This window comes from Parasteatoda tepidariorum, chromosome 11, assembly GCF_982258835.1.
Source record: "Parasteatoda tepidariorum strain Cologne lab strain chromosome 11, Ptep-v5.0, whole genome shotgun sequence".
Lineage (NCBI taxonomy): Eukaryota > Metazoa > Arthropoda > Arachnida > Araneae > Theridiidae > Parasteatoda > Parasteatoda tepidariorum.
The window spans coordinates 94,300,194-94,372,282 of NC_141765.1; the positions used below are offsets into that span (position 1 = coordinate 94,300,194).

Sequence of the window (72,089 nt, forward strand, 5' to 3'; positions counted from 1 at the left end):
CCACCGGGTCAACAAACTTCTCTACCGGCGACGCTAACAACTACGCCATGGCTCACACGTTGCTTCCACGAATATATAGTTTAAAGAACTTCCTTCCGGTTAATTAACAAAATCTATTTTGGCCCATTATGTGCCCCCTAATTAATGTATAAAAATATCCTTTGGTACTATTGTTTGGTATATAAAACTCTAATTTCTGGCAGAGTTTGAAAATTATAAGTTAATATTAAAGGGAGTTACGGAGTGAGTCGTACGCGTAGCTCCGGAGTCGAAATTTATCCGTTTTGAAGCTAATATTCCCTCTTTCCCAAAAAGAACAGTTATTTTTATATATAGAACACTTTATTCATGCTAAAATGTTGAAAACAAGGTTTCAAAAAAATAAGTAAAATAAGTAGAAAAAAAATAAAAGTTAATCCTTGACCAGCTACGAACCCCTGACCACCGGGTCAACAAACTTCTCTACCGGCGACGCTAACAACTACGCCATGGCTCACACGTTGCCTCCACGAATATATAGTTTAAAGAACTTTCTTCCGGTTAATTAACAAAATCTATTTTGGCCCATTATGTGCCCCCTAATTAATGTATAAAAATATCCTTTGGTACGATTGTTTGGTATATGAAACTCTAATTTCTGGCAGAGTTTGAAATTTATTAGTTAATATTTAAAGGAGTTACGGAGTGAGTCGTGTGCGTAGCTCCGGAGTCGAAATTTATCCGTTTTTCAGCTAACATTCCCTCTTTCCCAAAGAAAAATAATTATTTTTATATATAGAATACTTTATTCATGCTGAAATGTCGAAAAATAAGTTTCAAAAAAATAAAATAAAGAAATAGAAAAAAATAATTAAAAAATAACCCGAGACCAGGACCGAACACTTGACCACCGGGTCAACAAACTTCTTCTCCGGCGACGCTAACAACTACGCCACGGCTCACGCGTTGCTTCCACGAATATATAGCTTAAAGAACTTCCTTCCTGTTAATTAATAAAATCTATTTTGGCCCATTATGTGCCCCCTAATTAATGTATAAAAATATCCTTTGGTACGATTGTTTGGTATGTAAAACTCTAATTTCTGGCAGAGTTTGAAACTTATAAGTTAATATTAAAGGGATTTACGGAGTGGGTCGTGTGCATAGCTCAGGAGTCGAAATTTATCCGTTTTGAAGCTAATATTCCCTCTTTCCCAAAAAGAATAGTTATTTTTATATATAGAACTCTTTATTCATGCTAAAATGTCGAAAAAAGGTTTAAAAAAAAATAAAATAAAATAAATAAATAAAAAAAAGAAAATTAACCCGTGACCAGAACCGAACCCCTGACCATCGGGTCAACAAACTTCTCTACCGGCGACGCTAACAACTACGCCATGGCTCACACGTTGCCTCCACGAATATATAGTTTAAAGAACTTTCTTCCGGTTAATTAACAATATCTATTTTGGCCCATTATGTGCCCCCTAATTAATGTATAAAAATATCCTTTGGTACGATTGTTTGGTATATGAAACTCTAATTTCTGGCAGAGTTTGAAAATTATAAGTTAATATTAAAAGGAGTTACGGAGTGAGTTGTGTGCGTAGCTCCGGAGTCGAAATTTATCCGTTTTTCAGCTAACATTCCCTCTTTCCCAAAGAAAAATAATTATTTTTATATATAGAATACTTTATTCATGCTAAAATGTTGAAAACAAGGTTTCAAAAAAATAAATAAAATAAGTAGAAAAAAAAATAAAAGTTAATCCTTGACCAGCTACGAACCCCTGACCACCGGGTCAACAAACTTCTCTACCGGCGACGCTAACAACTACGCCATGGCTCACGCGTTGCTTCCACGAATATATAGTTTAAAGAACTTCCTTCCGGTTAATTAACAAAATCTATTTTGGCCCATTATGTGCCCCTTAATTAATGTATAAAAATATCCTTTGGTACGATTGTTTGGTATATAAAACTCTAATTTCTGGCAGAGTTTGAAAATTATAAGTTAATATTAAAGGGAGTTACGGAGTGGGTCGTGTGCATAGCTCAGGAGTCGAAATTTATCCGTTTTGAAGCTAATATTCCCTCTTTCCCAAAAAGAATAGTTATTTTTATATATAGAACACTTTATTCATGCTAAAATGTCGAAAAAAGGTTTCAAAAAAAATAAAATAAAATAAATAAATTTAAAAAAAAATTAACCCGTGACCAGCACCGAACCCCTGCCCATCGGGTCAACAAACTTCTCTACCGGTGACGCTAACAACTACGCCACGGCTCACACGTTGCTTCCACGAATATATAGTTTAAAGAACTTCCTTCCGGTTAATTAACAAAATCTATTTTGGCCCATTATGTGCCCCCTAATTAATGTATAAAAATATCCTTTGGTACGATTGTTTGGTATGTAAAACTCTAATTTCTGGCAGAGTTTGAAACTTATAAGTTAATATTAAAGGGAGTTACGGAGTGGGTCGTGTGCACAGCTCAGGAGTCGAAATTTATCCGTTTTGAAGCTAATATTCTCTCTTTCCCAAAAAGAATAGTTATTTTTATATATAGAACTCTTTATTCATGCTAAAATGTCGAAAAAAGGTTTAAAAAAAAAATAAAATAAAATAAATAAATAAAAAAAAGAAAATTAACCCGTGACCAGAACCGAACCCCTGACCATCGGGTCAACAAACTTCTCTACCGGCGACGCTAACAACTACGCCATGGCTCACACGTTGCCTCCACGAATATATAGTTTAAAGAACTTTCTTCCGGTTAATTAACAATATCTATTTTGGCCCATTATGTGCCCCCTAATTAATGTATAAAAATATCCTTTGGTACGATTGTTTGGTATATGATACTCTAATTTCTGGCAGAGTTTGAAAATTATAAGTTAATATTAAAAGGAGTTACGGAGTGAGTCGTGTGCGTAGCTCCGGAGTCGAAATTTATCCGTTTTTCAGCTAACATTCCCTCTTTCCCAAAGAAAAGTAATTATTTTTATATATAGAATACTTTATTCATGCTGAAATGTCGAAAAATAAGTTTCAAAAAAATAAAATAAAGAAATAGAAAAAAATAATTAAAAAATAACCCGAGACCAGGACCGAACCCTTGACCACCGGGTCAACAAACTTCTTCTCCGGCGACGCTAACAACTACGCCACAGCTCACGCGTTGCTTCCACGAATATATAGCTTAAAGAACTTCCTTCCTGTTAATTAATAAAATCTATTTTGGCCCATTATGTGCCCCCTAATTAATGTATAAAAATATCCTTTGGTACGATTGTTTGGTATATAAAGCTCTAATTTCTGGCAGAGTTTGAAACTTATAACTTAATATTAAAGGGAGTTACGGAGTGGGTCGTGTGCATAGCTCAGGAGTCGAAATTTATCCGTTTTGAAGCTAATATTCCCTCTTTCCCAAAAAGAATAGTTATTTTTATATATAGAACACTTTATTCATGCTGAAATGTCGAAAAATAAGTTTCAAAAAAATAAAAAAATATAAATAGAAAAAAAATTTAAAATTAACCCGTGACCAGCAACAAACCCCTGAGCTAACAACCACACCACGACTCACACGTTGCTACCCCGAATATATAGTTTAAAAAGTGCTTATTGTTCGCTGAAAAATCTGGCTACGCGCCCGGACTCTTGTGAATAAAAATAAAAGTTTACCAGGCGTATTTCCATGTTAGTAATACAAAAAATAGTGGATTTAGTTCCAAATAAAATTATGGATACGCGTTTGCGAATTCCAGAGTCATTTAATCTTGCGGATCCTAATTTCAATATCCCAGGAACAGTCGACATTATTCTTTTCATCAGAGTATTTTAATGACGTGATAATACCAGCGAAAATAAAAGCTGAAAGTGAAAAAAAAAACTATTATAAACTCAGTGTTAGTTTACATATAGTGTATCCAGATTCTATTAACTTAATTCTAGTTATAGCGCTCTAATATGAGGGTCTGATGAATTAAATTCGAATTTGAAAAAATTTTGGAGGATCGATGAGATGGGAAATGAATTTGCTAAATGTAAGGAAAATTCTACATGCGAAGAACATTACGTGTTAACGCGTAAGAGAGATAAGACGAAAAAATATATAGCTTCCATACCATTTCGGAAGCATTGGTCAGTTTTTGTGAGATTCGAGGTACATAGCTCTTAAGAGACTTGAATCGCTGTGGATTCGTTTGTCTCGTGACCACAAAACTACCTAAAATTGTATTTAGACTTTTTGAATGAATATGAAGAATGAGGACATATGACTGAAGTATGCCAGAGTATTGAACCCAAAGCTTCGTATTATATGCCCCATTATGACATTTATAAGGCTCAAAAGAGCACAACAAAACTACGAATGGTATATAATGCATCGACCTTAACTACCTGATCGAAATTCTCTTAGCTCCATTCGATACATTAGTGGAGTTATTCAGGATGAGATCTTTTTTCGTCGCCAGTGAGATTTAGAAAGCACAGATGTGCGTTCACGGCAGACATTCGTCGTATGCACCGCCTTAATGACATTGAAGAGAATCACAGAAAATAAAAAAGAAATTTGTGGGAAGAGGAGATTGACAAACCCATTAAGGTGTAGCAGCTAAACACAGTCTCATACGGAACTGTTAGTGCCCCATATTTAGCAATGAGAAGTCTTAAACGAATTTCCATCCACGAGGGTAAAAATCTTGCATTGGCCGCATAAGTTTTGTGTAATGACCCATACATGGATGACATATTGACTGGAGCTCCAACATTCGAGACTTAGCAACACCAACTAATAGAGATTCTTAAGACTGCTCAGATGTATTGCACAAGTGGTGTCTGACCACGGTTTGCCTGACAGCAAGAGAGCTCAAACCTATGATACGTCTACCACTAAGGATATTTTACATCAGCATTGTGGTCGTTGCGAACCGGGTGCGGTATTCGTATCCACCAGCCATGTCTGGGATTCGCACCCAGTTCACCCTCATTGGAAGGCGAATACTCTATCCCTTGAGCCCCCAAAGCTCATTGCAGGTTATTTTATACTTTATAGCCGACGTTGAACAGCAGACCCAAATTTGATTTTACGGCTACCAATGTTCAACTCCTTAACCTTGTAATTTAGAACTCAATCCAGAAGACAAGAAAACTCCTGAATACAGTAATGGGAGAAATTTGCTTTCGTGGAGAACTTTTTGATGGAACTACCCCGCATCATGCGTTAGATGGGGAGGAAAACCACGAAAACGTCCCATAGTTAGCCTGACTCCAACCCATGATCCATCTACCACTGAGGATAAATTACGTAACATTACCGGTTATTAGGGAGAACACAATTACCATATTAAAATCGGAAGGAGAAAAAACTACATAACTATAAAGAACCTTACTATATGCATATTTTCATAGTAGTTTATTGACGTCACGCTTTAGATGAAATAAGCTTTCGAAAAGATTAAACGTGGTTTGATTTACAGATAAATTCATGAAATTTAAAAAATTAACTCAATGTTTAACTTATGCATGTTTCTAATGTAGCGTACTTTTTTTGTTTATTGCATTTCAAAGTTTTTTTTATATATATATTTGGCAAAATGATTTTAATAGAAAATCAGCATTCTTTTTTTTTCACCCGTCAGTATTTTGACAGTTAAATTAAAATGACAAAATAATTTCAGTTTTTTCTCCCTTATGCAACACCTGGCAGATTGCCAAACTATGTTTGGTTCATCCTTTGATTCTTCTCCTTAGTTTAACCTTCAGTTTAAAATTTAGTGATATTGAGTGAAATTTAAAACTGAGTTAAAATTGATATATTTTTAAAATTGCCACATTATAAATTTAATCTTTTGAGTGTATTTTGTAATTCTAAGCTCATAAATTTTAAATAGCAGGTGTTGGAATTTTAAATCGGTCAATGAGTTTAACAAAATAGCGACTTTGTAAAGAGGAGTTTTTCAAATATATTTATAATTTCAAGATATAACTGTAACAAAATATGAATAATTCTGTTTTTTTCTTTTTAAAAACGCTGCCCATAAGAATTTCAAATACGCTTAACAAGTTAAGAAAGCTGCCATTTAAAAATCGTGGTTTTCTGTTCTGAATAACCTTCAATATTTGAAAATTTTAATTTGTGAATTAAAAGCTACAAAGTTTAAATAATTTCATTCTTAGATGATGTTTTAGACTTTGTTAATGCAGTAAATAAATTAGATAGTGTGGGGAAAAAATGGCCTTTTCAATGAATTTTTTTCTTCCTATAATCCTAGAATAATCCTTTCCTATAACTAAATTTTTTTTCCTCTATAATTCTAAAATGTGTGCTCAATTTTAGAATTTTTGTTAAATATGATGTAAAAAAATATGCAACTTGTGGGCCATAAATTAATATTTAGGTTAGAAGATCATTCATAAATGATGTCTCACACATTTTTTCCCAAGTATTTTTCATCCACCCTTTTATCACAAAATGTCACACTCACCCCTACCTCCTCTTGTCACTTACTACATAAAAATATATTTGTATCTCTCAAAATATAAAGCATTATTTTATAGATTGTGTTTCCTATTTTATTTTTAAACAACTATGTGTAACAATAACGTTTCAACACAATCAACATAAAGAAAATATGATGAACATATGCAGGTGATTAACATTTTGAAAATCTTTATTAACATATTTTAACACAAATACACACATATTTTCAAAGTCGTCTTCTATATACACATTATTTTTATAATTTGTGTTTCCACCATTTTCTTCATTTCTCTGAATGACGAATGACAAAATCTAAAGAAATGCAAATTAAATAATAAAAGAAATATAAAATAACTTTTCATAAAACTAAGTATAGGTGAACATAGAGCAAGAAATTATATGGAATTGAACTTAACCGGCAATTTACCATACATTACAGTTCTAAGTTTGATATTAAAAATCTTAGCTTGGTAATGCTTACAAAAACTACTTTAAGTATAATTTTAACCTTTTTTTCAAAGAACTTTTTACATAAAAAAACCACGTTACAAAATGCGAAAACACGAATGGCTCATTTTAAAAAACAAACAATTCATTTTTCTGACACCACTTTTGAAAATTTCTGAATCTTAAAATGATTTTTTTTTTTGAATATTCAATACAAAATACATTTTTTTTATTTCAGTTGTTTAAAAAAATTATGTGGCAAATATAAAGTAAGATAAAAAAAAATTAGACATACAAATATCTTACATTTCAAAATAAATGTTCAATTTTAAAAACGATCTGAAAACAATAGGAAAGTCCTTAACCTTCATCTTTGAAGAGTAGCACATGTTTTACAAAAGCCAGAACTCCATTATCTTCTAAATAACCAGGTTCACAAAAGGCCTTTTTGAGCTTCTTCTTAACAGTAGAGAGATTATCCAATAAGTCTATTCCTGAATCTTCTAAAGAGGAACTCATTTTACCACCAGTAAGTCCAGGCACTAATATTAAAACAATGTAATACATTTATAAGAGAGCAAATCTACAATTAAATGAATTTCGCAAAAATAAAGCATACTTGAAACAACTTATTTATTCATGGAAAGAAGGTTAAAGGATAGCAGAAATATTTTAAGAAAAATTCGTTAAATAAACTTCTGTTAAGATAACCAAAAAAATTTGCATATGAACAAAACTTAATTGCATAAATTTCAATCTTAAAATATTTTTTAATCATTTCTCTCATTTTACTTTATTGATTTTGATTTATTAAAATTAATTTTGATTTATTCTTAGATGAGAATCATGAAAAATTTACATTCTTTATATGGGTAATGAATGCATACATTTTAAATTTTTTTCATTCCAAAATGGAAAACAGTGCAATATTGATGCCCCCTGAACAAACAATATTGACAAAATAAAACAAGTATACTCATTTAGGGCCCCCAACATTTCTAAGACAAAGAATTTAGTTATTTCTAGTTTAAAGGGAACTTTGGATGACCATTTATAATTAAAAAATTTCAAATATCACAATATTTTTTATATAAACATAAAAAAAATTAGATAAACAAAATTCATTTCAATACAGGATCCAAATAACAAGATGGAAATTTAACAGTAAGTTTTTATTAATTTAGTAACTGCTCTCTTGGTTGGCATCTTGAGTTTTATAAGACTTGAAGCCTAACTGAGGTAAGATTAAATGAATCTGATACTTGTGTAAGAATGGTCGACGTCCGTACCACCAGAGTTTTCAATGCCAGGCCAGTTGACACACGAAAAAAAAGCAGGCCGAATTTGAGATGGATAGATAGCCTAGGGAAAGATCTTTTGGCCCTAAAAACAAAAAATTGCAAAGCACTAGCAAAAAAAAGGTTAGCCTGGAAAAAAAACTTCTTGAGAAGGCCAAGGCCCACCCTGGGCTGTCGAGCTATTGATGATGATGACTTGTGTAAATTCTTCAAACATGTTTAAAATTTTACATATTTAATACTTGCTACAGATATTATGTTATTATTAAAAAAAGGAGGGGGAAAAAACTGTTATGAGAGAAATTTTTGAATTTTTTTTAAAGAGAATCCACAATTTTACATTTACAATTCCCATCTAATCCAAATTCAAAAGGTTCACTTTGCAGACTTCATCACATCTGTATAATTTTTGCCTCTAACACATACCCAATATTGAGTTTCCTTCAGTCTCTTTTTCATTAGATTAAACTATTGCCTGATCTGAATTCATAAATATGCGTTGTGAACTAAACAGACATTAAACACCTAATTAAAATCATATTACTTTTATAAATTAGTGAATGGCATTAATAAACTTTCATAAATTATCAATTGGATTCCATCATAATAATCATAAAGATAAAATATGCAAAAATTACCGTTTATTTTTAAATATTTTTATTATGAGTAGTCAAATAGTTGGTAGATAAAATCATTTAAGATATGTAAAGAAAAAGAAGTTATTTTAAAAAGAGAAGATATGTAAGTAAAAGAGATGAAAAGAAACTATTAATTTAACCATGATATTACTGCAAGCATTTCATTAAAATAAAGTATAACATGCATTTCAAAAATTATTCATACCCATTGGATTCAGCATAACCCAATTGAGGTAAATACTGAAACATATCATAAAAATACTTAAAAATATTACAATTAAAAAATGAAATTAATGCAAAAAATGAAAATTTAAGTATATTTTATATGAAACAGTTCATAAAAACAAACCATTTCAGCGAAAGTGAAAATCTTTCTTTGGTCAACGCCACCAAACTGAGCATCTACTTTAAGGTATTCTTCATCTAAGGCCTGTTGAAAAATGAAACTATTGCATTCAGATTATTGCATTTATAGTTTTATAGCTAAATAGTTCATTACAAATAATTTTTTGATTATTTTCTAATGTAGTATACTTTTAAGTAAAAAAATACATCAAAAAGTAATACAAAAATTTAATAGAATAAAAATTATCATTATTAAAAAAAAAATCTTATAATTTTATTCCCATAAGCTGTAAGCTATAATTTTTACAGCTTATATTAACTGTTATTTATTACCATGCCATATTCATGACAGGGTAATAAATAACAGCTCATGAAATTAGAAGATTTTACAAATGAGAACAGAATAAAATGCCTTGCTAAAAGCTTTTTACAACCAAAGAAAAAAAAGTAAAATAACAATGAGTAAGAAAGAAAAAAAGAAAAAGAATTGAGGAACTAATTTTATGTCCAACAAATTTAATACTTTTTAATAATGAATAACATAATTAATCTTATATTTTTATCTTTTAAAATTCTTAACAGAAAAATGAAATTATATCAAGTAGCTCAGTTGGTCAGAAAATATAGGAATTGAAAAACATTCAAGTTATATGGAATGATAAAATTCTGGTTAAATAAATAACATTATATTACATTAAAATAAAACTATTAGTATAAATATGAAAGATCTAGGAAGAAAAATTGGCCATACAAAAATCAATTTAATTGTCAAAACTTATAACTTCACAAAAATTAAAAATTTATTATTAACTGTTTTCCTAATATGCTGCAAGGAAAATTCCAAATTGCCAGTACCTAACCTCAAACACTATCAGTCCATAGATTTAAAATTTTATTAGATTAGTTTTTAATACTTGTGGAAAAATGGTTAGTTAAAAAATTTTCAAAACTGAGAATAAAAAAAAAATTATAAAATAAATTAAATATCATAGATTTGAGTAAATATCTTGCCATTATAGATTGGAATTATGCTAAAAGGAATAAACCAAAAAACTAATTATAATCCTAAAAACTTTAAGGAATGCACGATTTTCAGAAAACATATGTAATTTGATTTAGAGGACAAATGATATGATTAACAGATCATTAATGTAGCAATAAAAAAACAAAATTGTTATATTACTACTTTCTTAAATAAATTGTGCAGTCAATTTACAGCCTGATTAATGGATTTACTGATAGAAAAAACCTTTATCACTTAAATAAGCTTTTTAATTTAAATTTAAAAATTTTCCTTTTGAGCTTTTAATGAAACTTAAGTACGTTCACTTATTAAAACCGTATAATGTCAATCGAGTTTTACAAATTACCCTGAAACACAATTAGATACACATTATAACAGTGAACCTTATAATCAACACACTTTTTAAACATAAATATGACATAAGTTTTGTATCAATAATATGCTATATCAGAATTGCGTATACTAACTTGCATTCCTGGATACGTTAAACTGATTAGGAAAGGATGATCTACTTGCTTAATAACTTCAGCTTTTTTTGCATCATGCTCCGTCACTAAAGATTATAATCTGCACACATCTAAAGTATATTCTCTAAAAATATAAACTTTGCTTAGTTAAAATAAGACAGCTTATAGCATACAGAGACATTATTATATAAAGAGAAATCTGATTGGTTTTATAAACAAGCTTTTGTAATGGTGAAAATAAAAGACATAAAAATTAGACTAACAAGGGAAGTACACATCTCAAAAATTCCTATCAAAACAAAATTAGACACTTAATTTGCCCCATTAAAATTTCAGTTCATTTATTTTTAAACTAACGAAGTTTCCAGACTTATCTCAATGGTGGTATAGTGATTAGGCTCTATGCCTTTTACCAGAGAGGTCTTGAGTTGGGGGTCCTGATCTCAGTTGGCACGATTGAATTTTATTTCCAATTTTCTATTCTAAAGAAGATTGATAACTATCTAATATGCTTTATTCAATTTATAAATTATTATTTTTTAGTTTAAATTTATTTTTTAAAAAATTAAATTTTTAAAAACAAAAAAAATTAAAATATATTTATTTTTTAATTAAAATGTATGGATTACTTAAAAAAGAAATATACAATTTTAATTTAAATTTTGAACTGCAAATTTTTTAAATAATCCATACATTTTAAATAAAAAATAAAATTTTTATTAGATTGTAATTTTAAAAAGATACAAAATGTTATTTTAAATTTTAAAATTTTTTTCTCAATGACCTAGATATTTTAATCAAAAAAAAATATTTTAAATTTCTATTAATTTAGATGTTCTTAAAAATTTAAGTTCTAAATAAATAAAAAATTTATTAAGTGAATAAAATATTAAATAGTTATGAATCTTTTTTAGAAAAGGAAATTAGAGATATAGTTCAACCTTTCCAGCTGGGATTTAATCTCAGGACATCATTTCTATTAGTTTAAAAATAAATGAACAGAAACTTTAATGGAGCATATTTTACCCTAGTTAGACAGCTAATATAAACCCTATCCAAGGTTTATAAAAATGCTCTTAAATTTAGGTTTAACTTTGCTTATATAGGAATTTTTAAACTATCCACTTCCCTTGTAAGCAGGATTGTTCTGATTTTACCCAACCTGAGAAAAACCACTTGAAAAAAACTCACGTTTTTTCATAATTGCATTTTATTATTAACAAATCAGCTCAAGATATTAAGTTTATAATAGAACAAAATATAAACTACATACATTGAAATATTTATATTTCCATTACTTCTATATTCTGTTCATTAAATTTTAATTAAATATGTATTATTAGAAAGTGGAAATAATGTACTAAGGTATTCTCACAAAAATTTGAGATACTAATTCACAAGATAATTAAAACCAGTTATAACAAGATACAATATAAAATATGATTAGAATCATTATTCAATGAAATAGGAAAATATTTTTTTAAAAAGTGTATTTTAAATACTATTTTCCTAAACAGTGAGTCTAATTACATAGTTTAAAATGATACTTTTAAAAAATAGCCCCTTTTAACTGGTAAAATACTTGTACAAAATTCCTGTTCTGATGTAATCCTTGTTGTTGAAATAGTAGAGCTTATTCTAGAAGCCCGCTTTGACTATACATAAAAAAGGACACAACACTGTTAGAAAAGTAATGTAATGCACAATTGCATAAATACATTCCCCACGTTAAGAATTTACTTTGAAAATTGACTTTCAATTGAATTAAAGTAAATAACTTATTTCTTCACTTAAACATTTAGTAGTTTTTTTAAATCTATCCTAAAACAGAATATGTAAATCCTACAAAAGGTAATTGAACCCTATAACTCTTATTAAAAATTATTGCTAATTTATCAATGTAAATGATATTAATAATAAAATGTATTAATATCTATTTTAATATTAATAAAATTAATGGTGTTCATTCATGCAGCAACACTTACTCTAAGACTTTAATGAATAAAAGAGATGATGAAAAAATCCAATTTAACCCTGACAAAATAATTTTTTTTCCAATCCTGCTTGTAAGTGCAATAGGACATATATTGTATCATTACTAGTAATCGTTAATCCTTTAAGGGATTACACATCAGGCAAAATTGTACTGAAATTGCCCTCCTACACACTACTTTTTCATAGAACAACACGAAGAAAACTTTTCACTTGTTAAAATCAAAATGATCAACAATAATAAATAAATTAAAAAAAACCGACAAGCTCACCAAAGTTGGTATTTTGACACTGAAATTAATGAAAAATACTTAGATCCTGTTCATATTAATGATAAACATGTAAATTATTTTTCAATTTTAAATTACTTTACATTTGGTTTAAAGAACACAAATAAACTATTTTACGATCCATAACAATAAATAATCATTTCCTCTTATTATTCCAATTAATAAATTTAATTTTTATATCACTGCAAAAAATTTTCGGCAAAAATATTAATTATTTCTCAGAGTTGCTACTCAAATCTAGGAAAAAAAATCCCCTGTGTTTTCCCTGTTCATATTATATACAATATATTAAGAGGAAACAACAATTACTGTGCTTTTGTGTGGACTATATTGGACTAACTATATTTATTAGTTTCAATTGCTGGAAAAAAATATACTTATTTCTGACGGAGCGAAAGATCGAACTGATGGGTCATCCGCCGTACAGCCCTGATTTGGCAACCAATGACTTCTTCTTATTCCCACACATCAAAAATAAATTACGTGGACAACGATTTTCGTCCCCCGAAGAAGCGGTTGATGCATTCAAAACGCATGTTTTGGAGTTACCTCAATCGGACTGGAAAAAGTGCTTTGAAAATTGGTTCAAACGCATGCAAAAGTGTATTGATCATCATGGAGAATATTTTGAAAAACAATAAAACCAATTTCGATCCTACATATTTGTTTTTTCATTATTAGGCCAGAAATATAAATAGCAACCCTCGTATTAGAATTATGAGTTAGCGAAAATTAAAAGAAATATAACCGCAAATTTACTAATATTTACTATTCACTTATGTCATACATAACTTAAAGGCATTTCGTAAATAAATAACAAGTAAATTTGGTTTAAAGTTACAACAAGTGGAGATTCCCTGATGTCCAGATCAGGCCCTGATAACACAATCATCAGTCATTAATTTTAAGTCGCACTTTGATAAACATTCAATACCTGTAAAATAGTGAGTGAAACAATGAATGTACAATATATAAAATAACCTGAAAAATAATCATTGCAGTATGAAATAAATGCTTAGAAATATTAATACACAATATTTGGGAATCTATGTTAAATATATCTGATACTATAAATGCCTCTGAGAATATTAGCAAATTTTGCTATGAAATGTTGGAGAAATTTTCATATAGTGCTTAAAACTAGGTTTACTTATAAGTAATTACAGAGTACTCAGTCTTTTAAGAAATCAGCTTACGTAACAATTTGACAGATACAAATAATTTATGTACAAAAAACTGATTTATAAATAAATAAATATCAAATAGAATGAACAATAAATCTAATTTAGTTTTTCGAATTGTTAACGATTTGCATAGTTAGGATTGAATAAGTTTAAAAAAACTGATAAAAGTATTTATAAAATATTATTACCACAGTTGTAAGTATTTAAAGAAGAATCATTTATCGGATTCAAAATTTATTCCATATGGAATCCACAAAAATAATAACAAAAAAACTACTAAAATTTTATTAAATACCAGATTTTAAGAGCTTTTTTTACTTGGCTTTATAGTAGAAAATTTGCTTTTGTTTTTAGTAAATAAGGTGTAGTCATGACACTGTATAAAATTGCCTTTTTATATTTTAAATTACAATATTACTACTGGAGAATTAGAAAATTGAAATCAACCCTGAATGGTGATTTAAGAAAGACATAATGAAAATGAATAACAATGAATGATTTCAAGGTTTAAAAAAAAAGAAATCTGTCAGTTTAATGAATGAAGATTATCACCTCAAATACTCAAATATAAATATCTATTAAAAGTAATATTTTTAATGAATGTAATCTTTTATGACATAAATACATACAAGTATGAACATTAAAATGTATTTTTTCGTACTTTAGCAGACGCAGATAGTCAATTGTTTAACTGATAGAAATTATTACTTAAAAACTCTCTTGTGTCTTTGTAGATCTTAAATAGGTTTTCGTAGCTTTTACTTTGCTAAAAGAACGGTGCAAAACATGTAATGGGGTTGTTAACAAAATACTTAAATTATCCACAAGTTTGGCAAAATATCTTTTAACTTGTTGCAATCGAGCACTCTACAGTAGAACAGTTCAACGAGGACCGATGCCGCACACCCTCGGTCCCTCCACGGGCTGTTTACCCTCTCACTAACCTCTGCCAGGAATGCAAGACTTCGGTGATCTACTGGATGCTGGATATTGGGGTTATCTCGGCGTTTGGCACCACTAACCGATTCATCGATTCTGTTTTGTCGTATTCTAGGATGTCCTAAATATCTTTGAAGTTGTAGTATGTTGTAACGACAAATCAAGTCCTTAATGAAGTAAATCTTTAGTTTTGAAGTGAAAATCATCTTTGGAATGGGGAGATCCCCTTGAGTAGAGTTGTATGATAAAGTGAATAGTATTTTGATAGTATGCAGTCTGAGCATAAAAAGGCGGTAATTGGGCTGAAATTCGAATTATCACGGATTATATCAATATCGAACAACTTATTGAAATCTGATGTGGTGCAAGTTTTTGCGTCGCTATAAAATTTTGTGGTCAATTTGGCTATAAAGCAATTGATATCATCAATGTTTAAGTCTTTTCTGAGTAATCTATTGCTAATCGCCCTTGGGGCGCCAGTCATTGTGCGTAAAAATTTACCTTCAGTTGTAGATAGCTTCTTTCTTAGGTTGTTGCTTATAGTAGTGAGGGTCGTAAGAATTGGTCGAATCGCTTGTATATAGATAGTTCTTTTATTTGCTAGATCAAGCTTTGAATTCTTATGCAGGAGGACTTTGAGCGCAAAAAACGCTCCTCTGGCTCTTTTAATTATGTCGTTTAACTGAGTACTCCAGCTCAAATTATATGAGATCGTGAAGCCGAGGTATTTAACGTGTTTCACTGGTTTGATCTCAGTATTAAAGAGATAAATGTGGGGAGTATTTTGTTGTTTTTTCTTACTATTTATGATTAAGACTTCGGTGATTTACTGGAAACCGTGTCTTACAAGCATTACCACTATAAGACAAATAAAACATGCAGAGATAGACTCAGAACATATCCCGGTGTGTCCAGTTAACTTGCGACCTCATGTAACATTAGTTTCTTTTGAGGAAACAGTATATTAAATTTTTTGTAATTCATTTGCGTCGCACTGGAGCTGCACAATGGGCTATTGGCGACTGTATGGAAAACCATTTTGATCATCTGCAGAGGGGATCGCACCTCCGCTTCGGTATCCCGACGACCTGCACGCGAAGTCGAGAACTTTACAATAGAACAGTTCAACGAGGACCCATACCGCACACCCTTTGTCCCTAGGCAGACTGATCCATGTGGTCACCCACCCGCAAACTGACTGCAGCCAGTGATGCTTGACTGCGGTGATCTACTGGGAGCCGTGTCTCACAGATCAGTCCACTGCGGGGCAATTTTTTTTGTCTTCGTTTCCTGAAAAATATATATATACAAATGAATAAATTGCAATAAGGCGATAAAAAAAATTAAATTTTAAGTATTTTAAATGCTTTGAAAAAAATTACAATCTAACATTTAAAAATTTTTGGTGTTTTAAAATTTCATGTTTCCAATTTTTTTTATTTCTATGTATTTTTATTTCTTTATATGCATCACACGGCACCCTGTTGGAGTTGTGTTCACCGACCTTCAGAGGGTGTGCCACTTCCTCCGTTGTACCGATAAAAGATAGTGGATACAAGTAATGATCAAATCATAGCAGAAACCAGTATTGAACCAATGATAGCGAGTTCGAGAACTGGTAAAAATCAGTGGATTCTAGTACCGATAAAAAAAAATGAGTTCGAATACTGATTAATTAATAGAGGGTTCAAGTACCGATAAAAAAGATTGCGGGTTGGAGAATTGTTCAAAAGGGAGTGGGCCTGAAAGCTCTTCAAATGATATCCGATTCGAGTACTGATAAAAAAGGGAGTGGGTTCGAATATTGAAAACAAAAGGAAGTTGGTTGGAAAAATATTCGATAGATCGATAGAAAATATTCGATAGATAGAATAATGTTCAAACAGTCGAATTGTGGTAGAATATTTTAAGAAAACCTTAGTTTTAAATTTTAATTTTTCAAAAAATATATTCGAATATTTAAATTTTAATTTTTCAAAAAATATATTCGAATATTTAAATTTTAATTTGTCAAAAAATATTGTTTGAAATTTCGCGTTTTGACATCTAAAATTACTTAATTCAAAATTTTATAAAATTTTTTATATTGTATAGTGATGCATCAATTTTGAATGGATCACTGTATTAATACTGTTGTTGTTCATTTACGAATAGTACGAATAGTACACATTAGGACATTGCAGAGACACCAGGTTTACGGTGAGACTTGAACCCGCTATCTCTACGTAACAGATCCCCCTCTGTCACGGAGTTCAGTTGGTGAAGAGGATCTATATGGTTCTCAATTTTATCCTCTGAATCTTGAGAGAGATGAGTTTAAATTATAGATACATAGCGAAAGTAGCAGAACAGAGAAAAATTCAGTGATAAAGGCTAAAAAAAAGTGATTTAATGCCTGGTTTTCAATGGCCAAATATGGTGTACCAGTACCAACACCTTTGGAGAGCATCAAACATTCTAAGGTACTCATTAGATAAAAATACCTTTAGAGATAAGTAAGTAAGTAGGTCACCGGTGGCTGGGTGTTAGGGCTTCGCGCTCTCGTGGCACAGGTCCTGCGTTCGAGGTGAGGTTGACTCAGCCTTTCATCCCTTCAGTGGGTCGATAAATGAGTACCAAGCATGTTTAGGAGCTAAACACTGGAGGTTCCGCGTTTAACTGAGCACCTAAACAGAACATCTACTCCTGTACCCCAAAGCCCAAGGTCAAGAAAACTGAGATGTGCACAGTAGGCCTTGGCCCTCTATGGGCTGTCGGGCGACTGAGTTTAGTTTAGTAGGTATTTATTTTCGTCGCACTAGAGCTGGCCAATGGCTATAGGCGGGGGTCTGAGTAGCATCCCTGAGGATGATCCGAAGACATGCCATCACAATTTTTCTTAAGGCAGACATAGATTTGAAGAGGACGGACATTTCTCCAAATCCCTGTACCCACGGTACTGCTCGGTGACCCACCACAGGATTTTAGATTCCACAGATTTTACAAGTAAGTATAACGCATTTATTCGATGGGTCTTAGCGGCATCCAGGATCGAACACCGGCCCTTCCGGACCAGAGTCCGATTCTCTAAACACTGAGCTACCACGGTCCCTATCAGAGATAGTTGTAGTTCTAGTTCATTTACGTTGCACTGGAGCTGCACAATGGGCTATTAGCAACGGTCTGGGAAACATCCCTGAGCATGATCCGAAGACATGCTATCACTATTTTGATCTTCTGCAGCAGGGATGGCGACTCCGCTTCGGTAGCTTGGCAGCCTACGTGTGGAGTTGAGCCCGCTACGGCAGAGCATACTAATGAGGACCCATACCACACGCCCTCGGAACTTGCGCAGACTGATCGAAGTATTCACCCATCCACACACAGCCAGTGATGCTTGAATTCGGTGATATTCTGGGACACTGTGAGAAGCCACCAGTGATCAATCCTTTCCTGTCAAGCAAGCAGCTGAAGAGAAAAATGGTTTTTGTGACAAAAATGAACAGTCGGATGCGATCCCAAGCATTCACCCTTTCATATAAAGAGAGCAACACTCGCTCGTTCTTTACTCACGTATCTGTGGTTCGTGCAAAGTTGAAATTGTGGGATATACCGTCTGTTGTTGCTTCAATATTCACAGGTAAGTTTACTTTAATTTTGGTATAACCAGCAATATTTTTTGTATGAAATTATTTTAAGATAAAAAAAGTTCATATTCATATCAACTTTATAGTCGTTGAAAAAGTCTTAGTAACTCTAAAATAAATAATTTAATTTCAAATGAAACAAGCTTCACTAAATTTTTAATTCTCGGAAAATAAGATTTTGATGAACTAGGATTTTTAAATAGCGTTTAGATGCTTAAAGCATCTACGCACGCTATATAAAAAATTTACGTAATATTCGATTGGTTAACCTTTTCCTGTGTAGTTGTTGAATTCGTACAAATTCTTGTTACTAGATACAACTCTGAATTTTTATTCCAGAGTTTTTACAGAGAACTAAAATCAATTGTTCTTATTATTGAAAATCTTACTTATTGAAAACTCGTATAATTTATTTTTTATGCAGTTTTTTTTGTTGCAGAGTTTCGAATCCTTATTTTACATTCAAACATTATTACAAACTTCTCTGGCGATATATTGAGTACTTCTAATTAAAGTGGATAATACAAAGTAGACCTTTTGACCACTTTTTAATTAGTTTCTATTAACTTTCATATTTGGAATCTTAAAATTGAAACTCCAACAGTTTCAGACCCGTTTGTGAGTTTATTCGATAAATTCCTGGTTATAAGGATCTCCGATATAATGCCTAAACGATAGTCTGTTGTAAATTCCGGCCGCTTTCAGATTGACATTCAAATTTTTAATCGCAGCTCTGCTGTGCTTTCTGGCTATCATCGTTTCATGTTTTTCTTAATAATATAAGCAAAATACATAGCAATTATATAACCCCAAAAAATGTATCTTGTTGGACACTTTCAAACTTGCTAGGGTACTCAAATAATAAATACACCTTTGACTTGGACAAAGTTTCCTAACCATTATCATGGTTGGCCAGACAGCCCAATGAGGGCCAATGCCTTCATCTGAAGATTTCTCCATAATGACTTCCGATTTATCTCCTATTCTTTTCATAAATTGCAAGAAAGTCTGACTCCACAGAGTCAGCCCGTCTTAACAGCGGCCTTCCCCGCTTTCTCGTTCCAATGGGTTTAAAAAGCAGCATATTTTTTATTGTATTTTCATCACTCATTCGAATCACGTGGGCCATCCAATTCATTCTATTTATTTTTATATTTTTAATAATATCGGGTTGTTTATAAATCTTGTTCCAGTGGGTTAACAAGGCAGTATCTTTTTTAGATTCCTGACCACTATGAATAAAATTTGTTGCCCAAAAGATACAGATCCCTATTAAATTTGCAATCTACTTAAATTTCTCGTAAACTTTATGCAAAGTTCATATGCATTTCTCCATTACGATTATCCAATATATTTTATAATCAATGTATATTATATATTTGACTAGTTTCTTTTAAAAGTAACGTTACTCTTTGTTGCTTCATTCAGGATTTCTGACTGGATTTATCTAATTACGAATGGAGTTTCTTTTTCCTGATTATAAAACTACCAATGCTTGTGGAATCTCTATGAAAATAAAAGTGAGCATTTTTATTTTCTTGTGTTTCTATTAATGAAGATTTGATTTAATCTTTAAATATTTCTTTACTCTTTGAGACTAAGCATTTGTAAACGTTAAACTTTAAGAAGAATTTCCTCTCAAAAACACAATTTGTTTTGGTTGGGAACACAAAGAAATAAAAGAAATCAGCGTACAGTGTAAAAACTGCACTATTTTTCTAAATTAAATGTTAAAAACATAAACAATCTTATAAAGAAACTTTTTCACAATAATACCGAATCTAGCTTTCAGGAATTTATAGGCTCTAATAATATAAATGTTTATAAATCTGAAATTTTTATAATGGTAGAAGCTTACACTAGTCTCTCGCTCATTCACACCATACATTAAATACTCTTTCCTTTTTCTTTTTTTTTTCGAACGTCGATACACTTTGGGTGAAATCTATAGATTGCATGTTGGTTGTCTTCAACACTGCTATGAATTTAGATAGAAACTAATATTCGCCGCTAAAAAGTATTTTTAGTTGTAAATTCAGGATTTGTTTTTTCGTTTTGAGACTTAAGAACTTTCAAATTTTGTTTCTGGTCTGAATTTTCTTTTCATGCATCGGGAGATCCATTCAAAAACGGTGACTCACTCATTGATGAAGCTTATTTAACCGAAGATAATTCCCAGCAAATTTTTTATTTTGTAGTCTAAAATTTCGAATTGTAAGACAAAGTAACATCCAAAACTGATAAAATTTAAGCAACAGCAATCAAATAGTTAGTCAGAAGTGAAAAATTAAACTTTTTCATAAATTTTATTATTCAAACCGATTCTGTCATTGAAAATCGCATGTTTTAAAGAGTCAAAATTATTCTGTATATTATGTTCGTCCAACAAACTCCTATCCGTATTGTCATACTCTTGGTTCAGTAAAATTATTCACAAATGATTCTATCGGAGAAACAACCGAGCGGTCTTGGTCTAAACTAACAGAATTAAAACTGAGATTTAGTGTAATTTGGAGTAAGAAAGGACAGTTAAATAGCAATTTATTAAACTGAATATTTTTAAGTACATCAAAAACAAATTAATAATTCTTCGACAAAAGTTACATTTTTCTAGTTTTCGATTTTTGCGAGTGTCTTAAGTTTCATTCTTGTTTTAGACAGACTCGCTTAATTTTAAGTTACTTCCAAATTCATTATTTTCTAGTTTGCAGTCTAGGATTTTAAGTTAGAAACGATGTGTTTAATGTTTCCACCTTTTGTTTTATGATAGTAATTTTCTGCAAACTATATTCTCACCAGTATTTCATTGAAATTCAAAAGTAATGGTAAAGGGTTTCTATTATTTGGTAGATTTTTAACTTTAAATTTCCACTGGATTCTTTTAACCACGCTGAAAACTGGTGTACTAACTCTCCGAACTTGATGTTGAAAAACTAAAAATAGTGCGAAGAACACCAAACTGAGCCTTAACCAAATCGAGCCTTCAGACAAAATTTAAACGGTGTTAATCGAAAAAGGGGAAAACTTTAGTTTTCGGCTCTGTTAAACTTATTTTGAAATAATCTTAATATTCTCTTTACACAACGCCTTTGTATGGTTTTTCAAACAAATGTTATTTAAAGAGTCACTATTTATATGGAATCTAAATTGAATGTTTTTCACTTTAATCAGATTGTCTCTTAAAGTAACTTTATTGAATCCTGTGTGTACTTATTTTACTGTAAATATAAATGTTTGCTCTACCGAGTACCAAAAGTGGTGGCAGATACTTTACACAAAGTAATTCATTAAAAACTTGTTGTTTCACAATGTTCTGGAACTGTTCTTTGTTCTACAACACTTTTTATTAAGCGGTTGTCGCCATTTTTTGGATTACGCGCAAACTTTTTGTCGTGCCATTAAATGAGGAATTCAATTTTACAAATCTCCCACAGGAAGTCTATTTGAAGCAATGAATTTTGTAAAATAAGTCAGGGTAAATGGTCCCGTAAATTTTATAAAAACAAACTATAAAATTTTTAATAAATTAAATTCTATTTCAGCAAAGGTTATTAATAGAAACTAGTAAAATTGTCAAATAAAATTCATAAGATACAATACGATAGTAATTAGTAGGGGTGTTACTGGCCGTGCTAATTATGTGCTTTATTTCTCCGCTAATCAACGCTTCAAGTCTTCAATGTCTCTGCTTTCGTATGTAGTTGGTTTCGGGTCGTGACTTTTATTGCACCCATCAATCCTCAGTACTTAGCAGTTCTATCTACTATAAATGAAATTTCGATAGAAATACAAAGTTCTGATGATTTAAAAGCAATTTTTTATTTTACACGAGAATACTACGATTCGAATGTAAAAAGAGTATCTTTTGTAGATTTCGAGAAAATTGCCTTGACAACTATTTTCTATTACAGAACCCTAAAATAGAATTTGAAAAACTGGTAAAACTAAATTTAATTTCTAAATTTGATTTTCATTTGCAGGCTTCGCCTCCCAAACACCCGTTATTAACAAGAGAATTTCAATTTATAAAAATTAAAAGATCAAAGGTTTTTAATGTATCCACTAATTTAGTTCCTGATTCTGTTTGGGATATCAGTCTTTTAGCTCAACATGCAAGACTTTTTAAATTTCTATTAAATTTTCGGGTAGATTATTTGGTACTTAGTAGTGCTACTAGTCAAAAATGTCTCACTTTTGTCATTATTTTAACAGCATGTTTTGAAAGTTTTAAATAACTTACCAAAAATGTAAATATCGTAATCGACTATTTAAAAATCGTAAAGCTGATATTTATAAATATTTTTATGAAATGTTTAGTATGCTAATATAAAATTACTTAATAAAGGATCATAACTTTAACGAAGTGTTTAAGCACAGAGCATTTCAAAACACTATTAAGTAAAGATTATACATAGATTGAAACAGAATAACAAGTAATTTACAGATAATTTTTATTTAATTATGCTCTTGCTAACTAAAGAAATCTTGAGATAAAATACAGTGATTTTTCTGGCTAATAAGAATAAGCAGACAATGCGAAGTTTTTAGAACATTGTGTAATAAAGAGCAACTTATGGGATCAAAAAATGAGTTGGGTTTCGTGAATTTTATGATCTGATTAATTCTTTGCTTAAAATTTATATCATTTGAAAAGCTTCTGTGAATTGAGATTTTCTGCAGTGTTTAAGGAAAGCTTTATTAACTTGTTAAATGGCAAAATTTGTAAAATTCCTCTCCAATGATAAGTAATGGATCAGCCACCTGGTTGCTAAACTGAATTGTCAAACAAAAATTCCCTTTAACTGTGTCGTTTTTTTATCGTGTAATATTAAATGAATCTGAAGTTTAAAAACAATTTGATTGAAAAATATTTTTTAAGCAGCTTCATTTTTTCTTCCAATCAAAATGGTTTAATTTAGTGCGTTGGCTGTAAAAAATCTGTACACTTTTTTACCGTAACATTTTGAACTGAAATTTTTTTTAAAAATCACTTTGAAAGTATTCATTTACTAATGTAAGTGGTTTACGGTCCAGTAATTAGTTAATATTTAATTGCAGCCTGACTATTGCTCACCGGATGCCTGAATTTCACAGTATGAGATGAATTTGCAGCCTGACTATTGCTCACCGGATGCCTGAATTTCACAGTAAGAGATGAATTTGCAGCCTGACTATTGCTCACCGGATGCCTGAATTTCACAACATGGAAAGAACTAGCAACATTTTCTTGATTAACAGAAGTAACCAGAAATGAATTCTGGCTTTAAGGACATCGAAACAAGGTGTGTATGTAAGCTGTAGTAAGCTGTGCAATTTGAGATTCTCAAAAATTGCTTGCATGAGTCTTAAAAAATTAAATAAAGCTTGCCATAAAATTTATCTTAAAAAAACTTTTACTAGAAATTTTTGCGTATTCTAAAATATATATTTTAAACTATGTAATAAAACTACGTAGTTTTTGAATTTATTAAATTTAAGACACTAATCTATATTTGAAAGTGGAAGTCAGTTTTTTTCTTTGCTATTTACGGAAATCAGACTTTTAAGATTGTTTTAATGAAAGTTAAACAAAATCTGGCTAAAGACAAGTTTTTACAACTGTTTTGTGCACGCAAAACCTTTTTGCTTTACCTTTTACTCTACCATCGTGTATATGAAACCACGATAGCCCAGATACAAATTCTTATTCTGTTCAAATTTTGTTTGACTATGTCTTCGGAATTTCGAGTTTCTGTTAGTAATTTTTTTAAAGTATTATAATATATAATACAATATTTTAAATCTAGTTACGTCTCAAACTTTAACTGTTAAACTTGTGTTAAATTTAAATATTTGTTTTTTCTAAGCACTATATCTTAGTTTCAAATGAATATTAGTTATTGAACTTGAATTTCATGTCAGTTGAAAAAATTTTCTCACTAAAACATAAATTTAAATCTATTTACATTGACGGGTTAATTCCAGAGCCATTTCAGTTTCAGTTTAAAATTTCATTTTTAAGATTAGTTTGCAACGGAAGTTTTAAACTGCTACCACTCCAGTAATTTTTGAAAGAAATTTGTCAAAGTATTTACACTCATTTTATCTCTAATTATGAAAGTGATGATTTGTTTTTGTTTTTTCAGAATTATTACCGTCCTCACTTCTATTGGAATGAACACTCATAGTTCACTGCATGAAGATGAACGTCGAATGCAACAAATTGAAATAGAACTCTATACAGGTCAAGAACTCTTTTTATATTATGTGGAATGTTCCTAATTTGTACACTTACCGCATTAATTGCCTACACATGTTAATCTTGACTCATGCAGATATATTAGATCGTTGATATTAGTTTCAATCTTACTTTTCTAATAAATAGCCTTAAGAATTCTTTTTAAGCAAGATATAATTAAAAACATTTCAATTAAATTGTGACTACAATATTCCTAAACTCTATAGAAAGTCAAGGAGCAAACAGATGCTCGTAAATTTTAACTTTTTATTTTTAAACATTTTCTTTAATGTGTCAAATTACAAGATTCCAATAAATATTGGTAAAAGCAAATACTTTTAGATGCAAAAATATCATTTTATAATAAAAATATAGGGCATATAGAGAACATCTCTAAGTACGCTAATTCCCTCACCGAATTTTAAAATTTATGAAAAACTTCTTTCCTTACCCGAAATTTGAGATTCTGATTTAAGATAATATGGGACGTTTTATGAAGTCATCGAGAAGAATGTAAGATTTTTACTCTGCTCAGGTATTTTGTCCTTCAAGTTATCCTTTGCGCTATTATAATTTAAAACATCGGACGATCACTCAGTCTTCGGAATTGCTTAATTAAGTGTTAATTTCGCCAAATTTATCCAAATTTAGATTGTTGACACAAAAATTAGAAGCAACTAGCATTCTTATTGTGAAAGTAATAAAATTGAGTGCTTTCAAATAAAAACATTCATTGTAATTCTTTTAGCGTTTTTTTTCTTGACTCAACTTAAAGTTAATTGTTTTCAGAATCACACCCTTTTTAATTCAATTAATAATTAAATTTAAAATGTCAAGCAATTCTCAAAGTTTTTGCTGGAAATTTTGGTATTTTTATAGATGCACAAAACAGACTAAAAATGCTTTTAAAGTTATATTTAATAATTCAGAAGTATCTGATTTTGAATATCAGAAACTGAACTTATATTTACGTCGTTCGGTACCAAGTTTATAGAACGAATTTTTAATTGAACAGTTTTAGGGCATTTATAAAACATAAAATTTTTCTGCTTTCACAGTAAACCTGCTTTTCAGTTAGGAAAAAAAATGGACTTATGACTCTTTATTTTACTAAATTCTAAAAACCCTATGGCGGAAGTGAGGGGGGGGGACTATATGAATGTTACTTTTAAGCTTAATTATATAATTAAAAGTTTTTAATAGTCTACGTGCTCTAATTAAAATGAGTTGAGAAAACAAATTCAAAAATAAGTACTTCTAAAGAATTGTTCTTGCGTGATTCAGCTTAAATCTAAAGATTTTTATAATATTGGTGTAATTGCAGTTGGAAAATTTAATAAGTTTTTTTTTCCATAAAAATGCTTACTTGTCTCAATTTTCAACGTAGTTGATAACTAATATCAAAATTTTATTCTAGCAAGTAGCTAATATTGTAAAAGTAACACTCTATTTAGTCCAGTCAAATTACTAATAGTAAATAGATAAATTACATTTAAAGTATCACAAATTTGTGAGTTTTAATGATTCTTATTTGCTGCTGGAGTAGCCAGATAATGACTAACTGTTCAATAATCACGTAACATACCTTAACATTAACCATAACACTAATTCGCTGCTTCAGTAGTAGAATAAGAATAGAATACAAGACTAAACATCTTTTTCAATAAAAGTAAAATTATAATTGGGATTGGACTGAATAGAAACTGAGCTGAAAAATTCATAACTTAACCGGAAATTTTATTTTTTAATAAAAATCAAATTTTTGAATTACTAAATTTTTAAAGAATTTTTGTTTCAAAGATCACGGCAAGTTCTTTAAGGTAAAAACTAACTTTCAAACACTATAAAAAGGTCCTTTTAATGGCAATTATTATAAATTTACAGCTTACGAATTGCGCTTATTACATTTGAGAGAACTTTATAACTATAGCTTCATTCAAACCTTCAAGTCCATTTTACCTAGAAAACCAGGTTTCCATTTAGTTCTAGCCAGACTTAATTTTCTACTAGTTTTGTTTTTGACATGAATATTTTATAGAATCTGAATGTAAAAGAAACTCTTTCGAAAAAATTACTTTAAATAGAAAGTAAATATGAAGAGATTTGCTTTCAATGACAGCCCCAGATTTGTCTAAAATTACATAAACTTTAAGACAAAAGTCATGTAAAAAGTTGCTCAATTAACATATAGTTTTGCGTCTGCAGCCCCTCAAATCTCATAATACGAGCTTTCGTGCCAATACAAAACTATTTGTAACGAAATCAAAGCTCCAGTCAATATGCACAATACTTTTAAACCAAAAGTTTAAATAGAATTCAATTATTAACTAAACCCTTTTTAATTTTTCCAGTTTAAGAAATTTTAACTTGAGTAGACGGAGCTTTTTATAAAACCGAAGTGTTTAAACTAAAAAAACTTCAAATATAAAAATTTTCAGAAATTATTTGTTCGTAAACATATTAAAACAACTCTAGAGGGGAAATCTGGATGCTTGAAGTGTTTTATAGTTATAAGAGGGCAAATGTGTGTTGCGATTTTTAATAAAGGTAAGACTCCAAAGTTTATAATAAAACTACTGATAATTTGATTTAGAGTTGAAGTAACATTGAAGGAAAAATAAGGATTTAATCTTTTACTTTAATATTACTATTAAACGTGAACTTTGACAGAGACTCCTAGGAACTCTAGCACTTACAGCCGAACAACATAGAAACTTTTAAACTAGGTCATGAATAAAATTTTAAAGGGTTTGGTGGAGTACAGTAAGGTCCTGGACTGCAATTTTAGTTTCGCAGGTTCGTGCCCTGAAAAATCCCCCAGCGCTTTAAAAGTGTTTATTAGAACTAGACAACTCATTGAGATAAAGACAGTAATATAATCTCTTAAAAATATTTTCAAAAAAAAAAGGGATCTAAGCGTTATGTGGATGAGGGCTGCCTTTGATGGAAGATCTTAAAATAAACGTTAAACTTTGTATCGTTCTGAATTTAAAACTTAGAATTGTTAGATCTTAGATTTGCGATCGATGTAAAGATAAATTTTTATACCAAAATTTAAAATGCAGCTCTAACTTTCCAAGTCTTAAAATATATAAACTACAGAAGCGAACATTTATAGTTGCCATTTTCAGCATTTATTTCGATGCAGATAAGTTTCGACTTTGACTTTTATTAATCTTTAAGTGCTAATAATCGATAAACAAATTTCTGGAGTGTCTTAGGGCAAAACTTTTCTAAATTTGGAGTAATTTAACAGTATTTGCATTTAATAGTTTTCCAAATTTTCAATTCTACGTAAGTCTTTCAAATAAATAAAAGGTTTAAGTGTAATAAGCAAATTTTATACGAATTTTTTATGAGCCAAAATTTAATTGAAATGTTAAACGCTAAATTTACCCTTTTCCATGTATTAAAAGTACAATTTACCAATAATTTTAATTTCTTATTCGCTTTAAACTTGTGTTAAAAGTAACGAAATTTGAATTGAAATTTTGTTTTGAAATCTTAATTCTTGTTACCCTAAAACTAAATGTTTTTCTTAAATATCTTGTATCGGTTAGATTACATGACTCAATCTGTATTCTTAAATGAGTTTATTTTAAAACAATGTGTATTTAATAACAAATGTATCGTATTACAATAGTATGAAATTCAATTTATATTTAATGTTGATGTCAACGATATTATTGTGTATATATATAAGTATTTGGTGAGTAATGTGTCTTGAATATTAGTTTTAAAGCACTCTTTTTGCACACATTTCGCCACTAAAAATGCTCCTAGTATAAATTTATTTTAAAAGATGAATACTGGCTTATCCTGTAGTTTGTTTCATATTAAACCTAAGGTCGCTGAACAAGTTTATAATCTTTTTAGAATTTTCAAAGATACTAAATTTTAAACCAGTTATCAAAATATTATAAACATAATTTTCTAAATTAATCATTTTGTTGTCTGGATTACTAAATTTTCCGATATCTTAATTATGAATTTAAAATTGTGTATGACAATGCAGTTTTATTTGTTCTGTAACTTTCTACATTTGAAAACTAGACCTTTTTTTTAATAGTAATAGTAAAAAGCTCTTAAAAATTATACTCACTACGTTAATTTATATTTTTCTTAAATTTATTTCAGTTTAAAATTCTAAATTTTATTGTAGCTTAAGCCTAAGATTGAATCTGTCATTTTGTAAAAGGGTCTTCAATTTGGATCCATTGAAGAAACCCCTTTTTCAAAATGATTCCTTCAATTTTGGCTTTAATTAAATGAGATTAGATAAAAATTCAAAACTGCGAAACAAAATTTAAACTTTTAGCTAAACTTAACTGAACAGAATTTTAAAAGTGAACTTTCATAAATTTTTTAAGTTTCGTTATTTAAAAATGTTGCAATCACATGTTCAAAAATTTTATTAGAATAGTTTCAGATAACGTTATTGTTTATTTAACTATTTTAACTTATATAATTAGCCATTTATAAATCTCCAGCTGTGTAGAAACAAAATAGTAAATGTAATATTGGTTTAAATTTTTTTATTAAATAGATTTAGTGGCGAATGTTTTCAGTATTTTGTATTGAATTATTGCTTTGATACTTTAAAATGCTAAATTTGTAAAAGTTTGTAATTTGTCTTGGACAGAAATAAAATTTACCTTTAGTTTACTTTTAGTCTTTTATTAAATAAGAACATTTTTGTTGGGTTACGTAGTAGGATCGCTATAACCGATGTTCTTTTATACATACTTTAGCACGAACTCTTATTAATTAATTTTTAGAAAAATTTAGAAAAATTACAAAAATTTACTTAAAATCCACTCAAAACCAGTTTACTCGGCATGGTAGAGAACAAAAGTTTTATGGCACTTAAAATGATCTGGTTTACTAATGCAAAATGTTCTTTATATTGAAAAGCAAAGTATATCAGCATACGTTAATTCCAATTATATTGTAAAAAAACTAATCACTTTTTAAATATACTAAGTGTCTTTTACATTGCATTATTAATTCAAATGTAAAGATTTAGAAATTTAATTATTTTAGCAGCAAAACCTAATTGTTTTATAAAAATATTAAACGTTATAAATGCAAACAGAGGTTAGAAATTTTTCTTTCGTGAAAAATGCTATTACACTTTGTATTTAGGATTTTGAAAAAATTTCTCTCATTTTTGAAAATTCGATGCTTTAACACAAAAAATCATTTTTGAATTTTTACGAATCTGAATTTAAATTTCTGGGTCATAGTTCCAAAGGCCATTTTTAAAAATACCACGTGTTTTTTTGAAGTATATTTAACTATTCCTTAGTGCTAAAAATCGTGTTAAATTATGCTAAATTAAATGAAGCAGTCTTAACTGCAATTTCGTAGACTTTGTGTGAAACAAAGCTTTTAATAATTTATACTCTTTTTAGTATTGTTCTAACGCTAAATCTTTAACTTCTTCGAGAATAGTTTATGTTTTTAAAGAATACTAAAATAGTGTTTAAAAACCATTAAATTGAAATGATTTCGTGCTATTTCACTTTATAGAATCTAGTTTCTTTTAACTTATAAAAATATTGGCTTTTTAAATTTTTCCCGTAGATTTTACTATTTTAGTTTGAATATTATTTGGAAGAATTAAGGATTTTACATAACGTTTTGCAAATAAGTTTTATATGCAAATAACTTTTTGGATGACTTTTGTCGAATACATAATATTCGATAGGTACTAAGAGAATGTAGTTTGCTTTATTATACGCTCGAATAACCCTAGTGTTTTAAGAACGGGCTTTTCACGTTAAAATCATTGGAATCTTCAGCTCTCCTTCATTTTTATTAGTTTTTAAAATAAAAATCTTTATAATTGAGCACATTTTTTTTCTAAAACCTTTCTGGAAAATAAAACTTCCCAAGATTTTGCAACATATTCCGATTTAAAAAAATTAGGAAATAAGTTTTCACAACTTCATATTATTTAGTAAAATGAGGACACTTGGGCAGTTCTAAAATGGTTCAAAGCTTCCATAATTATACTTAACTGTGCTGTGGTTTAATAAAATATAATTTATTCTTTTCATAGCTATATACCTTTGTAAAGAGAATTTAATGGGTATTTTCTATCAGTTTTAATATTTTTAACACTTCGAAACTTTATGAAACTGAGATACAATAGTGAATGAATCCATTATTTATAACACTACAATTATAGAATATCGTGCCATTCTTATTAAAAATGTATAAATTATTAAAAGCTCCTTTAACTTAATTATTAAAGCTCCTTTATAAAACATTGCACAAGGACTCCTTCTTTTAGAAATAACGAACGATTGAATATATTTATGGATTCTTCTTAGATTCAGGTACAGTCCGCAAAAAAAAAACGAATCACCCTGAATAGCTTTCGTTCTAATGATCGGATTTTCACGAACTAAGTGTCAATCTTAATGGTTTCTGGGGGTGACCTCAAATATGCTAATTAATTAGTGCTAACTATTAATTAATATATGAAATCAGACACAAAAAGGTACTTTCTCTGAATAAACATGTAATTTTTTTTACATATTTGGAATCTAGACACTTAAATTAGGGGGGGGGGTTGACAGAATTTAAAAAAAATTGGATCGTAAATTGGGTCACAATAAAGGTTTATATATTTGGCGATAGTCCAGAAAATCGCCAAAAAAAGTCGCCTGCGCAAATGAATATTTTAAGATTACCCATTGACTAATTCAAAAGAGGAATGCTTAATTTTACTAGGTTGCTAGGCAACCATGCCATAACTGTAAAAAAATTGAAATAATTTTTTGTGATTGCTCAGAAAGGTTTAATTCATTGCAAATAGAAAATATCTCGAAGTTTCTAGGCAATAGATAATTTTTAAGCTGATTTCAGTCTAAAAAGCAAAAAAATTATTTTAATGTCCTTTGAAAAGAAAATTTGAATCGATTTATAAATTATTTATGATTTTCTAAGTTTTTAGAATTTAAATATACATTAACTTTTTATCTGATATTGTTTAGATTATGCTGTTTTCGCTAAATTTATTCGAGGATTTCATACTAAAATCAAATTAACATAACTTATTACAGCTATATACAATATTTTAGGAATGATCATTTTTACAGCTTTCACCCCTTGGGGACGGGTGATTCACGAAAGCATTCGTACAAAATCAGAATCAGGATGTAAATGAATAAAAAACGATAGCTTAAATGCTAATTTCACAGATTTACTTTGCCTTGAACTTAATAATTGTTAGTTTAATCATATATATAATCAATGTTGGTTCAAAGTATAACTAAACAATTTTATTTTGAACTAAGTAATGGTGAATTAAATAAATCGAACAATTATAACCCAGCCCACAAATAAACTGCTAAAGAATTACTTTGATTACCAGTTTTATCTTTTCACCCTGGTTGATACTGTTTTATGCTGTCACGTATTTGTGACAGTCGGCACGAAAGGGTTAATCGAGTCTTATAGGCAAGAAAGTTTGAGGGGAAAAAAAGTGCTTAAAAAATAAAATGTATTGTATAGTAATTCTAATGCACAAGGTTTTCTGTAATTTACGATATTTCTTTTTTCTATAACTCAAGGAATTGCCGAATGTTTAGTGGCATTTTAAAGACATTGAAATATGTTGTGTTTAAGAATATGATATTGAAATAATATGTTGAATATTGTATGATTCGTTGTTGATAAAATCGCTTCATTCTGCTAGATATTTAGGTTACATGGTTTTCTTTGGATAAAGATGATTAGCAAATAGCATCCTCATGTTTCAATGCATTCTGAAACTTACGTTCGCAATTTCACCATACAATGTCGCACAGCATATTCTTCAATTACGATAAGCTACATTTACCACCAAATACTGCTATTATGATTATTTATGTTTTTTTATATATATCTAATACTCTCCTTTTAAACAGAGCTAGTAAGATCCTTAAGATATTGAAATGGGGCCCAAAAACTTAAAAGATAAAATATTTAATTTCATTAACTCAAAATATCCGGTCTCAAAATTATAATTTTTAAGTTAAATATAGCTTTTACAATATTGATGCTCTTACGTTTTAAAAGACCACATGAATCCTGTTAAAATATTAAAATGCATATGCTTACTTTAACGAGTGTAAAATCCTTATCAAAATAATGATCAAATCCCAAATGTAAAACAGTATAATTGACGATAAAAACTCAACTGGCTTCAAAACATATGAAGAGGGAAGTAAAAGTCGACATGCTTCGAGCGTTCAAATATAATCGCCCATTTTCAAGACTTGTCAGGCTTGAATAACTTGTGACTTTCATTATTGGACGCTCAAGACATGTCTACTTTTATTATCATCTATTTTTTTTTTAAATCAATGAAGCTTTTATATTTTTGATTCAGTTTCTTGGGATTATCCATTTAGTTACACAACATATTAAATTATTTCACTCGATATTAAAACAAGTTTTGAAAAGGTATTTTTTATGTATCGATGCCAAAGTTTATTCTACACATATTTTAGGGTATGCTTTCGGAGTATTTTGATCGAGTTTATTTTTACACCCATATTTGCTTAAAATTATTAAATAATTTGCTTAAAATAAATTATTCAAGCTACAAGAAACGAATGAAATAAAAATAAAAATATGATAACCGAAGCCGACGTCTTCAGGGGGTACCGGCCTCGGTAGCCATTAAAAGCAAAACCATTTCTATTTGAGGGAGAAGCAAATGCTTAAAAAATCTCCCTCAGTACCCCGATGGTTTTGTATAGAGGTCCAGGAAAAACAAGATACATTCAAAATAATTAACAAATTAAGAAAAGAAAATCATTGATTTTGAATGATTTGAATGAACAGTATGTGTGAATGAACAGTGTGTGAAATATGATTTTACATAGATAATTAGTAGTTCTGCGATACAGAGGACACCTAAAATTCAGTTAAATGTTGTATAAATAGTTCCTATAACAATTTCATTTCAAAATGCAAATTTAATTGCTAAATTTATTTACAGAATTATAAAAATAATTTATTAATTATTTATCGTTATAAATGTAGTGATTAGTTATTACATCATACCTTAGACACCTTAATAAGCTATGTTTACTGAATAAATATAATAATAAAAGCTTGAATCGAAAATTTCTTCGCAGGCCTTTGTGCTAATAATTAGCTAAGTTATTATCTTATTGCGATCTTTAACGTCCAGACGGGAACTGGTAGTAAAAATCCATTTAAAAACAATCATCCAGGTGAAAAATGGGTGAAGTTTTTTTTAAGGCGACATCCACCGATAATTCAGTGCAATGCGAAGATAATTTCAAAAGGCAAAACTTCCCTTAGAGAATAATATTCGAAATACAAGTTTGAAGAACTTTTGATGAATCTTTAGGGGGGAAGTAGCTCTGGTATCCTTTTAGAAAGTGATAAATAAACATTCAAGCATAGATAAACATTCATAATTTAGAACGGACTATTAAACTGTGAGAAAAAAAAATGAAAAACATTTATTTTTTTTGAATTATGTATTCAAATGTATTTTACTTTCCATTCCCTGACTGAAAAAAAAGTAACATTTTCCACGTTAACTGTGATTATAAGTTGTATTTCCAAAAAAAATCTTGTTTTTACACATTTGTGTGGCCTATGGATTCCTAACGAGCATTAAACATTCTCTAAATTAAGTGTTCATTCTCTGGAAAATTTAGTGTTTATTCACTGGTAAGAACTGTTCCTTCACTTGGTTATCTTACTACTTATTATTTAAACCACCAAAAGCTTAAAACAATATTATGTAAGTTATCTAAATTTTTTTTACATAATTTGTATTTAATAACAAATATGTCGCCACCATCATTTAGTTAAAATTACAAATTTTGAAATTTTTATGACTTTCTCTTAAAGGCAAGCTAAGCTTAAGTGTTCCTTCATTCGTTAATTTACCTTATAAGATGTTGAGAAATTTGCGATGTTGTAAGAGATGCTTAAAAATGTTGACTACGTATTTCTATTAATATTTATAAAATATATATTCAAGAAATTGATAAATATATTATTCCAAATCTATGCATACGTATGTATATTATTGAAATTGTATCAGTTATTGAAAAACAAAATCAAAAAATAAAAAATAATCACATTAAATAAGCACAATCTGGTGTATAATCATATTATATCAGAAGATCATATCATATCCTATTTTATAAAACTAGACATTCCTTGAATAAAGCGTTTTTTATTCAAAATGTTTTATTCAAATGTCTTTACTAAATTGCAAATAAATTATTAAGCGACTAAAAAGGAAGCATTGTATTTTATAGTTAGAAGGAAATAAAAATGAAAAGATTGGCAAACGATTATTAGCGAAAAAAATATGAATGAAATTTTACACTACGCGCGCGAAGTCAAGTTCCTCGCAAGTTTATCACATTTTAATATTAATCGCCCCATTTAATCATTTCTTTATTGTCGCCAAATTATTTTTTTAAAAATAATTAATTTTAATTTTTTTCAGCTTCTAATAAATAAAAACAGTTGAAACTTTAGATTTGTCAATTGAAAAATATGTAGATTAATATAGTATAAAAAAATTCATAGCTTATAATTCAAAATGTTTTCATCCTCAATTTAATTAAATAATAAAAAATAATTAACAATTATTAAAAATTATTTTTTTCATGAAATTATCTTTGGGTAAATGAGTTTAATGAGCGGGTGCAATTTTCTTTAAATTGCTTTATTAGTTTTGAAAATATGACTAAAAACGTAAAAAGTGAAATGAACATTAAGGGGTACGAACTTTGGATCGCTCTCCTGACCAAACTATGGGGACCATATTTCCTAGATTGCTGCTACCCCCTATATTTTAAAGGTTAAAAATCCAAATATGTAAAAAAAATGTATGTTTATTCAGAGAAAGTATGTTTTTATGTCCGATTTCGTAACTTAATTACTAGTTAGCACTAATTAATTAGCATATTTGAGGTCACCCCCAGGAACCATTAAGATTGACGCTTAGTTCGTGAAAATCCGATCATTAGAACGAAAGTTATTCAGGGTGATTCGTTTTTTTTGCGGACTGTACATATAAAAATTAACAACAGATATTAAAATTCAAAAAAAAAATCGCAAGGTGCGATCAGACGATTATTGGCAAACCTTTTTTTATTTTAAGCTAAAAAATCTTCTTTCATTGTGTCTTAAAATAAATAATTAGATTGATAACAATAAAAAACTCTTTACTTATATCAAGAACTGAATAGTTGTAATATAGCAACTAATATTGATCTTAAAATATTAATGGTACCATATTTTTAGCAAAATAAACTAATAGTTTCAATTTTTTTTTAATATACTTTTATTGATGTTATAAAATATAAATCATCAATATAGTAATAAATAAAATATTGTGCTTCATTTAACTTTGAATAAAATGTCCCCAATGACAAAAAAGCTTTTTGACAGTTATTGAGTCCGGGTTTTCGACAGATTTTGTCAAATTTCGAAAGTTAATGACAGGTTTTTGATATGCTATTTCAAAAACAAACTTTTGACGTCAAAAGCCCTGACCTTAATGGTACCCATAAAGACTAAATTCACATTAATAAACATATTTCCCCAGTATAAAGGTCAAAGAAGTTAGCACTTATGATGTTTTATATTCAAAATATGGAAGTTAAAATAATAATAAATAATTTACAAAAGAAAATAATAATTAAATGAAGTAAAAATAATCACAGGTTACCCATGGACAAAATGGTAGTTGTCAAATTTTTTTTTTCAGGTTGAACTGTAGATAAGAATTTATGATTCCTAATTTAAACAAAAATATCTCTCAAATGATTAAATTCTCTTTTATTCACAACTCAAGAAATATTTATGGGATCTCTCTGGTCCCATATCTTAAAAATAAACTTACCACCTTAATGCATAACAAAATTAAAAGTGAAAAAAAAAGAATTAATCGTTATGTCAACGCATGCAACGACGACACATGCGAACTGTTTACTATTACTCTTGAACACAGTTGAAAAGCGTGATGACGTCCAAATAAGGGACTCACATCATCAAACCCAGAACAACACTCATTTTGCCAATGGGTAAAAAAATTCTTATTGTATTTCAGACAATAGAGTACGAATTTTAAAACTGAAGAAGTCACCTAAAAATTCTCCCATTACAACGTCGTAATTATATATTTATGTATAAACTAAGTAAAAGATTGGATGTGAATATTAAAGTATGATGAAGAAGAGTGTTTAGTTTAGAATAATAAATTAGGAAAAAGATTTAGATAAGGGAATAACATAAAAAGATTATATATATATATATATATATATATATATATATATATATATATATATATATATATATATATATATATATATATATATATATATATATATATATATATATATATATATATATATATATATATATATATATATATATATATATATATATATATATATATATATTGTTGTTGCTAATTTACGTCGCACTAGAGCTGCACAATGGGCTATTGGCGACGGTCTGGGAAACATCCCGGAGGATGATCCGAAGACATGCCATCACAATTTTGATCCTCTGCGGAAGGGATGGCATCCCCGCTTCGGTAGCCCGACGACCTACGTGCGAAGTCGAGCACTTTACGGTAACACAGTTTAACGAGGACCAATACCGCACACCCTCGGTCCTTACGCAGACTGATCCAAGTGGTCACCCACTCTCACACTGACCGCAGCCAGTGATGCTTGACTTCGGTGATCTGCTGGGAACCGTTTGCGAATTAAAAAAAAACCATTTTGTGAATAGAGTGCAAAAGTCATAATTTAGTCTACTCACTTGAACTCAAAGAAGAACGAAGAAAACTTTTTAGAAAGCTTTATTTCTTTTCTTTTTTTTAATTTTTTTTAATTTTATTTTTTTTAAATTTTTAAGCAAGAAAAATCTTGCCACTACCTTTTTATTTATCTTGATAATTTGGGGTAGATTTACTTAATAGAGTGGTATGACACGTTTTAGCAATAAATAAATTTAAAAAAAAAAAATTATTTATTTTTGAAATTTGAGGTCAGGTTTACTTCTCTGTACGTAATCGCAAGTTAACGCACGAAATTAAAGGCAGTACGACTGCCAAATGTTTCTACCAACGCAAACATTGGCAACATTCCATTTTTTATGCATATCTTCATTTATCTCTGTGGACCCCACTTTAATAATCAGAATTTTATGAAATTTTATTTGAGGGGTAGTTTTTGCACACTAAAATCGAATGCAAATGATATTTTTTTCAGAAAATGCGCGTTTTTTCATCAAAATAAGCAACGATGATTACAGTTAACTGTTGTATACAATTTAAAAGATTTTTTTGAGTTATCGTCATAACACTTTGCAGAATGACAATACAGCCACCCTTCAAAAATTTTCAAAATCATTTTTTTATTGCTGATTTTGAATAAAAATATGTACGCACACATTTACTGTATTTGCATAAGGTATAGAATCGTAATTTTTTGTAGTCGTATACTTTCATTACAATAATCAAAATTACTTGTTACGATTACCTGGAATCACATATTTTGATCCTTTATAATGTTAATTACACGCAATCATTCTTTTATTGTTATTCTTTGGACGCACAATAACTGTTGTAACTAAAATTATGGGGAATTGTAATCTAGATTTCAAGTAATTTATTGCTGTAATCTACCATTGTAATCACGATTACATCTGTAATCAAAAATATGATAAGGTGATTACGAGTAATTGATTGGTAAAATTGTAATAATGAAATCAATATGTTTACATTTCGTAGATACATTTTATCTCTACCCTGGCTACAGGGACAGAAGTGTAGTTTGACAGCTATACTTTATGTTGTACTTTGGGTGATTATTCTTATTCTGACAACCCCTAATTGTTTAGATTCGTCACGTGACTTATATATCGTCAATAAAGCTACTTTAAAATTCCATCTTTTTTGATAAATTATAACTATTATTATTGAAATTAAACTTCAAAATTAATTATATCTGCATAGTTATTATTGTTATAACTATTTAAGTCCCGCAGTGGACTGATCGTTAAGACACGGTTCCCAGCAGATCACCGAAGTCAAGCATCACTGACTACGGTCAGTGTGTGGGTGGGTGACCACTTGGATCAGTCTTCGTAGAGACCGAGGGTGAGCGGTATTGGTCCTCGTTAAACTGTGCTACCGTAAAGTGCTCGATTTCGCGCGCAGGTCTATCTTATCTTTATAAAATTTGGGATCGTCGGGCTACCGAAGCGGGGGTGCCATCCCCTCCGCAGAGGATCAAAATTGTGATGGCATGTCTTCGGATCATCCTCCGGGATGTTTCCCAGACCGTCGCCAATAGCCCATTGTGCAGCTCTAGTGCGACGTAAATTAACAACAACAACAATATAACTATTTAAATTGATTATTTTCTAAAATTTTCGAATCTTTAAATTATTTTTTAAAGTGAGTAAGTACATTTAACATTTTACTAGAGTTGAATTTTTTTTAATCTAATATGCATTAAATCTTAAATGAAATGCTCTGTTAGCAAATGCTTTTTCTGTTCAAATGATAACTTTATTTGATCCTTATTTTGATCTTTTTTGAAGTTTATAATTTAAAACTTTTGTGAAAATTGTAGTTAAAATTTGTAGTTATCGTTAAAAACTAAGCGGAAATTTGAGTTCAAAAATTGATCTTTCATGTAATTTCCGGCAAGTTAATAGTTACTGTGTATCTGTTTAGAATTTTTGCAAAATTAATGCAAATTTATACAAACTGATCTTCTAATCTAAGCAAATCTGTAAGAATATTCCTCAATAATTTAGTTTTATAAAAAAAAAAGATATCTGCGCATGCCAACTATTACGCTTTTTGCAAAATATTTTATAGAGCGGTGAACATCTAAAAACCAAAATTTTCAACATTTAATCAACATAAAATCAACATTTTAAGCGCTGCATATGAATTTCTCATTTACATGTATTTTTGCGGAAAATAAGATTAAAAAAATAAATAAAAAATAATGCATTCAAACATAAATAAAACTACCACTAGAATAAATTTTTACAAAAAACGTAGGAACATAGTAGCCCTGTTCATATAATGACCTTTCATAGTTTTCTTGTCCGGTAATTAGAAGGCATCCGAAGATCATATTTCTATCTGTTTAATTAATAAATAATTAAATTTTAGTTTAAGCTTTTTTTCTATCAGTGTAGTATCAAAACTTAACATATCTTTCTTACAGTTTCCTAAATTTAGTTTTTTTTAAGCCTCACTTATTTTCTGTTTGGAACTTTCGCAATCTTTATAAAATCCGAAATTTAGATATTAATCTATTTAGACGTTGAAGAGTCGAAAAGAAATAACATATGAATTTTAGTTGAATCAAATTTATATTAGAGGCTATGAAATATTTGAGGTCCTCTTTTTTATTAGTACTCTGAGATCCACTTTTCTTCGAAGAGGAAAAAGATCTCGAAGTAAGTATCTAATTTTTTACGTTAAAAAAGTGAAGGTAAATTTCGCCTTTTCATAAGCTTCTTACAGACGCGATTCAGTAGATCAGCTTGCGAAGGTACAGAGGGCGCACTGTTCTACCCTAAAGTGCTCGACTTCAAATATAGGCTATCAAAAAGAGAGTCGTCTTTTCTGCATAGGATCAAAATTGTGGTTATTTTTCCTAGAATGTTGGCAATTGTGAAGCAACTAAATAAAGTTTTTTTTTTTAACATTTAAACTAGGATAGTTGGTATGCGTTTCTACAAAAAATTTTAATAAAAGTCTTAAATGAGATTGCATTTAAATCGTGAATTTTCACTTCAATTGTGAAATTCCAGAATTGAAAACAGTTGAAATAATGGGAAAGCTTAAAAGAGACTACAATGAATACGTTTCTCAAAGGAGTGGGAAAATGGAATTGCGGAAGGCAAACTTTTAAACTGACCTCGCATTTTTATCACTTCTTACAGGAAAAAAGCTTGTAGAACTGTTTCATCATAATGTTTGATTTCAGTGGTTTGTTTCAACGCAACCAAATTTATTCCCCTAAGTTAATTAAAAAAAGATAATGAAAATGAATAAAAAGTTTCATTTGTAATAATTTTCTTAATTCCAATATATTCACCAATGAATTCCTTTGAATATTTAGGTATATAATATGTTTAGGTAAACTCATACAAGAAGTTTAAATTTACTCTTTTTCTGCAACGGTTTTTCGTAATTTAAATAGAATAATCTCTAAAGCACCTTGCTTGGAAATTTCGATTAAAGTATAAAAATCCAATCATGACTATAAATATAATTTCTATAAATTTGATTTTAGTTTTTATTTCTATAAAATCCTCATATAAATGAAGTGAACAACATGAGACGAGCCTTTTTAAATCCAGTAGCCCATAGTCAAGCACACGTGATTTCAATTTGGAAAGTTTTATTTAAATTTTCATAATGGCTGTTGAAGTTTCGTTTAATGTCTCACAGACGTTGACATTCAATGTTCTGATTTATTACTATTCTATCCGGTTTAATTAAGCATGAAAATATCTGCACGTTTTTGGCTTTTTTGACAGAATATCGCTGATGAATAACTGAGCTCTGGGGTTTTGTTTATGTATGTTGATGGAATGGAAAAGAATGGGATGCTTATTGCTTTTTTGGGGTGTAGATTTGGGATTTGCTAAGTAGTATTTTGGGTTCGAATCCCAGTCGATACGAATTCCGCATCCGGATTGCACCGACCACAGTGCTTACGTAAAATATCCTCAGTGGTAGACGGATCATGGGTTAGAGTCCCCTTTCCGTCAGGCAAACCTTGGGAGGTTCTCATGGTCTTCCTCTCCATGTACCGCAAATGAGGGTTAGCTCCACCATGCATGTTTTGGGTCAGTATGGCTGTTTCTTTTTCTTTCTTTTGTGAACATTTTAATTCAGTAGTTGATTTTAGATGAATTTTTAAATGAAATTAGGTTTAGCGTTTAAAAAAAAACGAAAACTAGATTTGTCAAGTATATTTTTCGAGTTTAGGCAAAGTGCTTCTTCTTTCTTCGTTCGCTAAGGAAAAATAGGAAATAAAATTTCAATTATTTCACAGAGTTCAATATTCATATCTTTTTACTTAATTTTTCAACTCTAGAAAAAAAAATTAAAATAACATGTTTTTGATATTTTTTTAAAGAAACTTTATTATTTTTCAGACAAATTTACTTTTTTATGATAAATTTTTCTCTCAAATCGATGAAGATAGTTTTGTTTTAATTTGATCAAACCAAGAGTTCTGAATTTTCTGGAATTGAGAATTTTATAAATTTCTGAAGATATTTAACCTCTATATAATAAACGTCGTAGAGTTGTACAAAACTAATGCTTTATGGAGAATTCATTATAAGTCTAACTCTTTAATATTTATAATCATCACTAATAAATACCATTGTTAAAGCTATTAGCTAAATAAACTAAATAACGAATAAGTTAATTAAGTTATATCTAGTAACTAAAAACATACAATAAAAATGCAGTGAATCAAATTCCTATTTAAGTTACCGTAAACCGGGGCGAGTCTACCCATCCAGGGGCGAGTCTACCCATTTTAGTTTTATTTAATTTTCACTATTTTAAATTGCAAATAAAAAAATTTTTACTGACGGAGGACTTAGTTCAGACTCTAAGGAAGATGGCGCTGTAGTAGTTTGATCCGTTTTTACTTATTTGGTGTCTTTTTAACCGACCTGTTCAAACGTCTTTTGAGAGATTTGTAGTGAAAATCAGCAAACTTTTAGTTGCTGCTCCGTAAGTATATTATTATTATTACTGTTTTCACTTTGGTTAAGTGATAAACTTATCTAAGACTGAGATTACATTAATTTTATATGAAAAAAAACAAAAAGAATGTAAGTTTTGCTGTTGTAAGCAAAAAGCCAGAATTCGCGGGGCGAGTCTACCCATTGGTATTTAGTTTTAATAAAGCATGATAATATAATTTAGAACTTTGTTTACATTAAAATTAAGTCATTTAAAATGAATTTGAGTACATTATTTAAATTCTGCATTGATAAATTTATTATTAATAAGAAAATTTATAGGTTAAATACAAATGTAAATATAAAATATGTTTATTTTACCTATTTTTTCAATTTTTATATTACAACATTAACTTTTTTTTATTTAATGCAAGTTAAATAAATTATTATTTATTATTACAGATGGTTCGAAATTATATTCGCAAAACAAATGGATTTAAATGTTACAAAAAATGCCACCTGAATTTCGATTTTTTTAATAATCTTTAATTGTTATTATTTATTAATTATTTAATTGTAAATTTATATTAATTTTAATTTATTTTTATCAACAATAATCAGAAAAAAATGTTATTTTAAAATGTTAATAATTATAAAAACAAAACTGTGATCAAAATGTGATAATCGATCAAATACTCAATTTGTGTTATTTTATGAATAAAAAAATGGAATATATAATAAAGTTATGAATTTTACTTCATAAACATCCTATATAGTAACTAAAATAACTATTTAATAGCAAAATTTGATTATTTACAATGTTAACATTCATTTTAGTAGAATGGGTAGACTCGCCCCATACGAGAGATTTGTCAGCAGTTCTATAGAAATGTACAGTAACAGCGTAACTGTTAATATTTTCTAAAATCGATTTCACAGCTTTAAAGAGGGATAAATAGCGATTCCGAAACACCTATTAAAAGCCTTTTTTCTTTAATATTTACAAAAGTTTGACCACTTGAAAGTTGACAAACTGAAAAAATGGGTAGACTCGCCCCGGTTTACGGTAGTACTATTTGTAATCTGAAATTGTTTTTACAAAAGAAATTTTATAAAAAATCGGGTAATTCAAGCAATAAGTAATATTAAAAAATAATGATAAATAAGAATTCATAATATTGTAGACAGAAAAAATAATTATTGAATGGATAAACCAGAAAAAAAAAGAATTATAGTGAAAATCTTCTTGAATTAAACTCAGTGTTTCGTTGATAAGTAAGTAATATACCTCTAGGAAGCAGTATCATTAACGATGATTTTACTACTATTCAAATTGTGCTTTCAATTCACAAAATTAGCTTTTATTATTTTAAGGGAAAAACATTCTTAAGGTGTACTTCTAATATATAAGTAGCCTTGTACTTTTAAACCCAATCCAGAAAGAAAGGAAACTCCTGGATCCTTCGTGGGGGACGTTTTGTTGAAATTAACTCACATTTGAGTTACAGAGTGGAAAACCACGAAAACCTCTCACGATTAGCCAGACTGCTAGGGGACTCTAACCCATGATCCGTCTACCACTGAGGGTATTTCACTTCAGCGCTGTGGTTTGTGTGAGCCGGATGCGTATCGACTAGCCCTCGCTGGTATTCGAATCACCTCATTTTGAGTCGAGCACTCTATCCTCTCAGCCCTCACGGCTTATGTGCGACAATTTTGTTTTATAATCATCGTTGAACAGCTGACCCAATTTTGATTTACGACTACTAATTTTCTACTCCATAGAGTTGTAATTTCATCCCTCGTCTCGAAGACACGGGAACTGCGGGATGAAATATTGGGAGGAATTCGCTTTAATGTAGGACTCATTGATGGAACTAATCCCAAATTTACTTTAGAAAAACTACCACGGTTAGCCCGATGGCAAAGGGACTCTAACCCACGAACCGTCTATCACTGAAGATACTCTAAGTTAGCACTGTGGTCGGTGCCAGCTGGGTGAAGAATTCCGATATCGCTTGGATTCAAACTCGTTTTACTTCATTGGAAAGCGACGACGCATCAGGTTCATGAGGCAGCAATTGATGATTTCTCATATTCCTGGAAATGTCTGTCGAGTACTTTCAATCAAGTTTTAAAGCGTTTGTACAGCAAGGAATGTAGTCAAGGTTGTACTGCAAGGAATGTGCCTTCAACTATAATCAAAACTGATGGAATGTTTTAGAGACCTATCAAACCTCAAAATGAACCAAAACTGGAGAGGATCGAAGCAATTTTATAACAAACTGTAAAAAAATAACGGCAAAGTAAATTCTGTAAAGTAACAAATTTCGTAGGGTTAAGTAACAAGCCTTGAAAATAGAAGCCTATTTCTGAAACATGTCGACTTTTATTTTCAGTCTGTATATTTTCTGAAGAGAATGAAGTTTTTTTAATCAAATATCTTTCCATTTTAGTTTATTTAATCATAATAAAGTTGTATTTATAGTTATTATAATGCATTATCTATAATATTTGTAGAAATGAATTTTATGAAGAAGATGACTGCTTTCTGTCTGTCAGGATTCAGGTAAATGTTCGATTATAAATTTATTTATTTATTATTCATTAAATTCTTCAATAAATGTATTTATACAAATGGAATGCAGTAAAAGAAAGTAGCTCTACGAAGGAGGATTTAGAAGGGAAGAAATTTAATTTCTAAAAACCTTTATAAAGTATTAAAGAAGCTAGTATATTATTTTTCAGATAAGAATATATATTTTTCATAGATGATAACAAAGGACAATTCTTTCTGTGTGTTATACATAAAATAATATGAAGAGTATTTAAAGATAAGGCAATTTGCGGCATCACGATGAGGATAAAGTAAAAGTTCTTGTAAAAAGAGTTGTAAAAATGTATTAAAATTATTTTTTTTAATGTGATGACGTTTTACTGAATATTTTTTAAAATCATTTTCCTTTCAATGTTGGTTTATGTTCTTGGTTATGTTATGTATATAAGGGACATTCAAATGAAACCCGGTCATTAGTGTAAAGTAACGGGAACGATTTTATTAACTCACAAATGTACTTATACATAGTACACATACTCAAAAATAGTCGCCAAAACTGTTAGCACACATTCATCCCATTGCGACACTAGCTGGTCTATTACATCTTAGAAGAAGCTAGTAGGCTGCTGTCGGATCCAGGCCTGGATCCAGTCACACACCTCGTCGTCCATTTTGAAAAGATATCCTTGAATAGCTTGTTTCAGAGGTCCAAAAACATGAAAGACGCACGGTGAAAGGTCTGGACAGTACGGTGGATGTTCCAGCGTTTCCCACCGAAACTCGTTGCTCCTGCTTATTCGCCTGCATGTTCCGTAGTGGACGATAACTTGCATGACCACCTTCTCTTCGACGTGCAACCACACTGTCGCTATGCAACCTCAAACGTTGCTCATACGTCAGCCTCTCTACCAATAGATGGTGCAGCCATACATTACGTGGCGCCCCATTACGTCTAATGCAAAGTTAGACGCATTGGCCAGGTTTCATTTAATCGACTCTCATATATGGTGGAAAATACAATTATATTGTGGAATTTTAGTGTTGGATTGGCTTAAATTAGTTATTATTTTTTTCTTTCATTAATTTACTTCTGTACTTATTAGAAACGAAGAGAAATCAAGCTTAGAAACGGTTTACTTATTATAGTAAGAGTCAGAAATATTTTCTGAATGTAATATGAAACTACAGAATTTCAGTTAAACAAGCTTACTAACCAGAGTTTCCTTTTTTTCTTTAAATTTGATTATTTATCTTTATCATAAACATCTGAAATTTATTTATATACTCGTAGTTACTTATTAGATTGTAATAGTTATCCGTATTTTCGCATTTAGTGCACACATAACAGTAAAAAATGAAATAAGTATAATAAAATGTCCAAATAAGTATAGAATAAGGCTAAGAATGAAATTCAAGAATCTTCAAATCCATGAATGAGCAAATTAATAAATGAACGAGTCAGTGGATAATGAATCATTAAATTGAAAAAAAAACAGTTAATCGATGTATCAAAAATAAATTACCATATTAAAAAACGGATCAAGTGAAATAAACCAAAATTGAATGCATCTGATTATCAGTCAGGGGATGAAAGCAAGAAAAGATGAATTAAATTATTAGTAGGAAAATGAAACAGCGAATTACTGAATTAGAGTATTAAAGAAAAAATGAATCAATGAGAAGCGAATCAGTAATCAGTGATTCTTTGAACTTCTAGTCGATTGAACTCTTAGTCGCATTCAGTAATTGATTCAGTATTAGTCGCATTTATTGATTCAGTAATGTGTTGATTCTCTTTCATTTTCGTTTACATATTTATCGATTCAATAATTCACTCACCTGTTAAATCACGCATTCGATGATTAAGTCTCTGATGAATCGATTGTTGATACATGCATTCTCTTATTTATCAATTCATTAAGTCAAATGTTTGCTAATTTATTGAATCGCTGATAATCATTGATTGACGACTTTATTAATTCTCTGTTTCATAAATTTGCTCATTCATTGTGTCTATGATTGATTCACAAATTTATTGCTTCAGAGATACGAATTAGTGTTTCGTTTATTTTTCTACGCTAAAATTATTAATAAATTTTTATCAACAATTATAAATGCAAATTCACAAAATGCGATAGTTCTTAAATATAAGTTTTATTTCTCAAAAAAAAACAAAAAAAAATTATTTTATTTTTTTCAAAAAATAATATTTAAATAAAAACATAATGAGAAGCAATCTAGCAAGCTGGAGATTATATTTAAAAAGAAAAAATGAAGAATTGCTATTATCTAAATCAGCGTTCGTGAATTCAGTAATATCATGAACCACCAAGTTGAGAATACAGTCAAACCTCGCTATAGTGAACACGGTTTATAGTGAATTCCCGAATAAAGTGAACGAAATGTTCGCTCCCCTGCCTTGCTGCACCCGTATAATGTTATTTTTTGTAGATATAGTGAACCAAAGACAGAAGAGAATTTGGATAGTATGCACTTTTTTTTATCTTATTTTCTTCATTTTGCAATAATTTTGAAATGTCTACCTCAAAACAAATACATATACCGATTTTTAAAAAACATCTATAACATGGAATAAGCATTTTTTCTTGTGTGCTTCATTATTGAATGGGTTCAGCATTCAAAGAAGCCGCCCTCTTCCAATGTCTGGCCCAGCGGCCCCCATCCCCCCCCCAAGCTTTTGGGTGCATTATTGGGCAAATTCTAAATCCCCCCCCCCCCCAAAAAAAAAACTATTCGTTTTATTTAGAGTAAAAATTCCTCCCCCCCCCCCAAGCTTTAAGTGGGCGCATCGTGCGCCCACCTTCCCCCCTGATGGGGGCCCCTGGTCTGGCCACAAGTGATTCAAGTCAAAGCCGATGAATTTGCTAAGCGATTGGGTGAGATTACTTTTAAGTGCTCGAATGGCTGGTTTGACAGGTTTAATAAAAAGCGGAATAACATAAATTCTAGAAAAATTATCGGAGAGTCGGGAAGTGTTTCAATATTCGCGATATTGAGAATTGCTCATCAACTAAAGATAACTAAAAAAATTTTTGTACGCTAGACGAAGAGTAATAAAAAATAAAAGTGAACATATTTTTGTTACTACGAATTATTTTTCAGTCATTTTTGTATTTCGTTCTATGGGTCAATAATTTAAATAATGCGTAATAAAAGGGGGGGGGGGGGAATTTGGAACCATTAGTCAAAATCGTTTGCGGAATGGTTATAGAGAAGTTCCGGTTATAGTGAACCGAAATTTCTGTCCTTTGAACGCTCACTATAGCGAGGTTCGTCTGTACAAACTTTAATTATTTCATTTTTTTTTTAATGTAGTGACAGTTATGCAGTTCATCCAGATAAGAGTTTTCGCTCAGATCCCAAATGATAACATTGGTTTTCATAAATGAAATATCGTATTTTCGATATTCTGCCCGAACAACGTAATGCGGTACGCTTCACCACAGTATCCGCATATCTCACTTTCCCCCACCCCCGTAATTATAATAATATACAGTTATGAGTTATAGATATTCATTAATTGCGGCTTGAAAAAAAATAGTGGCATTGTTGGCAGTCACATTGTTACCATAGCGACGAAGGAAGTGACTGTGACCTTGAATCGCCAATTTTAACTACAAGAGAGGACCCAAAATCGGACATAAAAAAAATTACAAGAGAGGGCTAGGATAGCCCAGTTCGTAGGATACTGGGCCCATGTCGAAGAGATCGCCGGCCGATGACTCCCCGTGTAGTAAATAGTGACTGATGCCCGTTAAATCTGTCAGGTCACAAAGTCCTCCATGTTCCCATTACAAATCAAAAACTCTGGGGGTACTGATCCAGGAGCTCCCTTGTTTTCTTGAATGTGATCAAAATTACAAGGATACAGAATTGAACATTGGTAATCGAAACCCAGAATTACGTCAGCTGTTCAACGACGATCATAAAATAAAAATGATAGTATTGAGCCGTGGTGGCTCAGGGGATAGAGAGCTCGCCTCCCGATCAGGTAAATCCGGTAGGATACAATGGCTGATCGATACGAATTCCGCACCCGGCTCTCACCATCCACAGTGCTGATGTGAAATATCCTCAGTGGTAGACGAATCATGGGTTAAAGTCCCCTTGACGTCAGGCTAACCGAAATAAGTTTTCGTGGTTTTCCTCTCCATGTTACGCAAATGTGGGATAGTTGCACCAAAGAGTTCTCTACGAAAGCAAATTTCTCTCAATACTTGATCCAGGAAGATAATCAAAGGTAATTTTTTAGCAACTAATATTTTTCTGGGAATCGGCGATAATTTTATTTCAGTCAAAATTGTCTACGAGTTGTTTAGGAAAATTGGTGTTATATTCGAACATTTGACTTCAGTGATCTGCCTGGGAACCACTGCGGGACATATATATACCAGGAAATAGGAATATTTGGAATAAAATCCAGGGTAAAAGGATTCGACCAGCAACCTCTACACTAAAGCTATTTATTCTTATTTCTGCTCCCTTTCAAGATGTTTCCTTAATAGTTTGCTGCGCGCTTTTATCTTACCCCTTATAAAATTTGAATTCCAAGGAAAACTAAAAACGTCATAGAAAACAAGTAAGCTAGAAGCGTAAATATTTTCGCACAAACTTTGGAAATTGGTTTTAAACCAATACTTTATTTTTACCCATAGTCCCTGTTTCCCTGTAGTCCCTGTTTTTACCATTTAAATTTGCTATTAGTTTGGATTTTTAAATTAAAGAATTCAATTAAAATAGAAATGCATTTTTTTTAAAAATAGTATCTACCTATTTCAGGGTACGCAATCTTTTTTAAATTCACGGCTACGTGTATTGTTGGTTGACTAAAGAAAGGTCGCATACTCGAGTATTTAGGCATGTTGGCGACATTTATTGTAATTTTTATATAAATAATATTGTTTTTGGCGCTAAATTCTTTACATGCGTTGACATAGTTACATATTTGCATATCATTTGACTGTTTCTTTTGCTTGATCTGTTGAATGTGCCTTCTGAATGAATCAATTTAACTTAATTGTAATCGCCCTGTTAATGTTAATTTGTGTGGAAGTTCTGTTATTTGTTCTGTTGAATACGCCTTTTGAATGAATCGTAACTGGTGTGATAGCCCTTGTGTCTGTTCTGCTAGATGTTCCTTGTGGATGAATTGTTAAAGTTGAATTATTATTGCCCCAATGAATTTAATTAATTTGCATGTTTATGCAATTATGTAAACACGTCAATTAAGTCCAACGAAATTAGTTTTAAGCGTTTTCAATTTATTATTAAATTTAATATATTATTAAATTTAATATATTATTATTTCGAGTAGCCGTTTTAATTTAAAACGTCATACTTACTGTTTGATTACTTTTAAGGAAGAGTCTGTAGTAAAAGGTATGTGTACAAAAATTGTATATGGATATCATCAGATCGAAAAAATTATGGATTTTTGTTTTTTTTTAGGTGGATTCTGCACTTTTTATTTTTGAGCTAGTTTTAGTTTCAAATTTATAATAAATGTTCTTTTGAAGTGATAAATAAGTAATTTGTTATTCTGTAACAAAGTAAACAAGAAATTTACTAAGGTAGAAATTATTAATATAAGAGATAAAAATTTAAATAATTCATTAAGTAGCTTAAGACAGTGGTTAATATTCAAGGACCTTGATCTTTTATTTATTTATTTTCTTAATAAATTTGCGTTTATTGTGTAAAATTTTGTTCATCTGAAATGTTCTGAGCATTGTTATTTCTCAGAATTCCGATTGCTATTTTTAATAGAAATTTTATCTTTAATTCTTTGTTTTGTAACTTTCATGCTAAGATATTAAGTTTGCAATGTTCATTCTAGACCAGTGTTTCTTAACCTTTTTGGTATAATGGACCCTTTTTCAATGGACCCCTGTGAAAAAAATTATTGCAAAAACCATCAATTATTTTTACTTTACTTTATTTTCAATTGAAATAAAATTCGAAGGCTACTTTGTGTTTTTAAAAATGTTAAACTTTTATATGGTTTGCGATTGTGGCTCCTCATATTGTGGAGGATATCTGGCATATCTAAGAGAAAAGAGCGAAGGGACGGCTCATAAAAAATGAGGGGTTGATAGAGGATTATAAAAATAGCAAATCGGATGTAATCAAGGGATTGCCCCGGATGGTTCACATGCAATTTCATATGCGCTATCACACATGCAATTCTAGGTTGTTTTTTTGTTGGTTTTTTTTTAAATCACAATTTTTGGTTTAAAACTTGTGTTTTCAATCAAAATTATTTCCTGCTTGAATTATGGAACACACTGTAGTAAAACAGTATTACTCTTGTAATAGCAACAAAATCTGCATAAACGTGTAGCTGACTAGAAGCATATCTGTTATACTTTAAATTCCAGAGATTTTAAATTTTCTCTCCTTTTTAATTGTGTTTAGTTCTGAAAACTAAAGCTCTTTTGTTATTTGCAGTGATAGGGAGCGAACGGATTGGAGTTCATCAAGCGGTGGCTGTGATTGAGGTCCTGGACTCAAAGCTCTCCTGGTAATATAGGGATGACCGCTAGCACGTTCTATGGGTGTTGTACCTGACCACTTGCAGCAGCATGCTTCAAACACGTCTGATCATCAGTCTTCACCACAGCATAGGCTTCAAGACTCAACAATATCAGATGAGGTATTACTTGTGATTTTTATAACTGTTGTGTTACTAAAATTGTAGTAAGACTTAATTATTGTGAACAAGTTTTTTTTTACACTTTTAGCTTTTTAAGATAACTGTGTGTGAAACCATCACAGTGAAAGCTATCAAAAACCTTAAGAATTGCTTATATGTATTGGTATAACATTAATATTGATATTTTAAATAGCTAAACTTATGAAAAATTCCTCTTTTGTGACAGTTAAGAATTCAAATTATATAAAACAAAATTTTCACCATTATTATGCACTATTATCTAAAATAACCAGTGTATATAAATAAACTTTAAGTATTGATCATAGTATAATAAACAAAAGTTCTTCTGAAAACTCTTTTTATAAAATTACTGACTAAAATTTATATTTTAACACAGATTTTTTAAATTAAAGTAAGAGTTAATTTTGAACTATAATCTCAATTTAAACATAATTGTTAACTATATTACTATATTTAAGTGTGTGTGTATATTTTAAACTTTAAAATGCATGCATGAGTTAATATTTAATATAATATATATATGGTACCTAATAAAGTTCTTGCTGTCTTTTCTTTGCCATTGAGTGAAAAGTAAATTGGTGTGTAAAGTGGACAAAAATCCTGTCGGTTCAGAGTAGGAATATTGGTTGTTATAAAAGCAGGTACACCATACACTGCTTATCACTAGCTGCATGAAAACTCCGAATATGTCAAGTGTCAGGGGGTAGTGCTGTGAATAAGCACACTGTATGGCTTTGGTTTCAAAAATTAAGGTCTATTTAGAAGAAATTTGGGTCCATTAACAAACCCTTAACAAAATATTTTAATTTAAAAGTGGACCCTTCACAGATTTGTTTATCTTCATTATTGTTTTGCTAATCGAATGAACCTTTCCCAGGAAGCGGGGAGGGGGGGAGAAAGACAAATGCAAAGGAACTAAGTATAGACTAAATACCAAATATTTGTGTGTTGCATTTCTAATTTAGTAGCAGCAATAGTAGACTGGTCCAAAAAAAACTTTTTTTAAAAATTTGCAGTTCTTAACCCTGAATACTTGTACACATGACAAAAGAATCCCCCATGCAAAATTTCAACTCATTTGAAGTACATTTAGAGGTAGCTCAAAGACTTTGAAGTTTGGGATTTTGCATTTCATATAAATAAATGACAAAAAAAAACATTGACACTATGCCTTTATTGGTATTTTACCATCAAAAACCATGAATTGTACACTCATATATACATATTCCTTATTTATATTATAAAATACAAGGGAGCGAGCCAACACAATATCTATTAGTAAGCATATATGAAGAAAATCCTAATAAAAAATCATACATTTTGAACAAGTGTGGTTTTTTTAGTGTCCTTAAATTTCTTTCTGTGGGATTCCACAACTTGAAGTAAGAATTGTTTTTGTTCTTCATCTTTAGTTATCAGTTCATTGTAGTCTGTAATGACTGCTACGTCCCTTTCTGAGCAATCATTTACTGTCTTTAAACATTTCACCATCATGGTAAGAATCAAATTTCTTCAATTCTGATGTGGACGAATGTAAGAAATCGCCTTGTATATTCAATGACTTAAATATCATCCAAGATTTTTCATTAACAAAGTCATGCAGTGATTTTTCATTAACATTTCCGATTTCTTTTTCCTTTAATCGTTTAGAAGCATTGGTTACATCTTCTATATGTTTATCTATTTTAAACAACTTATCAACCATTAAAACCTTATCTTCTGTGCTTACATGACAGCTGAATAGGTTGAGCATGACTAAGTCACCGTTTAAGTACCACAGATGCCTCTTCAACCCATTGTTTGCAGCTTTTGAGATTTCTTTGCATTCATTTTTCACCAAATTTAAATGTTTCAAAAATTCTAAGTCTATGAAAGGTGTGCATCAGCTGCGTTAGAGCAGCGAAACCAGGCTTTCATGTACAAGTGTGTGCTAAAATCATTAAATCGTTTCAACCCTTTAGCTTCTTTTGGTGTGAGCTTGAACTGTTCACGAAACATGTATATTTTTAAACAGTAAATAATTTTGGCCATCCACCGTGCATGATGGAATGCTCCTGGTGCTGCAAAATGTACTCCACCTGGAGGCACCTGTCCAAGATAAATCAAAGTCAATTCTAAAAACTCTGTAGTCATTTCTTGCCAATGATTTTGTTTCAAACGTAAGATTATGTTTGGCAAATTTAATAGCTTCTTCTTTTAATACTTTCCAATTTTCTGAAGGTACTATTGTTTCTTCCGGACATTTGAAAGAAGATTTGTCTATAAAATTCCAGTGACTTTGGAATCTCTTAAACATGAAAACACAAGGTGCACTAGAATGTCCAAATACTGCAGAAAACACATCACCAATAATGATTTCATAAATATGATGCCTGCAAGCCAAACTGAGGAGCTGTTTTCCAATCTTCTGTTCCAATAATGTACATGCTTCTGTGTGAATACCAGTGTTACAAGATGTAGTGTCAAAGCACATGCCTTGAATTTTATCTATGATTTCTCATCATTAAGTGTATCAAATACTGCTTTTGCAATTGCCTTGCCTGTACCAACTGGCAGTTTTGGCACACCAAGTAATTTCTCCACATCATTTTCTGTGACAAGAATAGGAAGGCGGTCAACTTCCTCCATTTCTCCAGAAATACTAGCCATGAGTTTCCCATCCCAGTGGATGACAAGCGGACCATCAGGTTTGAAGTTATGCTTCAAATCCTTCGCTAACTGGGCTCGAAATTTTGTTCTGTGTCTGCGAAGTGTACTTCGTGAAACAGTACATTCACTTACATTTATTCCAACTGTTTGGGCTGCTGCTGCTGTTGAAAATGTAGCACTGCGATTCGAGGTTTTTGTTCGATCCAATGCAGACATCAAATTAGGTGAAAGAAGCTTGCTTTTTTTCCCCTTTGCTGTCTTTTCTGAAGTACTAGGATATTGAAAAGCATCATCATCAGTATCACTTTCTGAGGATGAGCTAGTTGAACCACAGTCTTCTTTAATTTCAGCACTTGATGAAGGATAACATACAGTTTTGTTTTTATTCATGTCCACACTATTAGATGGTAGTGTCTCATATCGCCTCCTTTTAGATGAGCGTTTCTCTTTCTTCTCAAGTTTTCTGTCGACTGACAACATACAGCCTTCAAATCCTTCTCGCTGTTTAAGCCAAAACTTCTTATCCTCTTCAATTTTTATCATCTGTAAAGCACCGACATGAGCGATATCCCTCAACATCTTGCATTCTTTGATAAACTTCTGTTCATTGTCTTCTTGAGTATTCGTACTCCGATTTCTGCTTTTTTCAATTTTTGGTACCACTCAACTAATTTTTCTAACTTTCTTACTGCATTCTGCTTTTCGGTTGTAGGAATTCTAGCCTTATTCCAGAAGGTCAACACACTATCAACAGTGTGACTTGCACTTTCATGTATTGTTTTTGTCTCATAGTGAAAGAAGTTTCTTAGTACTGCATTAATGGAAGGTAGTTTACATCCTTTTATTTCACTTATGGGAAAACCAAGTAACCAAATTTCAGAGTCTTTTCTAAATCTAATTTTGCTTGACATTGTTTCAATAAAATCTCACCAGGTCACAGATGTAAACAAACAATTCCAAAACAAGAAGTAAAATGTTAACTATATAATAATTATATTTATAATTATTATTTTTATCATAATATATGACCATTGTTTATGAAAATAAGTAAATAAATAATAAATAGTGATAATATGGAAATTATTTTTTTAAGGCTTCAAAGTAAAAACTTCAAAGCCCTTGAGCTACCTCTAAATGTACTTGAAATTAGCTGAAATTTTGCATGGGGGCTTCTTTAGTCATGTGTACAAGTATTTAGGGTTAAGACCAGCAAATTTAAAAAAAAAGTTTTTTTTGGACCAGTCTAAGCAATAGCTGTTTATTTTTTATAATTTAATTTGTTTTTATTATTATTTTACAGTGTTGAGCATAATCTTGTATCCATTTACAATTTAAAAACTCATTGTAAAGGATTTTTGCAATAACAGGACCCTATTTGCACAAATTCATAAAAGCAGGACCCTGGTTGAAAGAATGTGACTTAACGTTTATTTTTTATTCACAAATTACGATTAATTTTTTCACAATTTTACAAAAACGAACCTTTTGCAAAATGTCTGGACAGACCCCTGGAAACATCTAGTTGATTTGTTACTTGATACATTTATTGCACTTAAAATATTCTTATTTGTTTTTAAAGCATAATATTTTTTTTTCCTTCTGTTTCCCCATTTCTTTAATGTCACCCCTGCAAAATATTAGTTAGAATTAAGAAATTCGTTTTTCCTATTGTGACTTGTATAACTGGTTCATTCAATATATATTTTAAGTAAGATATTCTAGTGACTGAAACATTAATAATTTTTAAAGTTAATTATCAGAAAATATACCCACATGTGCTATTAATATGTGATTTTTTTTTTAAATAAAATATTCGCTTAAATTTTATGTGTTTCTAGAGAGAGTTATGCTTTTTAAGTAGGAATTATGATAATTTTGTTTGTTTGCTTTTAGAATTTATAAATAACATATTTTAAATGGAACAACATAATATAATATTCTAGTTTTAAGTCTCATTAAAATTTTTGTGTATGGTTATCTTTTTTAATAGTAATTAGTTATGTTATTGGAAAGAGAAATTACCAAGTTTTTAGCATTCACTATAACATATGTAACTACATATACATTCATTACATAACTTTTGTTGAAAATATTTAGTTTTTATTTTAACTGAAATGAAAAGTAATACAGTACAGAACCCGTTATCCGGAAATCAGAAAACCGGAAAACCAAAAAACCGGAACGAAATTCGATAAATTTTCCCCCCCATTTAAAAAAAAAAATTTTTTTCCTCATAAGATTTTAGAATTTTTCTTTCTTTTTTGAAAGATGTTTACCTTACCATCATTTTGGAAATAATCATTAGTGTATTACTCCATCGTTTTTTCTTCCTTTTAAGATTATTTCCCAAAAAAAAATTTTTTTTTGTTGGGTTTAACAATAAAAAAACGGCTTTTTGTAGCGATTCAGAAAACCGGAAAAATCAGTTATCCGGAATAGCGATGGTCCCGATCGTTCCGGATAATCGGTTCCCTACTGTATTACTTATGTATAAATTTGACTTTCGCTTTAAATATTCTAAAGAAATCAGTATAATAAAAGTATCTTAATTTTCATTGCAGATATATCAGGAAATAAGTGTTAAAAAATTTTTTATATGTTATTGCAATTGCACTAAATGTTAAAATAAAATCACCACTTTTTTTAAAATAAGTATTGGCTTTGTTTGTTGTGCTAATTTTAAATAATACAGCATGAATTAATATTTATAGTTTCTTGATGCTTGCTTTTTATATTGCTTTATTGTCTGTTGACCTCTTAGTTTTATTTTTCTAATTGAATAACTTTATTCTTTTATGTAACAGTATAGGCAAGCTGTTGAAAAGGCCCATCCTCAACTATAACTCAAACAGCGCTCTTTTCTCTCATTTGGGTTTGGTGATGGTACTGGTCCCTTTCCATCTCCAAGGAGAGAGAGCCATGTTAGTGACAATGTTACACCAACATCGCGCGAGTCATCTGATGACACTCCAGAAATAAGAAAGCACGATTCAACTCTGATATTCTATGTGCTGCCTTATGGAGTGAGAATCGAGCACTTTTTTAAAAATATTTTCTCTGTCTCTTTTTTGATACGCGATTATTTAGCAAAGTAAATTATGTAAATATTATTCCTGAAACCTAAATTCTGTTACAGGGTTCCTATAAAGTGCTTATTAGTTCTTATTTCACTCCTCATAATGTGTTCATTTCCTTTTGAAAACAAAATCCTTTTTCTCAAACATCAAAAGTTTATATCCAAATTACCTGATTTAGTTTTAGTGCTAGATTAGTGATAAAATTAGGTGTGAGTTTTTTAAAAAAAAACGTGATACATTTAGAACAAGACTGAATACATTATAGCCCTTTATATTGACTTACGTTTGTATGTACTTGCATATTTTAACTGCTGGCTTTTTTACAAAGAAAAAGACTATAATTGTTTTAAAAATTTTTGGATGGCATTGTTTTGTATATTTTAAAAACTAGGCTTTTAACCATTGATATTTTTCATATAGATTTTATGAGTTTATCTTCGTTAATAATTTCATTATTATTTTCATTAATAGTTATCAAATTAAATTGTTTTATTTTAAAATATGATTGTTTTTTCAACCTTCTTAATTAAATGAGTTCACTTACAACTAAATAATTTCACTTCAAACAGCGGATCTTGCCTTTTCAAGGTAATTCACCAGGCGATGATCGTTTCTGCTACTCGCAAAAGAAATCAAAATAAATAAATAAAAAGCTGTAAAAACATGCCATTTGTTTGAAAGTCAAGCATTCAATAGTGAAATATTTTTTTTAATAATTTTAAAGTCTTTGATGGTGTTTATTTTTAGTGTGAAAAGTAAACAGTAAACCTTACGTTATTAATTTATTAATAAATTATCACTCATTATTATTGCAACACGATGTTTAAATGTTTTATTGTGTATCCTTCTAAGTTTTCTCATGGGTAACGAACAAGGACATTCAATTTTTAATATGGCGTAATAAAATTATAAATTATTTTGTAGAAAAAAATTAATTTGTAATTTGCTGATATTAATTGGAATTAAAGCAGGTTAACATTTATTAAAATAGATTAAAAGCTGGTTTAAACTCATTGCATTGTGTAATTTACTTATTTATTTGTTTGTGCTACTAACTGTGACTTAAGCATTAGGTGGAATTTTTACATTGCTGATAGCAATATTTTATCACACTGTTGCTTGGAATTATAATTTTTTATATTAATTTCTTTTTGAACTAATTTTGTAGCTAAAATTTATTTTATTGTTTTTTTAATATAAACTGTTGTTACTTAGGAGTAAATCTACTGATTGGTACAGAGAATGGACTCATGCTTCTTGACCGTAGTGGTCAAGGTAAGGTGTACCAGTTAATATCGAGGAGAAAATTTCGGCAAATGGAAGTCCTAGATGGCCAAAATATTTTTGTCACAGTGTCTGGCGAAAAATTTTGAGTACGCGTATATTACCTCTCATGGCTGAGGAGCAAAATATTAAGAACTGATGGAGTGAGTATTAGCAAGTGTATTATCAGTTTAACCCATATTCAAGTTCAGGATTCTTTTTTATATATTCCTTACAGTTATATTTTAGTTATTAATGAATTATTTTTTATTAGCTTATAGGGAAACTGAAATAGCTTTTAATGCATGTTTTATGATTCAGCTTTTGATTTTAATCAATGTAATTAATTTTTATTTGATTTCATTTATTTTTTATTATTAACGGTAACCAAATATACTTTTAAGCTTATTATGTGTAAATCATTAAATTTCAGATTTCAATATTAAATACAAATTCGTTTTCATCTCTCCCAAACTTTCTTTTTGTCCTAGTTAGAGAAGAAGTTATAAAAGTTTTAAAAACCCTTTTTCTTATAGGGAGCTGCAGCAAGACTTGTCTTTTAATTATATACAGTGCCTGTCACTTAATAAAGCATTATTCATTCTTAGGAAGTTTGATTGTATTAAGTGGCTAATTTTATTAACTGATATTCTACTTTTAAATTTTAAAAAAAGGTTTCAATATTAAACTTTACAAATACTACAGTGGCTAAATTAATTTCTGTATTTTTGTTTAATTTTAATGGTTTTAATTTAAATGTCATATATTATTAAAAAAATAGCTTCAATTTTTTTTTAAAGATTTTGTTATTTTATAAGCAGCATTTTAAAGATTCAGCTCTTTTAAGGCTTGTAAAAGTTTTTATAACTTTTATTATTTCATTGAGAGTTAAATTGGAATTGATGTCAAATTTATCTTTGACATTCAAATCTTGAGAATATAGCTAGTTAACAAATTTAATTAAATGTACCCACTATTTTTATTGTGTCCAAATAAAATAAAAAAAGAGCACAGACTAGTTTTTATTTTACTCGTTTTTTCGATATTTTATCACCTCTTTTTTGTTTGATTTAATAAATGATGAATATTTTTTCAATGTGTTTATCTCATTAAATATTTTAGAAATTAAATTTATTTTTTAGTTTATTTTTTTAAATTTTGCTGCAGCTATTTTCTCAATAGTAAAGGTTAATGAGTCAGTGATTTAAACTGATATTGAATGATAACTGTATTCAATACTTTTTCTTAACTCATCAGCAATTTTTATTTACATTCTTTTACACTTCTCTTCCCCGTTTCATTCTTTTTTAAATATAAGTGCAGTTACTGCAGCTGAAAACCTGTTTCGTTATTTTCTCTATTGGTAAGTGGGATATTTTAAATATTGTTTCGCCTTATCTTATTGAAATTTTGCATAGATGCTCATTACATGCTGTTTGTCTGCAGGGGTAGGCAACGCGGCGCCCGCGGGCGCCATGGCGTCCCTGATCGATTTTTAATGCGCCCTCGCTGGACTAATGTAAATTTATGATTGCCAGAGCGATTTACTTATTCTTGTCAAACGGCGATATACAGCAAGTAGTCAGTTGAGTTTAGGATTGTGCATAGATTAGCAATTTGCTAACCTTGAGCGTATCTAATAACACGCACGTCTTTTTTGTTAGTTTGTGATCATATTTCGAATAGACCATGCGTAGACCGTGCATTTAAAACTACCAAGTAATCCGAAATAACTCTTTTCTTTCAAAACCCTTTGTTGAAAGCGATGAACTGGATCCTAAATTAAACAATGACCTAGTTTGGATGGGTGATCTAGTTTCGCCACTGATGTAGTTTCTGACGCATCAGCTAGGTTAACTGTGACTGTATTGTAACGTGCTGTTTTAGTTTCAGTTTGCTTTTATGTTTGAGCTTGTGTTTGTTTATCTTTGGTATAACGCTTCTTTGCTATGCTTTCGTTATGTTTTAAATAATAAACGTTGTTAAGTTTAATAACGTTGTGTTTCTTTTTAAAATAGAGTTGTTATAGTTCTAGTTTTTTGTTTTTTAACACCCTTCATGGATAAATGTAAATGAAAAAGAACATATTATTTTAACAATGAATGGGAACATCTATATTGTTTCGTTGATTACAAAGGGAAGTGTATTTGTTTGTTGTGTAATAATAGTGTTGCGATTCCCAAGAAAAGTAATATTGAACGACATTCTAAGACTGTTCATACCAATTTTGATACTGACTATCCAATGAACTCTGAAATTAGAAGAAAAAAAATTATTTCTTTAAAATCTTCAATAACTAACCAGCAAAGTTTTTTTACTAAACCACTGCAACAACATAAAGCAACAATGATCGCGTCATATAAAATATCGCATTTGCTAGCTAAGAATAAAGAACCATTTACAGATGGAGAATTAGTGAAAGAAGCCATGGTAGAAGCTGCTGATTCACTTTTTGAAGAATTTAGAAATAAAAAGGAAATAGTTTCAGCTATAAACACGTTGCAATTATCAGCACGAACTGTTACTAGAAGAATTGAAGTAATTGCAGAGAATTTGGAGGCAGAATTAGCAAATTATATGGAAAATTGTATTTTCTTTTCGCTACAGATGGATGAATCGCCAGACATGACAAATATATCACAATTAGCAATTTGCATGAAGATGGTATTTTCTGATTTTACAAAAGAAGAATTCCTTAAAGTTCTGCCATAAAAGGGAAGCACCAGAGGAGAAGATATCTTTTCTACTTTTAAAAAGTATAAAACAGACGTTAAATTACCTGTAGAAAAGTTATTGTCAATTACAACAGACAGGACACCAGCGATGACTGGTAAGAAGAAAGGATTTATTGCCTTATGTAGACAGGATTCCTTATTCCCGAAATTTATTTCTTATCATTGCCTCATGCATCAGGAAATGTTATGCGCAAAAACAATCGGTTTTCAACCCGTATTTAGGATAGTAACAAAAATTATTAATTCCATAAGATCGGGAGCTATGCAACACAGATTGTTTAAATTACTTTTAGAAGATGAGGACGTTCAGTTCACAGATCTTCTTTTACATACTGAAGTAAGGTGGCTGAGCAGAGGTAAAATACTTGAGCGGTTTATCATGCTTTTGCCACAAATAAAGGAATTTATTGCATCAAGAGGCGAATTTTACGAGCAATTGGAAAATAAGGATCGGCTAATCGACCTCGGATTTCTGACAGATATAACGGCAAAGTTGAGTGAATTAAATTTAAAAATGCAAGAGAAAAATCAGCATATCGCTGACATGATTAGTGCAGTAAATGCATTCTAATGCAAGTTAGTGTTGTTGAAATCCCATCTATTGAAAAAATCATTATCACATTTCCCAAATATAAACTATACTGTTGAGAGTTTAAATTTGAATAATGAAAATTTTACTGCTACATCATATTTTGAAATTATAGATAAGCTAATGGAAGAGTTTTCTTCTAGATTTGAAGATTTTGCAGCATTAGAACCCGTTCTAAAATTTTTCATAAATCCATTCAATGTTACTGAAGATGATGTCCTTGAAATAGTTTCAGTGTATTTCGAGCTTCATAATATCGAAGACCTAGAATTAGAAATAATAAACTTGCAAAGTAATATTATTTTAAAAGCGCATAGTAATGATAAAATGTTTTGGAACTCAGTCGATGAAAATAGGTATCCTATTTTAAGGAAATGTGCGCTAAAAATGTATTCATATTGTGCAACAACATACAATTGCGAGTCTTTGTTCTCAAATATGAAATATTTGAAATCAAAATACCGAACAAAGCTTAATGACTGACATTTAGATAATTGTTTAAGGACCGGGAACTCTAAATATATCCCCAATTATGAGAAATTAGCTGAAAATATGGACACCCAATTTTCACACTGAATTATATGTATCATTATGTATGACACCAACAAAATAAAGTTATAAAAATCTGTTTTTTTTTAATGCCTATTTATACCTGTTGATTATCTGTGAAATATGCACCCTCGGTGATTTTAAAATTTAGTATTGCTCCCTTAAGGACAAACAGGTTGCCGACCCCTGCCTTAAAAGATATTTCATGTTAAGAGTACTTTAAAGTATTATGTACGTATTCAATTATGCAGGAAATAAAAAATTAGTTCATGTTAAACAGGGTGCGTAGCATTTTTAAAAAGTGCTTAAAGTTGCTTATTTTTTGTTTGCGTTTTTTAAACACCCTTAAAGGTGGGTTTTTTTTTACTTCGGGTTTGTAAAAACTGCATAATTTTCTATATTTTAAAATGAGGTTTTTCTTATGCCTTGTCGATTCTCGTTCTAAATTACAAAAAAAGGCACGATTTTCAAATTTTTCTCTGCAATATTTATCAGAAACTAGTTACTTTATCTTGATTGCGTAATTTTTTCAAAAATTTTCTTGAATTTTATTGTTTGTGAATTTTATTATGATGATTTTGAATTTTTTAAATTAATTTTGATTCTTTTGAATTTTATTATGTTTATAAAGTAAGAACCTTAAACAATAGAAAAAAATATTTTTATTACTGCACAGATCCTAATTAGAATGCTTAAAAAGTATATAAAAGGTACTTATTTTTTGTTAAAAAATCTGGCTAAGCACCCTGTTAAAAAATTATGTTAAGCATGTTCACATTAACGAGGTACCACTGTGTTTTTTGCTTTAAAAAAAACAGCTTGCAGTGTTTATATTTAGACTATTCATTTTAATGACTCACACAGTTATAAATTCTTGAAAAGTGTCTTCTTTTAACAGAAGTATGATTTCTTTGTTTAGTGATGTTAATATTTAAAACTTTATTTTGAATTTTATATTTACATCAATTCTAATATGTGTAATCTTAAACGATTAATCTTAATCTTAAACCATTTCAAAGCATAACAAATATTATTTATAAACCTGTTAGTAGGTTTTTCCTTAGACTACTTATCACAGCATTGTAATGATGATTAATTCTAATTAAGAGTCCAGTTCTTACCAGTATTTGATTTCTTTATTTTATAATTTTAAGAACTTTATGAGTAATATATCACTACTATACCAAAGAGTGACTGTTTTTATAATTTTTTTCCAGTCGAATTTGAAAGAATAAAGTTCCTTGTGATCGCCTTGAAAGAAAGCATGGAAGCACCAATACCGTATCACAAATTTATGGCCTTCAAGTCTTTTGCAGACTTAGCTCACCGGCCTGCTCTAATAGATATGACGATTGAAGAGGGTGTTTGGCTCAAATAAGTGTGCAGTTCTACTGAAGATTTTCATGCTGTAGATTTGGATTCTGGTGCTGTCTATGATATTTATATACCCGCTCATGTTAGTAAATTATTTTGATATCCTTCTGAGTTTTAATGAATTTTTTTGTAACTATTGTTTGAGTTTTCTGTGGGTCTCTAAACTATGATCTGGTGATAGATCTTCATATCTATAATTTAGTTCTCAAGCATGTGGTTATCAAGATGTCATTGAATTGTATTTTTGTTTTTTTTGTCTTTGTTTTCTTAGTAGTTTACCTTATTCTTTTTCTGATGTAACTAGAGTAAAAGAATAGTTAAGTGAGTAAAGTTTGTATTCTTTTTGTTAGAGTACTAGACTACATGCTATTTTTACTAGACTAATAGTTTTAATATAATATTTAGCCACAGGAATCTGTTTCTGTGTTCTTGAAGATCACTTTAGTTCATATCTTGACATTTTGTGGCTGATTGTCATGATGTACATAATAACGTGGAAGATATTTATTATAAATTATACGAAATTAGTCTTAAAAACTTACAATAAGTGGCATACTGCAACACAAATATCCCTCACTCCATGGTTTGTTTGAAAATTTGTGCATAGTTTAAAATTACAGAGTTATAAGAGATAAGCTGACACGCATGCTCTACAACTTTAAAGCTTAGAAAAATATCAGTACCAGAGTTTCAAATGAGTTTGAAAACTTTATTGCCTGTAATATAATAACAAATTTTCAAAGTGAAGACCTTTGCATTTAATGCAGAGTTGTATGCAGGTCACTGAATTTTATATGTATGCATGGTGCAGTTTACCTAATATTTTGCCCCATTCCTTATACAAGTATCTTTTTAGACGTGCCAAAATTTTGAGGTGTCACACAAATTCTTATCACCAAGATAAATCATAGGAAAAATTCATTGGAGTTAATTTCCTCGGATTTGATGACAATTTTCAATCTGTAAGAGATTCAAGGAAATGTAAATTTTATGCATAAAGTTTTGTATTTTATTTTTGCTGATAGTTTACACTTGAATAAATAAATTTTTATTTTACATAAAATTACCTTTTTTTAAATCTTTTATTTAGTTTACTTCAAAGCTCTTTTCTTTAAATTAAATGATAGTTTTACATTTTAGAAGCCTTATAGTCACTGTTAAACATTTTCTGCATCTATTTCCACTTCATTAAGCACCTTGATGATTTCTTAATTGAATAATAATATTTCCGTTGATCTTTTTCTTGCGCTCCTTTTGGATAGTTTCGCAATCGGGTATGTTTTAAATATGAATACATTATTTAGCTTTTAGTTTATGCTTCATGCGCTCGAATCCTAATTTTTGATGCAGATAAAAATATCATTGCTGCTTGCTTTTTATATATTTCTTCTCACGTTCCTGAACTGGCCACCGCATTCTCCACATTTGGCATGCTTGTATTTCTTCATGTGGGGTCAAATATAAAACAAGTAACCTGTACAATCAATAGTCTTGAAGCATCTAAAGATCTGGTTGCCACTGAAAATGTGCTGACTGTTTTTGCTAATGAACACCAATTCATGCGCCACTTCTTTGAATCTTGTTGATACTTGCTCTATTAAGTAATTCTATAATTTGATTGTAGACTGGTTGCAAGCTATTAGGAACTGTTAATAAATCTGTTAATATTAGGAACTGTTAATAAATCTTTTATCTAACTTGTTTTTCAATTACTTGGGAGTAATACTGCATTACATGCTAGCACTTTTAACACTGCATTTGAGCATATATTGTACATTCCTATACAAAATCAGTTTATTTAGATCACCTCTAGCTGCCTTCACATTTTTGACGTATAGTTTTGAACCACCCTGTAATCTTATGACTTCCCCTAAATAAACTGATAATTTTCTGATCAAATACTAGTTTTATTGCCAAAAAGTTATTCTTGATAGAGAACTTTGCGAATTAGCTAAAAATAACTTTAGTTCTTATATTTAAAGAGCTGACTCAGTTATTCAATAATTTAATCAACTTGGGGTGTAAATATGTATCCTTTGACTAAAAAGTAATGAAATGTGGATTTTGTAGTAGAATAAGATTGGAAACTTCATTAAGTGTTGCAATTTATTTTGCCACATTTTTCTACTACAACCCTAATCTATACAATTGTAAAGCTATTTGTTGTAAAACTCTTTAAGTATAAACCTCTAATATAGATAGTTCAGCTTTGACCTTTTTCTGGGAGAAGGGGTGGCTGTGGGATGTGTTTTATTGTTTTATGCAACATTTTCTCATAAGGGTAGAAAATGTTTTCTACATTTCCCACTTACTTTCAAATATCAATTATAAGTTTGGGTATACATCTACTGTTTTCTTTCCTGCTTTTTTGTAGTTAATTAAATTTTGTAAATTTTTTTGTTTACATTTCCCACTTACTTTCAAATATCAATTATAAATTTGGGTATACATCTACTGTTTTCTTTCCTGCTTTTTTTGTAGTTAATTTAAATTTTGTAAATTTTTTTGTTTAAAAAATATTTTAAAGTTATTTTTCAAAGATAATTTCTTTATTGCTATTTTAATTTAGCGAATAGCAATTTTGATTATGCATAAAAATATAAAGTAATCATAACCGTCAAAGTAAATTATCTCGAATTGAAATAAATATCGAAATAAAATATTTTAAATAAACTCAAATAAATAATATTTTTTGAGTTTCTATTCTATTTTTGGTATAAATATGGTGCTTATTGGATTTTTAAAATTTTGAATATAATTGTTGCAGACAAGAAGAAATTATTTTTCTATGAATTTTAATAAAGATATTTATTTTGTAGGAAAAATTCATGTATATATTTATAGTTTTTAGCTATAACTTCATTCATGATTTCAAAGATTGCGGATTTTGAAATTGTAATTTATAATTCTGTATTTTTTATGCTTTTTTTGTAATGAAATCATAAATGGTATTTTTTTTTTCTTCCTAATCTTTTTTCTTTTGTGACAATTTTCGTGTTCCTCCCCTCTCATTATGCTAGATTCAATTTAATTTTAAGTTAGTTTTTATGAAGTCTAATAATATCTCGTTGGTTTATCTTCATTAGATCGAACTAAATTTTAAAATACATTAAAATTTCATAAGTTAAATTTCATTCATAAAATACATTAAAGGTTACTAACATTAAAATTTCATAAATCTATTACCTGAATTTTAAAAAAAAAAATTCTATTATAGTTTCTACATAGTTTCTGTAAGATGTATTCATTTATGAAATTTGGTACAAAAAGAAAATGACATGATGTTTTGAATATGAATATTTTATATGAATCATTTGCAACTGAAGCACAATAATTGAAATATTCATGTATTACTTGTTGGGGAGCTATTTTAAAAGAAAATTCTTTGGAAATCAAAGCACATATTTGATTCGAACTAAGAGATTGGAGGAATAAGGTTCTGAGTGATATGTTATAAATAAATTTAGAAACTGGCTAAAGCATTTTTTGAGTTAGTGATTTAAATTACGATATATGCTATTTAGAAAATAAAATTAAATTAAAAATGTTGTATTAATTTTTGTCAATGATTAACCAAGTTATTGTAGTTAATAGTTTTTTTATGTATCACACAATTTATTTAATATAATATTGTAAATAAGATTAAGGGAATTTATTTGATTAAATAATTTTCAATAGTAACGACCATTCTTACAGAAAAGAACAGATCAATCGAATTAGCCAGGAATTATAGTAGAATTATCTTCGTTTCCCCCTCTTGTTTTTATTGTTATTATCATTAATAGTGAAAACATAAAACCGGCAAATAAAGTGGTAAAAACTATTTATCATTGATTGAAGTGACGTATTTTCATAAGTTGAAAAGATTTAACAATTCTAAAGATAAAAAATACATTCAAATAGTTATATTTGTAGTTAAATTGTCTTTTCGTGCATCAAAAATTATTTAAATTTCTTCTATTTTTACTCAGACTTATTGTAGAACAGAGACAAATTGTTTAAAATTTGTTTTAATATAAATATGTTAAAAAACAGCTTGTAAAATTTTTTTGATAGAAATTAAAGGTGAAATACTTAATAAACGTACTAAAATTGCAAATATTAATTGTAATGTATTAAATAGTTATTATTATAGGTACTGATAATTATAGCTATTAAAACTTTTGTATGTTATTGTAAACTAAGACTTGATTCTTTAAATTTTGCTTTTGCAGAAATTGTTGTGAATCAGGGATTGATATAACAGCAAAAAAGAAAAAGCTGTTTCTATTATTTTTTCCATTCATTAATTTTTTTAAACATAAATGTACCTGTAGACATTGAAATATTATTTATTGAGATTCTGCATTGATAAACTTCAAAACAAAAAGATTGACAAAGTGCTACATGGTGCAAATGAATGAATGCTTGAAGGTGCATAAGTTATAATAACATAGGATAGGCTGATAATTTATTATAGAAAACGATATGTGAAATGTTATTTGTTTAATTTTTTATGCTGAATCTAATAAAACCACTGAAAAAGGATTTCTGCACTTATAAAGTGATACAAAAGCACAAGAGTCCCTCTCTGGTGGCCCTTGTATTATCCCTAAATACGATAGTCAAAGAAGTAGTGTTAAAAAAAAACAGTGAGAGTATAAAATTGTTTCATTCTCGTCACCATTTTTTTACGAACAGAGACTACCTTTTACAATTTCCACCCCCAGTCGCAGAAAGATACCCCTACAGACCTAGATGTCTTGTCGATCCCTCTTGAAAAGGTTAATAAATAAGTATGATATAATAAGCAGTTAATGTTGTAGTAAACAATACACAAAAATCGTAAGGAAGTTTGGAATTGAAGTAGCTCCCTGATTAAGTGTTTTCATGATTTGTATTTCATTGCAATTATGTTAAATAATCTGAAATGTTTGCTAGTGTGCATGTATGCATAGAGAATAATAAATGTCAGTTAATATATACATTTTAAAATTCTGGTTTTAATATACGAAGTTCCTATGTTTAATCCCTGTATTCTTGGGTTATTTAAGGTTTTATCAAACTTCATAAAATATAATTAAAATCTGTTTTATAATCAAAAATTGCATTCATAATGTTTTTTCTTCAAAAATTGTCTTTAAAAGCCTTAAAATACTAACATTAAACACTAAATTTTGAAGCATTCTGCTGCAGTGGTAACAAAGAACTTTTTTTAATAGGAAATTGAAACTAATTTGGAATACATGTGATTTTTCATATGAAATATATATTAAAATGAACTAATTTGGTTTTTTAAATGTGTGTGACAATTAAAAAGAATTGTTAGTATCATTGAAACATTTATTAGGTCCTAAATTAGAAAGGCATTTATACAAGTATTTTTTTGTATTATTATTCTATTTTTATATACTTGCTGCATCTTACACATTGGTATTGTATTATTGTTTTATTTTATATTATTTATTTATTTTTTGCTGATGGGCCTTTTTTTACACAATATTTTTTCTGCTAGATGGTGCAGAATCTTTTTTTTTTCTGTGTATGATTTTTTATAGATATAATTAATTGTTTTGTAATTTTATGTCAGAATTTCTCTTGTTTTAAGTACCTTTATGTATATATATATATATATATATATATATATATATATATATATATATAGTCTGCTCCTTTGTTTAGTTTATTTTAATCATTGTCCAAAGCATTTCAAAAGTTTTTAATGTTCTTGTTTATATTTCTTTTTGTCTCAGGGCTCCATTACACCTCACACTCTAGTCACTCTTCCCAATTCCAAAGGCTTGCAACTTCTTCTTTGTTATGATAGTGAGTATAATTTCAATGCTTAAAATTTATGACTGAACATAAATTGTTTTACATTTGATTCCAGCTATTTACTGCTCATTTTAAGAATTTATCAAATTTTTTTAAGAAAAAAGTATCTTCTAACTGTATAAATTGTTATTGTTAGAGATTTAAAATTACTGATTATAGTTTTATTGTAATTATTGCTAATCATATGTTGCATTATCAGTTTAAAAATGTACCCGAACAACTAGTTCTCCATTATTTCGAAGACTTCCTGTTTTCTATAATTTTTGTGTAGGTTAATTTGGTTAAAAATGATGGTTTTCTTAATTTTGATAATTTTTCACACAATGCGACAAAATGTGCTATGTCGAGCAGATACTAAAAAGTAACTGAATATTTAATATGTGTTTGAGTTTAATCTGTGCATTTTACATCACACATATTAAAGTTTAGTATTTCTTTCAAATATTTCATTGTACATTAAATTGTTCTGCAGAGTCTTCATTATTATAAAATCAGAACTTTTTGAAATTTGCAGTTTCATTTCTTTGAATGTATTGAACCTGCTGTCAGCACAGTTTCAGCTGAAACTGAAGAAATGCAAGGCACTGCATTCCTTTAGAAAAACTTTGGAAAGATCCCACCACTAAATTCTGTATGTGTGCCACATTTGTTGTATTTCGGACAACCTGTTTAGAATAAGTTGTTTGTGATGAATTATGAAAGTTTTTACTTTTTTTAACAATTTTGTATATATCTATACGTATATTGAACCATTAATATTAACATTAAATGTACTTATACAAATATACTTATTACAAATATATGTAAATGTTCTTATTCTTGTTTTTTATAAAGAGACAATTTTTATGTTCAGACTATTTTTTAAAAAAGGTCAATTTTTATTAAAACATATTTATTAACATACTCTTTCTTAAATATTTAATTAAAATAATGAATTTCATGAAAAATTAAATAAACTGATAAAATTAAAATAAAACTTTTTTAATCTGCAATTTATTAAAAAGATTAAATTGTTGAGCTGTTTGTTTTGGATACAGCTAAAAAACATATACAGTAGAGAACCATTTATCCGGTATCCAGATAACCGGGAAACCAGAAAACCGGGAAAAATTTTGCTCGATTTTCCCGCCATTTTTAAACTAGAACGATTTTAAACTAGAACGAAAAAAGCGGAAATTGGACTCATCCTTGAAGTTGAGTAGAGGAAAATGTAAGGAAGGGGAAAATTTTTTTCCCCGTTTACCCAGAGAAACGTCATTTCCTCCGTGACCTTGAAGGCAGGGAAGGGAGGAATGTTTTATTTTTTTCTTCAGGCCGTCAATCAAACTCAAGGGTGTGGCATGCTGATTTCGTTTTCTGCTTGATTTACGAGGGGGGTGGGGAAAATGCATTGCATGCATATCAGTGAACAGAAAAAGAAAAGAGAAAAATATATTTATTTGACATCAACTAATAAAAATAAAATCTTTTTCTTTTGAATAAATTCTCATTCTTTGGAAGTGCGGTATCAATTGCAAGTTTTTCTTGGTGTGGAATCACATCTGCTGTAATTAAGAATCTTGTTTTTATCAACAAAAAAAATAAAATAAAAGGAGAATTGTTTATTAATTTAAACATGGGATTATTTTATGAAGCAGATTTGTTTTTCTGATTCCACTACGTTTGATTTTTTTTCTTTTCGCGCTCAATAAATTAATTCCTTTTATTCAAAAATTTTATCATTAGAGTTTTTTTTTTTTTTTTGAATTCCGTTGATCTTGCCTTGTTCCGGGTTTTAATATTTATGCTAGTGCCTTTTTTAACTTTCGTTTCGGTTCGATAATTTTCAAGTGTTTTTATTTAGATTAATAAGTTTTCTTTTTATTTTATCGTTCCCCCCCCCAGTATAATTAGGTATGAAATATATTGCGTTATTTAATCATTGGTTTTGTTTATATTATTTAATTTAGGAATTGTAATTATTTTTAAAAAATAAATATGAGAATTTTGTATTTTTTAAACTTGATTTTCTTGTCTAAACTTGCAAATTTTTTTATTCTTTTAAATGTTATATTTCTACCATTTTTTTTTCTTTATAAAGTTAGGAGTACCTTTCTTTTTTCTCTT

At 29.6% G+C, this 72,089-nt stretch overlaps 1 protein-coding gene and 1 long non-coding RNA gene across 16 annotated transcripts; one reads left to right on the forward strand and one right to left on the reverse strand.

The window, feature by feature from the left end:
* Positions 1 to 6,639: 6,639 nt before the first annotated feature.
* On the reverse strand, positions 6,640 to 15,932 carry LOC147801905 (tyrosine--tRNA ligase, cytoplasmic-like). 13 transcript variants are annotated; one of them, XR_015430289.1, is made up of 7 exons: positions 14,814 to 15,842; positions 13,810 to 13,902; positions 10,687 to 10,810; positions 9,200 to 9,280; positions 9,056 to 9,090; positions 7,221 to 7,456; positions 6,640 to 6,779 (listed from the first exon to the last, which is right to left on the reverse strand). XR_015430289.1 is itself a non-coding variant. In XM_087154656.1 (7 exons), the coding sequence occupies exons 4-7, from the start codon at positions 9,250 to 9,252 to the stop codon at positions 6,751 to 6,753; spliced, it is 294 nt and encodes a 97-aa protein (XP_087010782.1). In that variant the 5' UTR covers positions 9,253 to 9,280; positions 10,687 to 10,810; positions 13,810 to 13,902; positions 14,814 to 15,841; the 3' UTR covers positions 6,640 to 6,750. The 13 variants fall into 13 exon arrangements, 6 of the variants coding, with proteins under 6 accessions (XP_087010782.1, XP_087010783.1, XP_087010784.1 ...); XM_087154656.1 differs by having other exon boundaries at positions 7,280 to 7,456; positions 14,814 to 15,841; XM_087154657.1 differs by lacking the exon at positions 14,814 to 15,842 and adding an exon at positions 14,782 to 14,799 and having other exon boundaries at positions 7,280 to 7,456.
* Positions 15,933 to 18,003: 2,071 nt separating this feature from the next.
* Positions 18,004 to 29,578, forward strand: LOC147801906 (uncharacterized). 3 transcript variants are annotated; one of them, XR_015430310.1, is made up of 4 exons: positions 18,004 to 18,710; positions 20,146 to 20,237; positions 23,776 to 23,999; positions 24,843 to 29,578. It is a non-coding gene; the product is annotated as an uncharacterized LOC147801906 (long non-coding RNA). The 3 variants fall into 3 exon arrangements; XR_015430311.1 differs by having other exon boundaries at positions 23,830 to 23,999; XR_015430312.1 differs by having other exon boundaries at positions 18,497 to 18,710.
* Positions 29,579 to 72,089: the final 42,511 nt, after the last annotated feature.

Bases quoted from the DNA above. Each gene is read 5' to 3' on its own strand.
- LOC147801905 (XM_087154658.1), bottom strand. From the start codon at position 9,252: ATGCTCAGTTTGGTGGCGTTGACCAAAGAAAGATTTTCACTTTCGCTG. The intron at 7,457-9,055 runs GTATGAATAATT...TTTTAATATTAG, and splicing joins GGTTATGCTGAATCCAATGG to TGCCTGGACTTACTGGTGGT. The intron at 6,780-7,279 runs GTTAAGGACTTT...GCATTTCTTTAG, and splicing joins GCTACTCTTCAAAGATGAAG to ATTTTGTCATTCGTCATTCA.